The sequence below is a fragment of the Stomoxys calcitrans genome, chromosome 3 (genome assembly GCF_963082655.1).
Source record: "Stomoxys calcitrans chromosome 3, idStoCalc2.1, whole genome shotgun sequence".
NCBI classification, from domain to species: domain Eukaryota; kingdom Metazoa; phylum Arthropoda; class Insecta; order Diptera; family Muscidae; genus Stomoxys; species Stomoxys calcitrans.
Window position 1 is genome coordinate 173,731,106 of NC_081554.1, and position 71,366 is coordinate 173,802,471.

A 71,366-nucleotide genomic window follows, 5' to 3' on the forward strand; every position below is an offset into this window, starting at 1 on the left:
CCCATCAAATAAACAATTAACACCAATGTTATAGGACAAAAATAAAACACCTAAGGCTCCCCATTGGAAAAAAAATCCCCCTTGATTGAAGATTCTTGTCAAAAGACACATAGTTTAACGGCCTATTTTTTATATGTTCAGCTGTAATTGAGATTTTTTATTGGTTTCCTTGGTCCTTCAACCCAACAGAAATTGTCCATCCACGTGGCGAGTCACACCCTGTCTTCTACCACGTTCGAGTATGGCTGTAAACTCCTTGCGGTCAGCAATGACCCACATGGCTGGGCGTGGACTCCATTATGATTATTATGAGACACTTTTCATGTTCCAATTTTATTCTTTGTTACATTAAATGTCCATTAAGAGCCGTAAAAAAACATAACAAAAGAAAGTGTTCTGTGCTGCCATGAAAAGTTTGCTGCGGTGGTGGAAGTAGTAAATTTCAGTAGGAAAACTCCCTCTTGGGCATTCGATGACCTCATCAGAAACCAACACGTGTGGCTTGCTTTGTTTCCGCTTCCCCAATAAAAAATTATTTTAAGGAGTTTTGTCAAAGTGTATGAGTACCCATTTTTGGCTTTAAGGTTGGGTTATGGTTTGGTTGCCAGATAACAAAAGTTTGCTTATGTCGCCCAAGTTTATAAATTAAATGAGTATTTATCTAAAAATACCTTTTTGATATTTTAAAAGAAAAATTAAAAAAAAAAAAAATAATAATAATAATTTGCAAAGGATACGGAATTCCCAGTAAGCCCTAGCTCCCTGGGTAGCAACCTTTGTTGCCACCATGACCACTTGGAGGCCTTATTTGTTTTTTTTTTTTTTTTGTGTAACGTCGTTCTACACTAACTTCGTTTAAAACATTTCTATTATCCAATGACCATCCCAAAACTTTCCTAAAACTTTTTTTCTTTGATTATTTACTCCACGTGTCCTTAATCGAATAGCTTTTGAGTTTTGTCTGTTTTTGTTGAAAGAGAAAAATTGAAACATAAATAGACGTTCCATTTTTCTAAAATCGCTGACAGCAAGACAAATAAAACCAATTTAAACGAATTTGTTGGCAAATAAATAAACAGAGAATAAAAAGGAATGAAAGAAGTGATAAAGCCTGCAGTTGGTTAGGACCGAAATTGCAGATCCCATGCCATTAGGTGACTCAATTGCTAAGTGAGATTTTAGTTCAGTAAAAGACCCAAATGAGGAGGTCAGCGTTGCGTAGACGCTAAACGCTTGGTTTCGAATCCTGGCTAGAACTTCAGAAAAAAATGTTAAACTGTGGTTATACCATCATGCTGGCGAGCGAATAATCTCCCCAAAGAACTGTCGCACTGCGTCACACTTTTCGAACTCGGCTATAAAAACGAGACCCCTTAGCATTGAGCTTAAACTTGAATCGGACAGCACTCATTGATGTGTGGGGAGTTTGGGTCTGTTCTTTCATGGACACCAAAAAGAACCAAACGATCGGAATGCAGGAAGAACAAGACTTTAGAAATTTCCCATTAATGACAGTCGTCTAAGAGTATAGAAAATTTTTTGAGCGCCGCACAGTGGGATAGAATCGAAAAACAAATAGTAAAACATTGAATTCCTCAATAAGAGCGCTGCAAAAGCTTTTGAATTAAGCAACAAGTAAAAAGGCGTTAAGTTCGGCCGGGCCAAACTTTGGATACCCACCACCTCGGGTTTACATAAACCACCTTTCATCAAAATCCGGTGAAAATTGCATACCTTATGTCCCATAGCAGTTTTCCGATTTGGACCAAATACTAATAGGTACAGTAGCTATATCTAAACATAAATCGATCTGAATCATATGCGACACGAATGTCGAAAAGCCTAACCTAGGTCACTGTGTCAAATTTCAGTGAAATCGGATTATAATTGCGCCTTTTATGGGGCCTAGACTTTAAATCGAGATATCAGTCTACATGGCAGCTATATCCAAATCTGGACCGATTTGGGCCAAGTTGCAGAAAAATGTCGAAGATCCTAACACATAGCACTGTCCCAAATTGCGGCGACATCGCACAATACATTCGCCTTTATGGGCCCAAAACCTTAAATCGAGAGATCGGTCTATATGGCAGCTATATCCAAATTTAGACCAATCTGCGTCAAATTGCAGAAGTGTGTCGAGGAACTTAACTTTACTCACTGTCCCTAATTTCGGCGACATCGGACAATAAATGCCTCTTTTATGGGCCCGAAACCTGAAATCGAGAGATGGGTGTATATGGCAGCTATATCTGAACTGAAGAAAGATGTGGAAGGGCCTAACACAACTCATTATTTCAAATTTCAGCAAAATGTGGCTTTTATGGGCCTAAGACCCTAAATCGGCGGATCGGTCTATATGGCAGCTATATCCAAAACTGAACCGATCTCGTCGAAATTGACAAAGGATGTCGAAGGGCCTAAGACAACTCACTGTCTCAAATTTCAGCAAAATCGGATAATAAATGTGACTTTTATGGGCCTAAGACCCTAAATCGGCGGATCGGTCTATATGGCAGCTATATCCAAATCTGGACCGATCTGGGTCAAATTTAAGAAAGATGTCGAAGGGCCTAACACAACTCACTATTCAATATTTCAGCAAAATCGTTAATAAATGTGGCTTTTATGGGCCTAATACCCTAAATCGGCGGATCGGTCTATATGGCATCTATATCCAAATCTAAACCGATCTGGGCCAAACTGAAGAAAGATGTCGAAGGGCCTAACACAACTCACTATTCCAAATTTCAGCAAAATCGGGTAGTAAATGTGGCTTTTATGGGCATTATACCATAAATCGGCGGATCGGTCTATATGGGGGCTATATCAAGTTATAGTCCAATATAGTCCGTCATCGAACTTAACCTGCTTATGAACAAAGAAAGAATTTGTGCAAAGTTTCAGCTCAATATCTCTGTTTTTAAAGGCTGTAGCGTGATTTGAACAGAGAGACGGACGGACATGGATAGATTTCATGGACGGACATGGATAGATTTCAGCTCAATATCTCTGTTTTTAAAGGCTGTAGCGTGATTTGAACAGACAGACGGACGGACATGGATAGATCGTCTTAGATTTTTACGCTGAATATATATACTTTATAGGGTCGGAAAAGGATATTTCGACGTGTAGCAAACGGAAACTATTATACCCCCATCCTTCGGTGGTGGGTTCATATCGGACCATATCGGTTCAGATTTTGATGTAGCTCCCATGTAAACCGATCTCTAAATTTGACTTCTTGATTCTTCGCATTTGTTGTCCGATTTGGCTGAAATGTTGCTTCTTCCAACTTCCAACAACTGTGCCAAGTACGGTAAAGTAAATCGAACTATAACCCCATATAGCAGGAAGATCGGTTTATATAAGCGATCTTCCTGTTTGACTCCTTGAGCCCCTACAAACCACAATTTTAAGGCGAGTTGGCTGAAAATTGGCATATAGTGTTCTGTTATGATTTCCAACAACTGTGCCAAGTACGGTCCAAATCGGTTTATGACCTGATGTATCTCCCATATGAACCGATCTCCTGATTTGACTTTTTGAGCCATTACAAGCCGCAATTTTCGTGCGATTTATCTGAAATTTTGCATGCGGTGAGACTTCTGAGACTTCCAACAACTGTGCCAAGTTCGGTCCGAATCGGTCTATAACCTGATGTTGAAGTCCTGATAATCGGGAATCCAGACATGGGTTGGAACATTTCTCATGGCATCGCTAGGCTTTCTCCTTTTTATAGCCGACTACGGCGCTTAAGTGCGGGAATGGAAACAATTAAGGATAGTGTCAGCAGCACCGAATACCTGACATAGATTTTTATACCATCCACCATAAGATGGGGGGTATACTAATTCCGTCATTCTGATTGTAACTACTCGAAATATTCGTCTGAGACCCCATAAAGTATATATGTTCTTGATCGTTGTGAAATTTTATGTCGATCTAGCCATGTCCGTCCGTCCGTCTGTCTGTCGAAAGCACGCTAAACTTCCGAAGGAGTAAAGCTAGTCGCTAATTTTGCACAAATACTACTTATTAGTGAAGGTCGGTTGGTATTGTAAATGGGCCATATCGGTCCATGTTTTGATATAGCTGCCATAAAAACCGATCTTGGGTCTTGACTTCTTGAGCCTCTAGATTGCGCAATTCTTATCCAATTGGGATGAAATTTTGCACGACGTGTTTTGTTATGATATCCAACAACTGTGCCAAGTATAGTTCAAATCGGTCCATAACCTGATATAGCTGTCATATAAACCTATCTTGGGTCTTGACTTCTTGAGCCTCTAGAGTGCGCAATTCTTATCCAATTGGGATGAAATTTTGCACGACGTGTTTTGTTATGATATCCAACAACTGTGCCAAGTATAGTTCAAATCAGTCCATAACCTGATATAGCTGTCATATAAACCTATCTTGGGTCTTGACTTCTTGAGCCTTTAGGGTGCGCAATTCTTATCCGATTGGAATGAAATTTTGCACGACGTGTTTCGTTATTATATCCAACAACTGTGCCAGGTATGGTTTAAATCGGTCCATAACCTTATATAGCTGTCATATAAACCGATCGTGGGTCTTGACTTCTTGAGCCTCTAGAGGGCGCAATTCTTATCCAATGTGAATGAATTTTTGCACATAGTATTTTGTTATGATATCCAATAACTGTGCCAAATATGGTTCAAATCGGTTCATAACCTGATATAGCTGTCATATAAACAGATCTGGGGACTTGAATTCTTGAGTTTCTAGAGGGCGCAATTCCTATCCGATTTGGCTGAAATTTTGCATGACATATTTTATTTTTACTTTCAACAACTGTGTCAAATAAGGTTCAAATCGGTTCATAACCTGATATAGCTGCCATATAAACCGATCTGGGATCTTGACTTCTTGAGCCTCTAGAGATCGCAATTATTATGCGATTTGCCTGAAAATTTGTTACAGCTCCCATATAAATCGATCTCTCTATTTAACTTCTTGAGCCCACAAAGAGCGCAATTCTTATACGAATTGACTGACATTTTACACTGGTCTCCAACACATAATTTAATTGTGGTCCAAACCGGACCATATCTTGATATCGCTCTAATAGCAGAGCAAATCTTTTCTTATATCCTTTTTTTTGCCTAAGAAGTGATGCCGGGAAAAGAACTCGACAAATGCGATCCATGGTGGAGGGTATATAAGATTCGGCCCGGCCGAACTTAGCACGCTTTTACTTGTTTTGGTTTTAATGTTCCGCTTGGGTTTATGTCGATTGCTGGCTTGGGTGTATGTCCATAGAGGCATGGGGCGGATTAGAATCGACACCCTCTTTTTAACCTAACATAGCAAAATTTATCCATAACCTGATATAAATTTAATAAAATTCAATATTCTGGCGATACTTTAAACTTTACCCTGAGGATATCTATGGTGCAGTGGTGTATGGCAGATTCCACCCGGCCGAAATTTACATCTAAAAATATTTGTGTACTCTATAGGGTATTGTAACATTGCACAGTGACGGACTCCCCGCATAACGCTCTCGTTGGTGTAATAACTACGTCCATCTGTCTATCCAGACTTCCTGTTTGTCCATATATTCTCGTTTTTAGCTATAGGTCATATATCCGATTGTAATCAAAATTTGGTCCAGTCTTTTACCTTTTCTTAACTGATATTTACCAAAACAACAACAACAACAGTTATTTATTTAATTTAACTGCAAAAAAAAATTAAAAAAGTTGAAATTACAAATCACAAACAACAGCTTATAAAGGAATTACATTTAAATACTCTGTTTTATTAAAGATGTAGGTACCTATCAGTATTTACCAAAAAAGGAAGATAACCAAAGTCAACAAATATGGATCGGAAGCCCACTAACCCAATTTTCTGGAATGGTATAAAAGCCAATGAAGGCGTTAAGATTTTTAACAGTTGTCAGTTAACAGTTTCGCTTAAGTTTTTCCAATCAAAAGTTCTTGCATACCGACAGTGGCAATGGAGACAAAGTTATTGGTTCTCGTTACACTGTTTATGCCTTGTATTTTGGCCGTAAGTGTCTTGGACAATGAAAATTGGCCTTCAAAGTCTGAAGAGAATATTCTGCAAACGAGTTTTGTTCCTGAGTCTTCAAATGAACATAAAATTAAAATTAATTGGCTACCGATATGGAATGATATTGAAGGTAGCAATGAATTTGTTGTCAAAGAGTCCAATGAAATGGGTAAGTATTGGGTTGCCCAAAAAGTAATTGCGGATTTTTCATATAGTCGGCGTTGACAAATTTTTTCAACGGCTTGTGACTCTGTAATTGCATTCTTTCTTCTGTCAGTTATAAGCTGTTACTTTAAGCTTGCTTTAGAAAAAAAGTGTAAAAAAAAGTATATTTGATTAAAGTTCATTCTAAGTTTTATTAAAAATGCATTTACTTTCTTTTAAAAAATCCGCAATTACTTTTTGGGCAACCCAATAGTAAGAATAAGTAAAAGCATGATAAGTTCGGCCAGTCCAAATCTTGGGAACCTACCACCATGGATTCTACTAGGTTAGGTTGAAAAGAGGGTGCATATATTAATCCATCCCATGTCACTATGGACATACACCTAAGCCATTAATCGGCTTGTTGTGCGCTCTAAAAACTATAAAGTAACCTCTAAATAAGAAAATTTTAAGTAAGGAATTCCGTGCTACTTACAAAATCCTTAATTGTTTTCAATGCCACTCCCCTAAGTTGGTTTATATATGCTATTGTGTCCCCCCCGACTCTAAAGGCTTCAGGTTAACTAAGTTTACGCAGTCCTCTGGCCTTCACTGCCAAATTGTCTGCCTTTTTCATTTCCCCCTACTCCGTTATGGCTCGGCACCCAAACGATGCGGATTTGGTCATCCTCAGTGAAGTCATTAATCTCCTTCTTACACTGCAAGACTGTTCGTGAACTTATCGTCCAGGTTGTTATTGCCCTTATGGCAATTTTACTGACGGTAAAGACGTTCACACACGACTTCCTCACGTTAGCACCACACCACTTCACGCATTCCGTGATCGCTCGGATCTCCGCCTGCAAGACCTTATAATGGTCAGGTAGTCTAAAACATATTTCAGTCCCTGGGTTCTCAATGTAAACCGCCAGGTCCACTCTGTCCTCTTGCTTCGATCCATCCGTGTAACATGATATTCCAGATGGCAATACTAGGGTTCCTTAAATCCAAGACTGTGCCGATGGCAGCAGTGCCTCGCACTCGACTTCAAGGTTCATCTCAGGTATCTGATCGGAAACCTCTGCCCTTCCGTCCAGGTTTCCTATCGTCCCCTCGATTATACCGCAATGTTATGAGCTGCTCCCATCCACAATTTATTCTCCCATCGCCTTAAGTCTCATAGCCTCAGTGGCTGTCTCACACTTAATTTGTATGTCAATGAGTCTGATATCTATTGGGTTGCCCAAAAAGTAATTGCGGATTTTTCATATAGTCGGCGTTGAAAAATGTTTTCACAGCTTGTGACTCTGTAATTGCATTCTTTCTTCTGTCAGTTATCAGCTGTTACTTAGTGAAAAAAAGTATATTTGATTAAAGTTCATCCTAAGTTAAATTAAAAATGCATTTACTTTCTTTTAAAAAATCCGCAATTATTTTTTGGGCAACCCAATATTAGAATAGTCTCCAGTGCCCTCGTGGGCGTGGTCCTCATCGCTTCGCCTATGCCAAGACAACACGTTCTCTGAACCTGTTGTATGGTCCTTATGTTGCACTTTTTCTCCATAGCAGTCCACCAAACTACTGAGGCGTCAGTATTAGTCTAATCACGCTCCTGTAGAGCTAGGGGACTATCGTAGGATTCAGGCCCAAGTTCGAGCCTATGGCCCGTCTACATAGTGCCCAACATCTGTAAGCCTTCTCAGTACGCTGCTGAATGTGACAGTTCCAAGTATTTGACCTAAGTATCCAAAGCATTTGACTTTGTCAGATATCGAAATTGTCTTATTGAGGAAACGTGGTGCGTTAAATTGGCCCACCCTCGTCTTCCTCGTGAACAGGCATATTTCAGTCTTCTTTGGATTAACATTGAGACCTCTGGATCTAGCCCAGTCATATGCTATATGCAAGACCCTTTCGGCCCTTCTGCATAGCTCGTTCGGATCCTTACCCCTTAGAAGTACAATTGCATCGTCTGCGTAGCAGACGGGTTCAAATCCCTCCTCAGTCAGCATCCATTATAGGTCATATATGGTGGTCACCCATAGGAGCGAAATAATGATATTACAATATAATCCATGATCCATGGTGGACAGGCTGGCCGAACTAAAAGCTATTTTCCTGTTTCTCATTAAATTTTTTTCCATTTTTTCTCTCCTTGCAGAAACCTGCTCCGTCGAAAGCTCCAAAGGACTTTTAAATCTCATGCGGGAAACGAAAAGACTACTCCCCCTAAAGGGCATTAAAACCATCATTAATTCCTATGCCAATGATGCTGAAGTTAAGGCCCTCAAAGATTTCATCACTTCATCGGAGTATAAACAAAAAACTGCTGAAATTCGCAAATCTGAAGAGTATAAAATTCTAAAATCTTATGCCTGTCATGTACTCCACATTGATTTGGAGGATTTGCACAGCATTACGAAGAAATCCTTGCGATCTGCTCATGAGGCAGGTATTCGAGGTCTTATGTTGAAAATACAATCCATATTGCCTTATGAGAAAATTATGAATTTATACCAACATTTGATGGGCAACGACAACGATTTGGTAGAGGCGGTGGCCCATTTAAAATCTCACGAGTTTCGTCAGATTGTCATGAATTTATGGCACAATGTACCCGCCTATCGGGAGGTGAGAGAAAAATTGATTGCTATTGGTGTTCCCATGGATGATATTAGAGATGCCATTGGCAGTGTTCTAGGATGGAATGAATATCTGGAGGTTTTGATTTAGAGTGGTAGAAGTGAAAAAAGTTTGGCATAACTTCTCCACAGAAAAAAGTGCAATAAAAATATCCTCATAGAAAATTTTAAAAAATATTTCACCAATAAAATGTTCTACAGAAGAAATTTTCGAAGAAATTTTTGGAATGCATTATTATTCGAAAAATGAGGCCAATGCAGCCCAGAAGTTAGCATATAAGCCAATGACGCTTAACGCGATATAATCCGAAAAAATTTCCGCGCTGGTAATACCCTCCTAATGCTGGTGTCATTTGTGAGGTACTAAGCCATGTAAAGACTTCTCGCCACTGAGGTGTGGCACTAGGGATCACCGTTCGGACTCGGCTATAAAGAAGAGGTCCCTTATCATTGAGCTTAAACTTGCCCCTGTTCCTTAATGGAATGTTCTTGGGCAATGAATGCTTCAAAATTTTGAGAAAAAATTTCATGAGGACATTAGGACTGAGGAAAGCTATGTGAAAATGAGCGGCCTTGAGGCGACTGTTGTAAGGGCCTGAACCGCAAATGGGCCCATCTGATTTTTATCTTTGTACTGCAGACCACAGGTAACATTGAGGCAGAGGCCTTTCGACAGCTTTTAGGACTTGGTTGGACCTGGCGAGGCGATCATTGCAGGATATCTGAATGCCTAGCCTATCGACTGGGGTGGTGTCAATGAGAATTCTAGCGGCAGAGTCTTAAGGGAATGGTTCAGAACTAGTGCCAATATTGAGATTTGGCCTACGGCGGGGGCCACAACGATTCTTTTATAGACATCTTCATTAGCTTAAACTTGCCCCTGTCCCTTAATGGAATGTTCTTGGGCAATAAATGCTTAAAAATTTTGAAAAAAAATTTCGTGAGGACTTTAGGACTGAGGAAAGCTACGTGAAACTGAGCGGCCTTGAGGCGACTGTTGTAAGGGCCTGGACCACAAATGGGCCCATCTGATTTTTTTCTTTGTACTGCAGACCACAGGTAACATTGAGGCAGAGGCCTTTCGACAGCCTTTGGGACTTGGTTGGACCTGGCGAGGCGATCTGAACGCGAAGCATACCGACTGGGGTGGTGTTAATGTGAATCCCAGCGGCAGAGTCTTTAGGGAATAGTTCAGAACTAGTGCCAATATTGAGATTTGGCCCACGGCGGGGGCCATACCGATTCTTTTATAGACATCTTCATTAACTTAAACTTGCCCCTGTCCCTCAATGGAATGTTCTTGGGCAATAAATGCTCCAAAATTTTGAAAAAAATTTCGTGAGGACATCAGGACTGAGGAAAGCTATGTGAAACTGAGCGGCCTTGAGGTGACTCTTGTAAGGGCCTTGACCACAAATGGGACTGATCTGGGCAAAATTTAAGAAGGACGTCGAAGAGCCTAACCAAACTCACTGTCTCAAATTTCAGCGACATCGGACAATAAATGCGTCTTTTATGGCCCCAAAACCTAAAACCTAGATATCGGTCTATATGGCAGCTATATCCAAATCTGGACCGATCTGTGCGATATTGCAGAAGTATGTCAAGGGGCTTAACTTAACTCACTGTTCCAAATTTCGGCGACATCGGACAATAAATGAGCATTTTATGGGCCCAAAACCATAAATCAAGAAATCGGTCTATATGGCAGCTATATCTAAATCTGAACCGATCTGGACCAAATTGACGAAATATGTCAAAGGGCCTAACACAACTCACTGTCCCAAATTTCAGTAAAATCAGATAATGAATGTGGCTTTTATGGGCCTTACACCATAAATCGGAGGATCGATCTATATGGCAGCTATATCCAAATCTGGACCGATCTGAGCCAAATTAACGAAGGGTGTCGACGGGCCTTACACAATTCACTGTCCCGAATTTCATCAAAATCGGATAATAAATGCGGCTTTTGTGGGCCTTAGACCCTTAACCGGAGGATCGGTCTATATGGCAGCTATATCCAAATCTGAATCGATCTGAGCCAATTTAACGAAGGAAGTCGAAGGGCCTAAGACTACTCACTGTCCCAAATTTCAGCGAAATCGGATAATAAATGCGGCTTTTGTGGGCCTAGGACCCTAAATCGGAGGATCGGTCTATATGGCAGCTATATCCAAATCTGGACCGATCTGAGCCAAATTGACGAAGGATGTCGAAGGGCCTAACACAACTAACTGCCCCAAATTTCAGCGAAATCAGATAATAAATGTGGCTTTTATGGGCCTAAGACCCTAAATCGGTGGATCGGTCTATATGGGGGCTATATCAAGATATAGTCCGATATAGCCCAACTTCGAACTTAACCTGCTTATGGACAAAAAAATCCCATCCTTCGGTGGTGGGTATAAAAAATCGTGAGGACATTAGGACTGAGGAAATCTATGTGAAACTGAGCGGCCTTGAGGCGACTGTTGTAAGGGCCTGGACCACAAATGGGCCCATCTAATTCTTATCTTTGTACTGCAGACCACAGGTGACATTGAGTCAGAGAAATTCGATAGCCTTTGGGACTTGGTTGGACCTGGCGAGGCGATCTGAATGCGAAGCCTACTGACTGGGATGGTGTCAATGTGAATCCCAGCGGCAGAGTGTTAAGGGAATGTTTCAGAACTAGTGCCAATATTGAGATTTGGCCCACGGCGGGGGCCACAGCGATTCTTTTATAGACATCTTCATAAGCTTAAACTTGCCCCTGTTTCTTAATGGAATGTTCTTGGGCAATAAATGCTTAAAAATTTTGAAAAAAAATTTCGTGAGGACTTTAGGACTGAGGAATGCTATGTGAAACTGAGCGGCCTTGAGGCGACTGTTGTAAGGGCCTGGATCACGAATGGGCCCATCTGATTCTTATCTTTGTACTGCAGACCACAGGTGACATTGAGGCAGAGGCCTTTCGACAGCCTTTGGGACTTGGTTGGACCTGGCGAGGCGATCTGAACGCGAAGCATACCGACTGGGGTGGTGTTAATGTGAATCCCAGCAGCAGAGTCTTTAGGGAATAGTTCAGAACTAGTTCCAATATTGAGATTTGGTCCACGGCGGGGGCCACAGGGATTGGGACTTGGTTGGACCTGGTGAGGCGACCTGACAGCGAAGCATACCGACTGGGGTGGTGTTAATGTGAATCCAAGCTGCAGAATCTTAAGGGAATGGTTCAGAACTAGTCCCAATATTGAGATTTGGCACACGGCGGGGGCCACATCTTCATGATGACATATAGACTAAGACCGGCGGACGGTATGCTTCTGCAGATATTGGACTACGATTCCGAATACAAACCAGTCCTTCTAAGCGTCGAATTAAAGAGACTGGAGAGGCTCCTCCCGAATGAGGTATTCGATTGTGATAATATAAAGATCAGCGTCCTCAATGATGTCATGCCCGTTCATAGGATCTGCACTACTGGGGAAATTGTTGATGCTATTGCCGGAATGAATCTTGTGTTTGCTGAGACCATGCGACAATCGATAAAGAGATTCAAACTATGTCGAGGAGTCATGGAAGAACACTCTGATGATATATCCGCTTCCTCAATGATGTCCTGGCAGAGAAGCTTGGCCAGCTGCCAGTTGATGGGATCTGCACTACTGGGGAAATTGGTGATGCTATTGTCGGTTGCTGAGACTATACAATCGATAAAGAGATTCAAACTATGTCGAGGAGTCATGAAAGAACACTCTGATGATATATCCGCATCCTCAATGATGTCCTGGCAGAGAAGCTGGGTGAATGTCAGCTGCCATTCGATCTGCACTACAGGGGAAATTGGGGCCATGCGACAATCGATAAGCGATTCAAACCGTGCCGAGGAGTCATGAAAGAACTCTCTGGTGATATATTGGAGCTCATTAGAGAGAAGAAAACTCTTAGAAGGAGGAGGCATGGTATTATCGACCAGCAGGAAGCCAGGACATTGGGAGTAATCATAAGAAACTTGAGTTATATAATTGCTCAAGGAATCGCTGCTTTATTTGAGGAGAATGCTAGGGCGAAGAAACTGGAAGCCATAAGACCTGGCCGTTATATGTTTCAGCAGCCAAAGGGACTATGTGCAGCTGGAAGACGAACGAGGATAAGTAAACTTATTGGAACTAGCGGAGAACACATAGCATCAGATTATGCCAAGGCAAACGACGTAGCAGACGAACTTGCTGCGATTCAGCAACACACCCTGATTATCGATGAGGAGGAGATACCCATTGAACTGATGTCATATCCGCCTCTAGTGGAGTTTGATCAAAATGTTCGTGCTGATGGCACTATCGGACCCCCTAACAGTTTAGGCTTCTGAAGGCAAATGAAATCGCCGCATACAGACGAACTTGCTGCTATTCAATAACGCATGCTGTAGCAGACGAACATGCTGCTATTCAGCAGCGCATGCTGATTATCGATGAGGAGGAGATATCCAATGACCCATTGTCATATTCGCCTCAAGTGGAGTTTGATCAACATGTTCGTGCTGATGGCACTATCGGACCCCCTAACAGTTTAGGCTCCTAAAGACAGATGAAATCGCCGCATACATAAGGAGATTAAATAATAAGAAGAGTTCGGGTGAGGGTGGGATTTTAACTTTGTCCTGAGGAAAGTAGGATTGGAGACATGGAGATTCGTCACGGTCATTTTTCCTCATTGTTTAAATCTTACGTATTTCCCAAGCACATGGAAGAAGTCGGATCCCCCAAACAGTTTAGGCTCCTAAAGACAGATGAATTCGCCGCATACATAAGGAGATTGAATAATAAGAAGATTTCGGATGAGGGTGGCATTTTAACTCTGTTCTGAGGAAAGTAGGATTGGCGATCTGGAGATTCGTCACGGTTATTTTCAAACTTTGTTTAAAACTTACGTATTTCCCAAGCACATGGAAGAGGTCGGATCCACCGAACAGTTTAGGCTCCCAGAGACAAATGAAATCGCCGCATACATAAGGAGATTGAATTATAAGAAGAAGGTGAGAATGGCATCCCTAATCCCCAATCCCGACATGGAGATTTCTCATGGCCCTTTTCAATCATTGTTTAAACCTTACGTATTTACCAGGCACATGGAAGAGGTCGAAAGTCATTCCTATTTTGAAACCTGGCAAGGACCTTACAAATCCTGCTAATTACAGGCCTATTGCATTGTTGTCCACTGCTTCCAAATTGCTGGAAATGGCTATCTTAGACACATTTAATGATCATATTGAGAAGAAAGAGGTCTTAAAAGACTCGCAATTTGAATTCAGACGAGCGACATCGACCATACATGCCCTCATAACGCTTGCGTCAAAGGTCACGCAGGGCTAAACGGGCGCTGCGCAAAGATTGTAGTAGTCCTGGACTTTGAGAAGGTATTCGCAACCGTATGGCAGGAGGGCATTCGAAGGAAAATGAGAGATTTCAGGGACCAGCTCTATAGGATTATCTCCATCTTATCCAGCAATCCCATGGCAGCCGGTTGTACTTACCGGATTGACCCGATGGAGTCCTTCATCGGCAAAAGCCGCCGCCTCAGTTTACAACACACTGCTACAACAACAACAACATCTCCAACTAAGAGAAGATCCTTTTCCGTGTCCATAGGACCTAGAAATTCGGCAACAAGATAAACAGTAGCTGGGGTCCTCCAAGGTTCAGGATTGGGCCCACTTCTCCACAACTTGTATCTGTCGGACATCCCGAGTCCAGAGACAGGCGAGATCCTTTTAATATATGCTGACGACATATTAATCGCATCCAGTCATCCTAGAGCGCAAACAGTGGCCAGAAATCTAACCAGATATCTCGAAAGCATTCAGAAGTACTTTATTTCATGGAGACTAAATCTTAATACTCAGGGAAAAGAATGGCAACCTATATAAGAACGCCCGAAGGGCAAGCTATATAAAAACAGGCCGATTAGGCCTATAATTATATTAAGTTTTAGGGACCATAGTAGAAGTCATTGTGTAAAATTTAATCCAAATCGAATAGGAATTGTGCTCTTTAGGGCCTCAAGAAGTAAAATCGGGAGATCGGTTTATAAGGGGACCTGTATAAGGCTATAGACCTATTTAGACCATATTTGACATGTATGTTGAAGGTGAATGGGAAAAGTCGTTGTCATAAGAAGTCAAGACCCCAGATCGGTTTATATGGCAGCTATATCAGTATATGGACCAATTTGATCCATATTTGGCACAATTGTTGGAAGTCATAAAAAAATCCGTCATGCAAAATTTCAGCCAAATCGGATAATGACTACGCCCTCTAGAGGCTCAAGAAGTCAAAATCCCAGATCGGTGTATATGGGAGCTATATAAGTATATGGACCAATTTGATCCATATTTGGCACAGTTGTTGGAAGTCATAACAAAATCCATCATGCAAAATTTCAGCCAAATCGGACAATGACTACGCCCTCTAGAGGCTCAAGAAGTCAAAATCCCAAATCGGTGTATATGGCAGCTATATCTGTATATGGACCAATTTGATCCATATTTGGCACAGTTGTTGGAAGTCATAACAAAATACGTCATGCAAAATTTCAGCCACATCACATAGTAATTGCGCCCTCTAGAGGTTCAAGAAGTCAAGATGCCAGATTGGTTTATATGGCAAGTATAGAAGTATACGGACAAAATTGAACCATATTTGGCACAGTTGTTGGAAGTCATAACAAAATCCGTCATGCAAAATTTCAGCCAAATCGGATAATGTTTACGCCCTCTAGAGGCTCAAGGAGTCAAGATCTCAGATCGGTGTATATGGCAGCTATATCAGTATATGGACAAATTTTAACCATATTTGGCACAGTTGTTGGAAGTCGTAACAAAATACATCATGCAAAATTTCAACCAAATCGGATAATGTTTACGCCCTCTAGAGGATCAAGAAGTCAAGACCCAAGATCGGTTTATATGGCAGCTATATCAAAAAATGGACCGATTTAAACCATACTAGTTACAGTTGTTGAAAGTCATAGCGGAACATGTCATGCAAAATTCCAACCAAATAGGATAGGAATTGCGCCCTCTAGAGGCTCAGGATGTCAAGACCCCAGATCGGTTTATATGGCTGTATATCAAAACATGAACCGATTTGGCCCATTTACAATCCCAACGACCTACACTAATGAGAATTATTTGTGCAAAATTTCAAGCGGTTTGCTTTACTGCTTCGGAAGTTAGCGTGCTTTCGACAGACAGACGGACGGACATGGCTAGATCGACTTATAATGTCATGATGATCAAGAATATATATACTATATGGGGTCTTAGTCGAATATTTCGAGGAGTTACAAACAGAATGACGAAATTAGTTGACCTCCATTATATGGTGCAAAGTATGAAAATTGGAGGTGAACCGATAGTGAAGAAAGGAACCATGAAATAAAGGGTGATTTTTTTGAGGTTAGGATTTTCATGCATTAGTATTTGACAGATCACGTGGGATTTCAGACATGGTGTCAAAGAGAAAGATGCTCAGTATGCTTTGACATTTCATCATGAATAGACTTACTAACGAGCAACGCTTGCAAATCATTGAATTTTATTACCAAAATCAGTGTTCGGTTCGAAATGTGTTCATTCACCGTAACGTTGCGTCCAACAGCATCTTTGAAAAAATACGGTTCAATGATTCCACCAGCGTACAAACCACACCAAACAGTGCATTTTTCGGGATGCATGGGCAGTTCTTGAACGGCTTCTGGTTGCTCTTCACTCCAAATGCGGCAATTTTGCTTATTTACGTAGCCATTCAACCAGAAATGAGCCTCATCGCTGAACAAAATTTGTCAAAATTTGAACACATTTCGAACCGAACACTGATTTTGGTAATAAAATTCAATGATTTGCAAGCGTTGCTCGTTAGTAAGTCTATTCATGATGAAATGTCAAAGCATACTGAGCATCTTTCTCTTTGACACCATGTCTGAAATCCCACGTGATCTGTCAAATACTAATGCATGAAAATCCTAACCTCAAAAAAATCACCCTTTAGCTGGTAGTGGTTTTTCAAGAGGATCTCAGCTTCACACCATACCACCATAGGAAAGGCTAAGATAGCTTTCCATGCCTACTGCAGACTCTTTAGAGGAAGGAGAGGCTTAAGTAGCCGTATCACACTCATAGTGTACAAGCAGGTTGTTAGACCGGTTTTGGTGTATACGCACCCAGTTTATTCATTCATCTCCTTTGCGCGGATGGAACGCGTGAGGCGATTTGAGTGCCGCATGCCATTGGCATGAGAAGATACTGTACATAACGGCTAATGGTGAAGTGAGGTACTATTCCGATTGACAAGTCTATGAAATGGGACGAATAATGAGGATCGATGCCTTCAAGGTTGGATCTTCCATTCGCCACTTACGACAATATCCGAATCACCCGAATGGATTGGTTCGGGGTATCTACCCAACTGGGAAGACATTTTTATACCCACCACCGAAGGATGGGGTATATTCATTTTGTCATTCCGTTTGCAACACATCGCAATATCCATTTCCGACCCTATAAAGTACATATATTCCAGATCAGCGTAAAAATCTAAGACGATCTAGACATGTCCGTCCGTCTGTCCGTCTGTCTGTTGAAATCACACTACAGTCTTTAAAAATAGAGATATTGAGCTGAAACTTTGCGCAGATCCTTTTTTTGTATATAAGCAGGCTAAGTTCGAAGATGGGCTATATTGGACAATGTCTTGATATAGCCCCCAAATTGACCGATTCGCCGATTTAGGGTCTTAGGCCCATAAAAGCCACAGTTTTTATCCGATTTCGGTGAAATTTAGGACATTGAGTTGTGTAAGGCCCTTTGATATCCTTCGTCAATTTGGCTCAAATCGGTCTAGATTTGGATATAGCTGTCATATAGACCGATCCACAGATTTAGGGTCTTAGGCCCATAAAAGCCACATTTATTATCCGATTTTGCTGAAATTTGGGACAGTGAGTTGTGTTGGGCCCCTCGACATCCTTCGTCAATTTGGCACAGATCGGTTCAGATCTGGATATAGTTGCCATATAGACCGATCGTCTAATTTAGGGTTTAAGGCCCATAAAAGCCACATTTATTACCCGATTTTGTTGAAATTTGGGACAGTGAGCTGCGCTATGTCCTTCGATATCCTTCGTCAATTTAGATATAGCTGCCATATAGACCAATTCTCCGATTTAGGGTCTTAGGCCCATAAAAGCCACATTTATTATCCGATTTTGCTGAAATTTGGGCCAGTGATTTAAGTTAATACCCTTGACATAGTTCAGCAATATGGCACAGATCGGTCCAGATTTGGATATAGCTGCCATATAGACCGGTCCCTCTATTTTAGGTTTTGGGTCCATAAAAGGCGCATTTATTGTCCGATGTCGCCGCAATTTGGGACAGTGAATTGTGTAAGGCCCCTCGACATCCTTCTTCAATTTCACTCAAATCGGTCCAGATTTGGATATAGCTGCCATATAGACCGATCCTCCGATTTAGGGTCTTAGGCCCATTAAAGCCACAATTATTATTCGATTTTGCTGAAATTAAGAACGTGAGTAATGTTAAGTCCTTCGATATCTTTCTCTAATTTGACCCAGATCGGTTCAGATTTGGATATAGCTGCCATATAGACCGATCCGCCGATTTAGGGTCTTAAACCCATAAAAGCCACATTTATTATCCGATTTAGCTGAAATTCGGGACAGTGATTTAAGTTAATACCCTTGACATAGTTCAGCAATATGGCACAGATCGGTCCAGATTTGGATATAGTTGCCATATAGACCGATCGTTCAATTTAGGGTCTAAGGCCCATAAAACCACATTTATTATCCGATTTTGCTGAAATTTGGGACAGTGAGTTGCCTTAGGCCCTTCGACATCCTTCTGCAATATGGCACAGATCGGATAAGATTTGGATATAGTTGCCATATAGACCGATCCTCCGATTTAGGGTCTTAGGCCCATAAAAGCCACATTTATTATCCGAGTTTGCTGAAATTTGGGACAGTGAGTTGTGTTAGGCCCTTCGACATCTTTATGCAATTTGGCTCTGATCGGATAAGAGTTGGATATAGCTGCCATATAGACCGATCCCTCGATTTTAGGTGTTGGGCCCATAAAAGGCACATTTATTGTCCGATGTCGCTGCAATTTGGGACAGTGATTTGTATTAGGCCCCTCGACATCCTTCTTCAATTTCACTCAAATCGGTCCAGATTTGGATATAGCTGCCATATAGACCGATCTCTCGATTTAAGGTTTTGGGCCCATAAAAGGCGCATTTATTGTCCGAATTTGGGACAGCGAGTTAAGTGAAGCCCCTACACATATTTCTGCAATTTGGTCTAGATCTATCAAGATTTGCATATAGCTGCCATATAGACCGATATCTCGATTTAAAGTCTTGGCCCCAAAAAAGGCGCATTTATAATCCGATTTATCTGAAATTTGACACAGTTACTTATGTTAGGCTTTTCGACATCCATGTTGTTTATAGTTCAGATCGGTTTATTTTTAGACATAGCTACTAAAAAGACCAATATTTTGTTATACACAATTGAACAATGACTTCTTCTTATTAGTATTTGATCCACATCGGAACATTTTTCGACATAGTTGGTATGGGGCATAAGGTATGCATTTTTCACCGGATTTTGACGAAAGGTGGTTTACATATATACCCGAGGTGGTGGGTATCTATAGTTCGGCCCGGCCGGACTTAACGCCTTTTTAGTTGTCTTATTTGAGTGATAACACGGGGGTCCTTTCATAGATTTGTTTGCCTCATATGGCCGATAACGACATGCTCTATGAGGAAAACGGCAAACTATTGTTCTACCACAGGCGATTCGGGCGCCTTGATTTCCTATATCTGGGGACTGGAATTGCCAATTTATCTACCAACTATGCGATATCGCATTGCAATTTTTAATAATTTCTACATCAAACTCAATTAAATAATTCCTTCCTTCCCCAAAATTATTCTGTGCTAATTTACTGTTTTCAACTTTAACTTTTACCCCGCTGAAATTCATCTTCCTTGTGTAATCGATATTCAAGACGTTTTTTTTATTTTGCTACGCCAAAGTTTTGCTCTCCAACCTCCCTTTGATTATCACTTTGCCACCTCCAATCATGAGAAAACGTCAAATGCAAACTTTTTGAAAACTTTTGAAAATAGCTGTCATATCGTCGTCGTTTCATAGCAACCGCATTTGTCATCACCACGCTGTGGATGTCCAGAAAACCACAAAGTTGTGGTAAAATAAAATTAAAGTTTTTTTTTTTTTAAACTTCCGGCCATATACTGACTTACTGCCAGGCAAAGAACAACAGCAGAAACAATGTTAGCGAACAGATGATAAGCGAGTGTTTCCACCCATTGTTGGTGGGTATATAGCCAAAATATTAAAGGTTTGTCCAAATTTTTGGCAGAGTAAAGAAGATTCCTTGTTAATGGGAGTTAATTAAGAAATAAATGGATGATTTCTAATTTCCTCCACCAGAATCAGAGGATGAGGGTATACTTACCTAGCCATTCCGTTTGTAACACCTCGAAATATTCATCAAAGACCCCATAAAGTATATATATATTCTGGATCGTCCCGACATTCCGATTCGATCTAGCTACAATATGTCCGTCCGTCTGTCGAAATCGCGATAGCTGTCAAACGCGTAAAGCTAGCCGCTTGAAATTTTACACAGATACTAAATATTGAAGTAGGTCGTTGGGGATTGCAAATGAGCCATATCGGTTCATATTTGGATATAGCTACCATATAAACCGATCTCCCGATTTGACTTCTTTAGCCCCTGGAAGCCGCAATTTTTGTCCGATTTGACTGAAATTTTGCATATAGCGTTTTGTTATGACTTTTAACAACTGTGCCTAATACAGTCCAAATCGGTCTATAATCTGATATAGCTCCCATATAAACCGATCTCCCGATTTGACTTCTTCAGCCCCTGGAAGCCACAAATTTCATCCGATTTGGCTGAAATTTTGCAAGTGTTGGTGATGATTGTTATTACCTTGATGGCCAGTTTACTGTCCGAAAAGAAGTTCACACTTGACCTCCTTGTGTTAGCACGAGGTCAGATAAAGGTCAGGCAGTCGAAAACAGATATCAGTCCCTGGCTTCTAGATGTAGACTCACAGGTCCTCTCTGTCCTCTTACTTTGATACATGCTTTTCTAGATGGTAATACCAGAGTTCCGTCAATTTAGGACTTGACCTCAAGTGTCGTCTCAGGTATACGATCGGAAACCTCTTCCATTCCTTCCATGTTTCCTATTGTTGTCTCGATAATACCGCGATGGTATGACCTGCTACTATCCTCTATGCAGTCTCCCATCTGCTTAATCTCATAGACGCAGAGGCTGTGTCGCGCTTAATGTGTATTTCTATGGGTCTGATATCTTGAATAGTCCTTAGTTCCTTAGTGGGCGACCACCGTAGCGCAGAGGTTAGCATTTCTGCCTATAACGCTAAATGACTGGGTTCGAATCCTGTCGAGAACCCCCTCCCCTCCTAATGCTGACGGCATATGAGGAACTATGTTGCACTGCGGCACGTCTCTCAGTGTTGCCCTTAAGTGTATTCGTTGGACAAAAATAGTTAAGAGTTAATGTAGAGCTCAAAAATTTTCTACAGAGGAATATTTGAGTGTAATTTAGAAAAAAATCGAGTATGGTGCAAATCGGTCTACAACCTGATATAGCTCCCATATAAACCGATCTCCTGATTTAACTTCTTGAGCAATCAGAGGTCGCAATTATAACCTGACTTGTGTGAAATTTAGCATGATGACTTTGGTTAAGAGTCTCAAGAACTACCTCAATGGAGGGGGTACTTAAAGCAACCTATTCATAAGAAAATTGTTCTAAAATTACGCCTTGCCCAAGGAGAGAGTACGAAAAGTATCCCTTCCACAAGAAAAGAGTACTAAAAGCAACCTTTCCACCGGGGAAGGGTACTAAAAGCCGACCAACAGTACCCCTTCCACAAGGAGGGGGTACTTAAATCTACATTTCCACAAGGAGAGGGTACTAATAACAATCTTTCCACAAGGAAGGGGTACTAAAATTACCCCTTCCCGAAAGAAAGGGTTGTATTGATACCCCCTCATGAAAAATAGGGAGCTAAAGTGGTACTTTGTTGTGTGTAGATATGATTGAAAATATTAATTTATTTTTCTATTCACAATAACTTTAAATTTTTTTTTATAACGATCTATTGAAACATGCAACTATGTCATTACTCTAAATTTTTGATTTGAAGTTTCTTCAATTTGTGTTTTCATCACCACATTCCGTTCTCAGAAAAAAAAGACAAAAAATGAGGAGAGAAGGGTAATTTCCGCCCATGTTTAAGTTTTGTGTTTGGCGAGTTTGGTTTTAGTTTTGTGATGTTATAAAAAAAAAAAAAAAAAATTGCAATTGGATAAAAAAAAAAAAAGAAATTAACAGCAAAATTTGACAAGATATAAAGCAGAATAAAAAAAAAAAAAAAATGTCATAGAAAGTATATCCATACAAAAAAATATGAAAACTATATGAAAAACAAATCTGTAAAGTGACATAGTTTTAGAAAAGAAAATATAAAAAGAAAAATTGATTACAATATTACCGAGAAAAGAGTTTTAAGAAATCAAAGAACATAAAAAGTTTACTTAGACACCTTAACCTAGACTTGCAAAAGGAATGCCATGGAAGGCACATAATTTGATGGGTTATGTCATAACCAAAAAAAAACCAACGTGCTACCATGTATTCTATTACTTTTTTGCCAATAACCCCAGAAAACTTAATATAACAAAAAAAAAAAGACAACAAGACAAAGATAGTAATGATTGAACTAAGAGAAGATAATGTCTAAAGAGAGCCAACTGTCTGTGACAAAAATAAAAGAGATCAAGCACAGCTTGTAAACAAAAAAAAAAAAAACAAAAATACGAAAATAAAAAAAAGAAAAATATGTTGTAACGAAGCAGTTCAAAATAAAATGTAACAACTAAAGAAGAAGAAGAGATAACTATTCTAAAAGCATTTAAATAAGTGAACGATCTGAAACGAAAATAAAAACAAAGAACAAGAAGAAAAAGCAAGACAAAAAAAGTATAACAGTTTAGAAACTAGTTGAAAGCAAAAAGATAAAAGAATTAACTAGTATAAAGAATGTAAATAAATAAGAATAATCAAAACAAACAAGACATTTTTGAAAAAAAAAAAAAAACAGAAATAAGAAGTAGAGATACAAAATTTCAAATATAACGTAAGAAGGATGTATCAAAGTGGAAGGCAGAAACCTTAAGCAAAATAGAAACCACAACAAAAATCGAGACTAGAATTATATAGTTTTTTTATATTTTTAAATTCTTTTTGTAAATATATAGGTATGTACATATATTAGCTTTAAGAAATTCAGTAGTTGTAAGATATATATAAAGAAATACAGGTAAAAAAAAAAAAAAAAAAAAAAAAATTAAAACCAAACTTTAAAAATTTTAAAATGTGAACTAAATTTTTAAATAAAATTATAATGAATTTGAATAATATTATCTTTTTGTCTTCTGAGAACTTAATTGGAATGATGGTGTGAACTGAGTTTTGCTGAGGTAGGGTGTTGCATGTTGGAAATGGGTGTGAAGGAATTACGAGTGAGAGACCGGACAGACGACATGGACAATAGACAGTAATCGGACAGACATATTCGAACAGAAATGGGTATATTTTTGGAATCAGGAGCCATGAGAATATACATAGGCTACAGACTTGCAGAGTCGTAGATGGGGTGGGGGCTCAAATGACGGACGTGACATTGGACAGTGGACCTTGTGTGCGTATGCATACGTATCTATGTTTTTTTTTTTTTTTTTTTTTTTTTTTTGTTTTCTTTATGTATCCTTTTTTTTATTTTTCTTATGACACGAGAAATTTTATGTTTTTGGTTCGTTGTGACTTGTGGTGAGAAGTATCCATACCCCAATACCGTCGAGCTACCGGATAACGCCACCGTGTCAGAATATCATTTATAAGTCACAGCAGGGATAAACATGAACCATAACATATGGCGCCCAACGTAAGGATACCAGGAAATTTTTTGTTCAGGGTCTACTTAGGTAGGTCTAGTTTGAGTAGGTTGCTACATACATTTCTTTGTAGAACGTATGTATAGAGCCTATTCTTTCAGATGTGTGTTAAAATGCTATACGGAAATATAGGCTTTAGTAGCTAGTTATTTTCATGGTAGCTAGGTCTTCAAGTGTTTGTCTTTCGTTTGTTTTATTCACATTATAGATTCTCGGCATATATGGCGGAGAACTGAAATGTCTGTTATCTATGATGTGATCGATGAAGCTGTGCTACCGAGCAGCCTTGATAGCTTTTTGAGATTATGGAGGCTTCATGATGTGCTTAACATCCAGTTTATCATGTGTTAATGTGTACAAAGTCTCTTACGAAAGTAATTATTTCATACCCAAATAATCATGTGTAACACCTAATACCAACAGCGACATCCAACGGATAAATATTTGAAACAAAAAAAAAAAAAGGATTTTTTTTTTTACTTATAAGAACAACAACGAAGAGAAAGTGTAAAATAAACTAGAAAAACAAAGCAAGTTATGCACATATAACAAAAGGTAAAAATAAAAGAAGGTTTATTTTATTTTTAATTTTTGTTCGAACTTGAATTTTGCATGGATAAACCTGGCGAGAAGCCTAATAATCCCGTATCTTCTATAGTACCTACCGATCGACGAGTTACAAGAAGTGTGGCTAGGGCTCTAGATCCTCAGGTAGTAGGTTCGATATTAACTCAGATCGATACAGGTATATCTCGTTCAGTTGATTTTGTCCCCACGGAGTACTTAAATAGATGTGCAGATTTGGTGCTGGGTAGGACTACAGGAAACGGTGCTTCGTCGTTGGTCAGAATTACTAGTGAACTTTCTGTGAATGAAAGTTCCAATTCTATGAATTTCTCCCAGAAACTAGAGAACATAGTTAGCATGCCGAATAATAACGCAAGTGAGGTAGATAACCCACCTGGTGGTGCATGTGGCAACGATGCTGCGACGGCAGTAGTTGAAGGGGAAGGCAGTCAGCTCAGTCAACTTATGAGGATGATGAATCAACAGAATTTAATGTTGTCAAACTGCCTGTCTGAAATGGCAAGAATGAGGGTCGACTTTTCTTCACTTAGCCAGCGAGTAGGGGATATTGAAGGACCAGGACATACGACCACTATGAATGATCCAGGATCTAGTTCCACACCGGAGAGGGGTCCGACTCAGGCATCTGGCAATAATACTCGTTCTCTAGAGGATGACATCAGGAAAGAAGGACATGGCGTTAACAGCAACCAGAACGATATAGGACCAAATCGGTCAGGAAGAGGTACAGCAGATATTTCCTACAGTAGAAGTGAGATGGACATTCGTAAATCAGTCGACCTTGACCGATGGCACATAAAATTTGACGGCAGTGGGAAGGATATGACAGTGGAAAGTTTTATTTTCCGAATAGAAAAGCTGAGAGAACAGCATAACATCACACATAATCAGCTCTTTAGTAATTTTCACTGTCTCGTGTCTGGTAATGCATCTAAATGGTATTGGCAGGTATTGGAAGACCATGCCGATGATATTGATTTTAATTATTTTGCTCTTAAGCGGGAACTGAAGGCTCATTTCAAATCGGCTGATTCTGATTATGAAATAATACGTGAGATAATGGATTGTAAGCAACAACCTGGTCAAACATTCGAAGAGTTTTATGCCGAAATACATGATTTGACATTTCGATTGCGAAAAAAGATGCCAGAAGAGGAGCTTGTTCATATTGTAAGGGGGAACTTAAGACACAATGTTGCTTCTTTGATATTCTCTTCATCGATAGATTGTTTGGCAGACCTCAAAAGGGAATGTAAAAGAGCCGAAAAACTTCTGAAGGATATGAGGAGTAGAAATAAGCCCATAAATGAGATAGCTGTTGAAAATAGTGGCGAGGAGGTAAACCTGGATGCCATAGGCATGAACAGTAAGGGTGCTGGTTATCAAAATAGAAATGATAATTTTTCTAAGGCTCGTTACCAACAGGATAATATGCGTAAAGTTCCAAAAGAGAGGCTAGACTCTAGTTTACCCACGTCAAACATAAATTCCCCGGCAGATAACACCACTTTAGGGCGAAATAATCAGAAAGTGTTCTGTATGTCACATTTTCATTTAAACCTATGCTACACTTGTGGCATGCCAGCAGATTTTTTTCGTAAGAACCTTGAATCTTGTAGACAGGAGGACGTATGTAAGTCCACATTTCATGATATGGAATGTTTTGTTTGTGGCAAAGGCGATTCTTTTTTAGAGTATAGGCCCAGTGCGGTAAACGTAAATGTGGCAGAGGTGACGGGGTACCTTTGTCAACCCACGGAGACCCCGGAGGAGTTGTAGTTAAAATTTTGAAAAGGGAAGTGGGCGAGAATTCTAGTAGTAAACATGAAGTTAAGAAAGTTGAATTGAAATCTTTGCACCAAAGAATTGTTGAATATGAAAATGCAAGGAAAAGAATTTTTTTAGAAGATATAAGGAAAAGAAGTCGGAACTATAAGAAAATTGAAAAACTTAGGTTAAGGACATTAATGATTAAGAAAGCTAAACGGATGGTGATCGAAACCATCTTGACTACCGGAGGTGACAACCGAATTTTTGCAAAGACTACAGTAGCTGGTAAGGAAATAACCGCTCTTTTGGATTCGGGTGCAGGAGCTTGCTGTTTAGGTAAAAATGCAATGGAATTTTTACGAGATGTTGATAAGGAAATTGTGAAAATTAAGGACCAAGTAGTAAGAACGGCCAATGGTAGTAGTGTTCAAGTCCTCGGCATAGTGACGTTACCAGTGTCATGGAAAGGAGCATCAAAGGATATAGACTTTCTTGTCGTACCAAATTTGGAGCAGGAGTGTTACTTTGGAATCGATTTTTGGCGTATTTTCCATCTGCCGATAGTAGGCGAAAGTTTAATAGGAAGCACCATGATATCAGAGATTATACCTGACGAACAAGGCGAAACAGAGAGTAGACAACATAGTCTTTCAATGGAGCAGCAAGTTCAGCTTGAGAGGGCTAAGGCGAAATTTCCGTCATTTGCGGTTCTTGGACTGGGTAAGACTTGTCTTGAAGAACATCGGATAGACGTGTTTGATGAGGACATCCCCATAAAACAACGTCATTACCCAGTGTCACCTGTAATACAGGAGTTGTTGTACAAAGAACTGGATCGTATGTTGAGCTTGGGCGTAATCGAGATCAGCAACAGCAGTTGGAGTTCGCCGGTTACGTTGGTAAGGAAGGGTGAGAAGAATCGCTTGTGCCTCGACGCGCGTAAGGTGAACGCAAGGACGATTAAGGACGCGTATCCTTTGCCCCATATTGAAGGTATTCTGAGCCGATTACAGGACACAAGCTTCATATCTGCCATCGACCTCAAGGACGCGTTTTGGCAGATCCCGCTTGAAGAGAAGTCGAGGGAGAAAACGGCATTTACGGTTCCTGGGCGGCCATTATACCAGTTTACGGTTATGCCGTTTGGACTCTGTAATGCCGCCCAGAGAATGTGCAGACTTATGGACAAGGCCATTCCCGCCGTACTCCGTAACAATGTCTTTGTCTACCTCGACGACCTTTTAGTGGTTTCTGCCAGCTTCGTGGAACATATTGAGCTGCTTGGGAAGGTGGCACACTGCCTGGACAAGGCCGGACTCACCATTAATGTGGAGAAAAGCAAATTTTGCTTCAGGGAGGTCCGTTACTTGGGCTTCATTGTGGGTGATGGCTGCATAAGAACGGATGAATCCAAAGTAGAGGCTATTAGGGATTTCCCTGTACCTAAGAGTCCAAGACAACTACGTCGGTTTCTAGGGATGTGCGGTTGGTACCGACGATTCATCCAGGATTATGCAACCATCGCAGCCCCTCTCCACGATTGCCTGACCAAGGACAATGTTAAGTGCTTTCGAATTGGCGATGAGGCCCTATCTTCCTTTCAGAGCCTCAAGAGAAGTTTGACTTCGGCTCCCTTGCTATCTAACCCGGATTTCAAGCGCCCATTTTTCATCCAGTGTGATGCGTCAACTCATGGGGTCGGAGGGGTTCTTTTTCAGTTGGATGATGATGGAAATGAGCACCCTATAGCGTACATGTCCGCTAAGCTCAATAAGGCCCAAAGGAACTATAGCGTGACTGAGCTGGAATGTTACGCAGCGGTGCTCAGCGTGAAGAAGTTTCGTCCCTACGTGGAGGGGTTACCCTTCACCATCATCACGGATCACTCCAGCCTCAAATGGCTGATGAGCCAGAAAGAGTTGACGGGAAGACTTGCAAGGTGGAGCTTGAAATTGCAGGCCTTCGAGTTTCGGATAGAACACCGCAAGGGGTCGCTTAATGTCGTGCCTGACACACTCTCGCGAGCATTTATGGAGGCGGTTGTCAGAGGGAGTCGTTTCCTGGATTTGGACCTTACTAGCACACATTTTAACTCTGAGGAATATGATGCTTTGAGGACTAAGGTTAAGGAGTGCAAAGGGGCGATACCAGATTTATGTGTCTCAGACAAATTTGTCTATAGACGAACAAAATTTGCTACAGGTGATCCATTGGACGAGGAGAATTCCTGGAAATTATGGGTGCCCAAGCCTTTGCAGGATGATTTGGTAAAAGCGTCTCATGAATCACCATCAGCCGGACACGGAGGCATCCACAAGACTTTGGCGAGATTGAGGGAAAAATATTATTGGCCCAGAATGGTATGTGACGTCAAGGATGCTGTTAAAAATTGTGACGTCTGCTGTGCCAGTAAGACCGGAAACTCCTTTGGAAAGCCATTTATGGGGAGACAAAATGTGACCGAAAGGCCTTTCCAACGATTGTATATCGATTTTATGGGGCCATACCCCAGGACTAAAGACGGAAATGTATTTCTTTTCGTTTGTCTGGACCACTTTTCGAAGTTTGTGTCGTTGGAACCCATGCGTACTGCTACTGCTGCGAACGTCATCAAATTCCTTGAGAAACGGATATTCCTGACCTTTGGCGTCCCAGAGTTTGTGCACTCGGACAACGGACGCCAGTTTGTTGCTGAAATATTCCAAGAATTCCTTGCGAAGTACGGAACAAAGCACATAAGAACTGCCCTCTATGCTCCCCAATCTAACGCCGCCGAGCGGGTCAATAGATCAGTATTGCAAATGATCAGATCTCATGTAGGCTCCGATCAACGAGATTGGGACAGACACATTGGTAACATTGAGTTTGCGCTAAGATGTGCTACCCATAGTTCTATTGGTGTTTCACCATACTATGCTGTCTTTGGACTGGGTATGGTTCAACATGCATCCGCATACGATGTTATTAGAAACATAGATTCTATAAAAGACCTTGATTTAGTATTAGAGAACCTTTCAGACAGACAACACCTTATAAGGGATAAAATTTTTCATAATCTCAAGCTAGCTCATGACCGTGCAGCAAAGACATATAATGTCAGGGCTAGGGAAGTCAAGTTTAAAGAAGGCCAGCTCATATATAGACGGAATTTCAAACTGAGTAGCAAAGTAAACCATTATAACCCAAAGCTGGCACCTATGAATATTAAGGGCATTATTTTAAAAGTACTGGGAAATTCTCTTTACGAGGTCGGAAGCTTAGATGGCAAAAGTAAAGGAGTTTATCACGGAAAGGACCTATTTGTAGTATAGTTTTCCCCGACTAGCTTTGTTACGTGGGTCGAGGCCACACATTTGTGTAGGATACCTCGGAGAGCAATATTTGGTTAATAAAACCCTTGTAGCACAACCGCTAGGAAATGTCTTTGGTTACTTCAAACCCCTTTTTCTATTCGAATATTTTTAAACTCAGTTGGGCAATTTTCTAGTTTTCTGAGGAAAAGACAATTTTTTTTTTTTCTCCAACTATTTTAATTAATATTCCATTATTATCTATCGACTTTCTTCCAAGTGTAATTTTGACTCAGAGTGTTAGGTTGAATCTTATAACTTTACGAATTTGCGGGAATTATTTGGATTTAAATATAGCAATATTCCAAATATTTGGCTGCCGGAATGAGACAACCAAGGCTTTGGGGCAAAAAAAAAAAAAAAAAAAAAAAAAAAAAAAAAAAAAAATTTGTTTTCACGATATATGTCTTCTTTTATTTCACTAAAATTGTAAAAGTTTAAACTTTCAGATTCAATCAAAGCATTTTCGCACTCGTTCCATGCCTTTAAGGCATCGACGGCTGCGAGCCTGTTGTGTGTAGATATGATTGAAAATATTAATTTATTTTTCTATTCACAATAACTTTAAATTTTTTTTTATAACGATCTATTGAAACATGCAACTATGTTATTACTCTAAATTTTTGATTTGAAGTTTCTTCAATTTGTGTTTTCATCACGACATTCCGTTCTCAGAAAAAAAAGACAAAAAATGAGGAGAGAAGGGTAATTTCCGCCCATGTTTAAGTCTTGTGTTTGGCGAGTTTGGTTTTAGTTTTGTGATGTTATAAAAAAAAAAAAAAAAAATTGCAATTGGATAAAAAAAAAAAAGAAATTAACAGCAAAATTTGACAAGATATAAAGCAGAATAAAAAAAAAAAAAAAATGTCATAGAAAGTATATCCATACAAAAAAATATGAAAACTATATGAAAAACAAATCTGTAAAGTGACATAGTTTTAGAAAAGAAAATATAAAAAGAAAAATTGATTACAATATTACCGAGAAAAGAGTTTTAAGAAATCAAAGAACATAAAAAGTTTACTTAGACACCTTAACCTAGACTTGCAAAAGGAATGCCATGGAAGGCACATAATTTGATGGGTTATGTCATAACCAAAAAAAAACCAACGTGCTACCATGTATTCTATTACTTTTTTGCCAATAACCCCAGAAAACTTAATATAACAAAAAAAAAAAGGCAACAAGACAAAGATAGTAATGATTGAACTAAGAGAAGATAATGTCTAAAGAGAGCCAACTGTCTGTGACAAAAATAAAAGAGATCAAGCACAGCTTGTAAACAAAAAAAAAAAAAACAAAAATACGAAAATAAAAAAAAGAAAAATATGTTGTAACGAAGCAGTTCAAAATAAAATGTAACAACTAAAGAAGAAGAAGAGATAACTATTCTAAAAGCATTTAAATAAGTGAACGATCTGAAACGAAAATAAAAACAAAGAACAAGAAGAAAAAGCAAGACAAAAAAAGTATAACAGTTTAGAAACTAGTTGAAAGCAAAAAGATAAAAGAATTAACTAGTATAAAGAATGTAAATAAATAAGAATAATCAAAACAAACAAGACATTTTTGAAAAAAAAAAAAAAAACAGAAATAAGAAGTAGAGATACAAAATTTCAAATATAACGTAAGAAGGATGGATCAAAGTGGAAGGCAGAAACCTTAAGCAAAATAGAAACCACAACAAAAATCGAGACTAGAATTATATAGTTTTTTTATATTTTTAAATTCTTTTTGTAAATATATAGGTATGTACATATATTAGCTTTAAGAAATTCAGTAGTTGTAAGATATATATAAAGAAATACAGGTAAAAAAAAAAAAAAAAAAAAAAAAAAATTAAAACCAAACTTTAAAAATTTTAAAATGTGAACTAAATTTTTAAATAAAATTATAATGAATTTGAATAATATTATCTTTTTGTCTTCTGAGAACTTAATTGGAATGATGGTGTGAACTGAGTTTTGCTGAGGTAGGGTGTTGCATGTTGGAAATGGGTGTGAAGGAATTACGAGTGAGAGACCGGACAGACGACATGGACAATAGACAGTAATCGGACAGACATATTCGAACAGAAATGGGTATATTTTTGGAATCAGGAGCCATGAGAATATACATAGGCTACAGACTTGCAGAGTCGTAGATGGGGTGGGGGCTCAAATGACGGACGTGACATTGGACAGTGGACCTTGTGTGCGTATGCATACGTATCTATGTTTTTTTTTTTTTTTTTTTTTTTTTTTGTTTTCTTTATGTATCCTTTTTTTTATTTTTCTTATGACACGAGAAATTTTATGTTTTTGGTTCGTTGTGACTTGTGGTGAGAAGTATCCATACCCCAATACCGTCGAGCTACCGGATAACGCCACCGTGTCAGAATATCATTTATAAGTCACAGCAGGGATAAACATGAACCATAACAACTTTTAGTGGTACTTCTACTTCTCGAAAGAAAGGATACCAAAATCAAACTTTCCACAAGGAAAGGGTACTAAAAGCAAACTTTCCACAGGGAAAGGGTACTTAAAGCAAACTTTCCACAAGGAAAGGGTACTAGAAGCTAACTTTTCACAAGGAAAGGGTACTAAAGTTCCCCAGTTATCAAGGAAAGAGTACCGAAAATACTCTTTCTTTGCACAAAATTTAGCATGGATTGTTTTGTTACTGACCTGAAAATATCTGCAAATTTTTATCAAAATCGGTTCAAATTTGGATATAGCTCCCATATATATGTATCGCCCGATTTGCACTTAAATAGCCGTAGTAGCTAAAATTTTCAACCAATCTGCACAAAATTTGGCAACGGATTGTTTTGCTACTGATCTTAACATATTTGCTAGATTTCATCAAAATCGGTTCAGATTTAGATATAGCTCCAATATATATGTGTCGCCCGATTTACACCATTAAAGCTGTAATTTGGATGTAGCACCCATATATAGCTCTCATATACATATATATTTGAATATTGCCCGAATTTATAATTGTAGGGTAGGTGTAGGGTATTATATAGTCGGCTCCGGCCGACTTTTTCCTTTCCTTGCTGGTTTTATTTGTATGAAAATTTTCCAAGTTTTCACGTTTATAACGAATTTATCTTCTGAATTAAGTTCCTATCATAAACTAATGACAACATGGTTTGCCTTAATACATTTATCGAATTTCCTGTCTAGACGCCCTGCTGTGCCTGAGTCGAATAATAAAGTCAACCCATGCAAGCAAATTATAAGGTGTTCCGCACCTAACCTATTAGTTTTGTTTATAACAAACGACCAATTGCGTACATTTTCTTATGAATGAAGAAAACAATGGATGGTCTGGCTTAGAAAAGTTTAATGCCAAAAAAAAAAAATAGAAGCAAAGACTTAATGGAATCCTTAAAAAAATCGCAATGTAAGAAAAACGGATCAAATATAACAAGCCTTAAAATTAAAAAAAAAAAAAAACAAGTAAAAAGGCGTTAAGTTCGGCCGGGCCGAACTTTGGATACCCACCACCTCGGGAATATATGTAAACCACCTTTCATCAAAATTCGGTGGAAATTTCATACCTTATGTCCCATATCAGTTATATCAAAATATATTGGACCAAATACTAAAAGTACACTAGCTATATCTAAAAATAAACCGATCTGAACCATATACGACACGGATGTCGAAAAGCCTAACATAAGTCACTGTGTTAAATTTCAGTGAAATCGGATTATAAATGCGCCTATTATTGGGCCAAGACCTTAAATAGCGATATCGGTCTATATGGCAGCTATATTCAAATCTCGACCGATCTGGAATTGAAGAAGGACTTCGAAAAGCCTAACCAAACTTACTGTCTCAAATTTCAGCGACATCGGACAATAAATGCGTCTTTTATGGCCCCAAAACCTAAAACGTAGATATCGGTCAATATGGCAGCTATATCCAAATCTGAACCGATCAGTGCGATATTGCAGAAGTATGTCAAGGGGTTTAACTTAACTCACTGTCCCAAATTTTGGCGACATCGGATAATATATAAGCATTTTATGGGCCCAAAACCATAAATCAAGAAATCGGTCTATATGGCAGCTATATCCAAATCTGAACCGATCTGGGCCAAATTGAAGAAAGATGTCGAAAGGCATAACACAACTCACTGTTCCTAATTTCAGCAAGATCGGATAATGAATGTGGCTTTTATGGAACTTGGACCCTAAATCGGATGATCGGTCTATATGGCAGCTATATCCAAATCTGGACCGATCTGAGCCAAATTCACGGAGGATGTCGAAGGGCCTAACACAACTCACTGTTCCAAATTTCAGCGAAATCGGATAATATATGTGGCTTTTATGGGACTTAGACCCTAAATCGGATGATCGGACTATATGGCAGCTATATCCAAATCTGGACCGATCTGAGCCAAATTTACGGAGGATGTCGAAGGGCTTTACACAACTCACTGTTCCAAATTTCAGCAAAATCGGATAATAAATGTGGCTTTTATGGGCCTAAGACCCTAAATCGGCCGATCGGTCTATATGGGGGCTATATGAAGATATAGTCCGATATAGCCCATCTTCGAACTTAACCTGCTTATGGACAAAAAAAGAATCTGTGCAAAGTTTCAGCTCAATATCTCTATTTTTAAAGGCTGTAGCGTGATTTCAACAGACAGACGGACAGACGGACGGACATGTCTAGTTCGTCTTAGATTTTTACGCTGATCAAGAATATATATACTTTATAGGGTCGGAAATGGATATTTCGATGTGTTGCAAACGGAATGACAAAATGAATATACCCCCATCCTTCGGTGGTGGGTATAATAATAAACGTTAGACGGTCAAAGGATTTGGATTCAGTAGTTTCTCGTTATCTAAAATTGTTTAAGAATGAAGATTTTTTGTAAATTTTTTTAGTTAAGACCATCCCAAATACTTTTTCCATTTGAAAGCTAATATTTTATGGCTACTATTTATTTCCGTTCCCATTGCTAACTCCACTCCTTCATGTTCTTTTATCTATTAGACTATAGCCGTTGCCACCCCATCCACCAGTTGCCTGGGCAATAACTTTAATAATAACGACAAAAAAACATTGTCATCATAATTTTATGTCCATTGACACTTGTCGCATTCAAAATACTTCATTATGGTACAAAATTGGTCAAATTGTTTGGGTTCTAGTATGTGGGAACCTACAACCTGAACGGCTATTCAATTTTGGATAATTTCGTATGCACACCATGCTGCTTCGTCAGCAAGCTATGATTTATGACACTTTATGATGGTTGGAATTGATTAAGTTGGTGTTTAGTTTGATGTGAAGTGATTAGGCGAAAACAGAAGAAAAAAACTTCATAATTAAAACGACCTTCAGCTAATATGGTATTTTGTAAAAGAATTTATAAAACAACATTTGGATGGTAAAAAAAAGAAATTTTTGCGGGATTTTTGAAGTGAAGTTTCAGTAAGGAATTTTCAAGTTCCACTATAGGATGGGGGTATACTATTGTAATTTAGTCATTCTGTTTGTAACTCCTCGAAATATTCATCTAAGACCGCATAAAGAATATATATTCATGATCGCCTCGACATTCTGAGCCGATCTCTGTCCATCCGTCTGTCGAAATCACGATAGCGGCCGAACGTGTAAATTTAGCAGCTTGAAATTGCACAGATACTTAATATTGATGTAGGTCGTTGGGGATTGCAAATGGGCTATATCGGTTCAGATTTGGATATAGCTTCCATATAAACCGATCTGCCGATTTAAATTCTTGAGCCCCTAGAAGCCTCAATTTTTGTCCGACTCGGCTAAAATTTTGATGATAGTGTTCCGTTACGACTTCCAACAACTGTGCCAAGTATGGTTCAAATCGGTATATATCTCTCGATCATCCTTTTTTGGTTCCTAGTAGCTTTAATTTTTGCTGGTTTGACAGAAGTTTGGTATGTGGAATAAAATTATGCCCTTCAACTAAATTTATTTTATATAAATTTTTACCAGAATCCATGGTGGTGGGTTCCCAAGGTTTGGTCAGGCCGAACTTAGCGCACTTTAACTTGTTTAACTTAAAATGCTTGTAACTCCTGAAATGGAAGTTCGGTGTCAGATGGTAGCTTTCTCGCTACTATTAGATAGTTGAAAAATTTTGCTGAATTAGCGTATTGATCCCAAACGATGTTTGCTACTCGAATGAATCGTACGTCTAACACTTAGATGAATGTCTAGTATCGTGGAACAGACATCAAAATCATGATGTTTAACTCTGGTGCGAGTTTTAAGGAAAAGCTAGCCGCTTGAAATTTTGCACAGATACTTAGGTCGATGGCGATTGCAAATTGGCCATATCGGTTCAGAGTTGGATATACCTCACATTTAAACCGATCACCCGATTTGATTTCTCGATCCCCTGGAAGCCTCAATTTTCGTACGTTTTGCTGAAATTTCGCAGTTATATGATCTGTTCTGACTTCCAACAACTGTTCTAAGTACGGTCCGAATAGGTCAAGAACCTGATTTAGCTCCCATATAAACCGATTTGAAATCTTGACAAGCCGCAATTTTTGTCCGATTTGGCTGAAATTTTGTACGCTGTGTTCCGTTACGATTTTCTCAATTGAAGCGTCCAATAAGGTTTCCATCACAATATCGGCGAGATGAGCGAACCCATTGGCATGCCTTTCTTGTGCTCATACAATTTCTCATCATAAGTAAAATAACTTATTTAAAACGTCTCACAGTGGGCCAAATGGCAAAAAAATTGGAAATAAGTCTACAACTTTTTATCTGTTGATTTTAGCCATACAAAATGTTCTAGACATTTGTAGAGGAGGACATAGGCTTTCAGAAAAGTGCTGTTGTTGGTCCATATCTTTAATACAGGGTGAGCTACAGGGTGTCAAAGTTGACCACTTTTGACTTCTCCAAGCTTCTGGGGGCCATAACTTTTGATCTACTCAACCGATTTACATGATTTAGGACTCTAGAGAAAGAGCTTGACAAGATCTAAAAAACTTATGCATAAAGTACCATGCCATCGTGTACTGTTAAGGAGTTATGAATTGTTTAATTTTAAAATATGAAAATTTGGCCTTGGTTTTTTTCAGTGTTTTTTAAATAACTCCGTCAATTTTAAAGCTATAAACTTCATACTTCACACAAATTATGCCAGCATATGTGTGCATAAAATACAAAAGGAATCACGTGAATATCTTTGGCGGTTTAAAAATGGCATCGTTTTCAATATGAAAAATATTTTTTTTGTCAAAAAATTGCAAAATTTTTCAAAAAAGATACTCCCATTTCCTTTAAGTTTTCGCAAACTTTGGCCGTCAAAGCATTATCATTTCTTTCCATTTTCACAAAGTCGAGGTATTAAGAAAAGTTTTAAGTGCTAATTTGGCTAATTTCGATATCAAACAACACCGTTATCTTAAGACCAAAATGGCCAATTTTTTTACTAAACTTCAAAAGTTTCTCACTGGAAAAAAAGTTCCACGGGGATTTTTTCGCTTTTTTTGAACTTAAATGAAAGCTTAAAATGTTCCCAACATTTTAAGGTATGTCTCGCCATATCCTAGCCATAAATGAGATCGTAGCGATCAAAATACTGAAAAAAGTCAATTTTCAAGTAGTGCTATATTCATTGCTAAAAAACAAGTATTACGTCACATTTTATTGCAAAGATGTTAAATAAACTTTTATTTGGTAACACTTCTTCTACAAAACACAAAAAGAATCATGGAAATATCTCTATTCTATTCCATTTTATGGAACCGGCAATAAAAAAGTCAATTTTTCAAAAAAGTCGAATTTCCCAAATTTTGTTTTTGTTGTCCTAATTGCACATGACACACTATAGCCATATTTACGCAACATACCTTATCGTAAAGGAAATTTTCATACCTTTCCAACGATGTATAAAACATTTCTCAACTCGGATTCTATCTACTCTAAAATTCATTTACACTTCATTAAACTCTATATAAAAATGTCTATTTGTGAAATGGAACCTTATATGGGGCCTACACTAAAACATTGATAGATTTGCCCAGGGTTTACAATACAAATGTGTTAGAATAAAAAAAGGTCTCCTGCCAAAGTTTAAAAAAATTGGAATAAAAATATGTGTTTTAGAGCGAAAACACTTCGCATCGGCGTGCGTTTATATGTATATTAGCTACTCCCAAAATAAAAAAGCATTTTAGTTTTGTATTATTTGATTTTATTCTCTACCAAATAATCTAAGGTATCAAAATTTAAAAGCTCTTTAATTTGAATGGCATCGGGATCGTCCTTATCTATATCGTCACATATTTTTGGTAGCCATTTAGTTCTGATGCTGTATAGTACCGGATCAGACGATAACAATAAATATTGAAGTAAATCATAATTTTGGTTAAATTTGGTGCTCTTTCGGGTATTGAAAAGCCGGAACTGTTTAACATCTCTATTACGGGATTCCTGAGCTTCTTCTGTAAGTTCTCCTAACGGAAGTATGTTGTATTCCACAATTTCCTTGCCATGATGTAAGACTTTATGTACTGTCGGTGTTAAAGCTTTCCACGAATATAAATCAGATAAAATGTTTTTTGTGTCATTACTATAAGCTTCAAATTTGGTTGAATTTATCATCTTTTTGCTATTGATTACAGCCAAAATCACTTTGAATCGTCTTAGCAAGTGTTCATCAAGACCGGTTATTTTAGATGTCGATACGGGGTCCTCAAAAAACCGCCTTGCCGAGTTGCCATCATTTGTGCTTCCGTATCCGTAAAGAGGTTTATCTATTATAAGTCCCTTTTGTTTAAACTCCAACTGGATTCGATTCTTCTCTTCCTGCCTCATTTTGTGAAGATCTTGGTTGTTTCTAGCAGAGACATCGCGGTTTCCAGGGCTAGTCCGATATTTAAGGTCATACGATAAATGCAAACAATACTCCATGAATCGAATTCTACAGTGCAGGGGCGAAATACCGAAATTGAGCGCATTTTCGTTTACTAAATTTTCATCAGACTTGTCCTCGAATTGCCCATTCTTCTTGCCACAAATATTGCATCTCCAATTGGACATAACGCCAGTTAATGCGTTTGCCACCTTTCCATCGATCATAGTGAGTTGTAGTTGAAACGAAACTTTTATATTTCTTCCCAATTGGTTTATAACAATCATGGGTAATGCAGCAATTTCTTCCTTTATTTCGTTCACCAAAGATCGTGTTGTGTTCCGGTCTTCCTTTGTATACTCAAACCGAATTGGGCGACATAAATATTTTGACCCAGGTGTTCTATTTATCCATATATCTTGAAATGCATTTTCTTTCGATGATGAAGATTGGTCCTTGTACAATCTCATTCTCAATGGTACTAATGATGCCATGAAAATTGATGCGAAGTTGGTATCTATTTCTGTTTGTTGCTTATATTCGGAAAATCCAGATGATCCATCACAACCCCATTTGCTGATCAAAACCACTTCGGAATTATTACATGTGTTCAACTGTTCTTCAGTAAAATTAGAAATAATTCTAACAGCTGTATTTTCAACAAGATCAGCAAGTTTCACTCTTGCTTTTAATTCGTCCACGTATATATTTGATGGCACCATTTTCGTCCTGGTGTTGTACAATTTATGTTTTGAGGGTAAACAACCCCATCCTTTTTCACGAAGAGCCTTCCTCATTGTTGAGTATTTGTTTCTTGAGAGGCCTAGGTTCAAAATCAGGGCCAGTGCATCTTCCTCCGTGAATTCTGTAGTCGATTTTGGAGTTGGAATACTTTCTACCATTCTCTTTACCCTTTTCGGAGATGCTAATGGTAAAACATCGACAATTCGTCCAACATTTTTTGGTTGTGTTTTTAACAATGCTGTTTTGAACGTATCTTTTATTAAATTTGGCGGATGTGCCGCCAATAGTTCCTCTTGTTTTTTCTTTTTGGTTTTCTCCGTAACTTCGTCGTATGCTTTGCTAGGCCGGCCGGGAATCAGCGGTTTAATTTCAATAAGTAGATCCGATTTCAGCCACTTCTCATACATTTTGAAAAACTTGATTTTTGCGAATGAACATTCTGGCAACCTTCTCTCAAATGATTTGTAGAATTTTTCAAGTTTGTCTAAAGCGTCTTTATTTAGCCTTATTCCATATATGTGGTCCAAAGTGTAAACAAGTTCCTTAAATGACTCCGTGTATGATTTGGAATCATTTTTGATGTCCCATACAATTTTCGAAAGAGTGGAATACTTCAGTATGACTTCCATAACTTATAAATGTCCTTTACGCCTCTACAAAATATAATGAAGAAAATTTGGATTTTGTTCAAATATTTATGCAATATATTCACAATTAATGACCCATTTCAGGTATCAGACGCAATCGTAAAAAGGGGTCCAAAGTGCCTCTTTTTACTTACTCTTCTATAATTATTTACCTGGACTCGAATTTGGTTAAAAAAAATGACAATGAATTTTTTATGGGTAGGTTTTTTCACATTCATTGATACGGTGGATTTCCTGGGAATTCGACATAGCGAAACAGGTAACATTTGTCTGCATCAAATCTTAACACAAATATATATATATATGCAGGTATATTTCTAGGTTACTTTTTATTCAAAAATCATCAGCTTACATTAAAAATAGATGTAGGTACTATACAAACGCACGCCGATGCGAAGTGTTTTCGCTCTAAAACACATATTTTTATTCCAATTTTTTTAAACTTTGGCAGGAGACCTTTTTTTATTCTAACACATTTGTATTGTAATCCCTGGGCAAATCTATCAATGTTTTAGTGTAGGCCCCATATAAGGTTCCATTTCACAAATAGACATTTTTATATAGAGTTTAATGAAGTGTAAATGAATTTTAGAGTAGATAGAATCCGAGTTGAGAAATGTTTTATACATTGTTGGAAAGGTATGAAAATTTCCTTTACGATAAGGTATGTTGCGTAAATATGGCTATAGTGTGTCATGTGCAATTAGGACAACAAAAACAAAATTTGGGAAATTCGACTTTTTTGAAAAATTGACTTTTTTATTGCCGGTTCCATAAAATGGAATAGAATAGAGATATTTCCATGATTCTTTTTGTGTTTTGTAGAAGAAGTGTTACCAAATAAAAGTTTATTTAACATCTTTGCAATAAAATGTGACGTAATACTTGTTTTTTAGCAATGAATATAGCACTACTTGAAAATTGACTTTTTTCAGTATTTTGATCGCTACGATCTCATTTATGGCTAGGATATGGCGAGACATACCTTAAAATGTTGGGAACATTTTAAGCTTTCATTTAAGTTCAAAAAAAGCGAAAAAATCCCCGTGGAACTTTTTTTCCAGTGAGAAACTTTTGAAGTTTAGTAAAAAAATTGGCCATTTTGGTCTTAAGATAACGGTGTTGTTTGATATCGAAATTAGCCAAATTAGCACTTAAAACTTTTCTTAATACCTCGACTTTGTGAAAATGGAAAGAAATGATAATGCTTTGACGGCCAAAGTTTGCGAAAACTTAAAGGAAATGGGAGTATCTTTTTTGAAAAATTTTGCAATTTTTTGACAAAAAAAATATTTTTCATATTGAAAACGATGCCATTTTTAAACCGCCAAAGATATTCACGTGATTCCTTTTGTATTTTATGCACACATATGCTGGCATAATTTGTGTGAAGTATGAAGTTTATAGCTTTAAAATTGACGGAGTTATTTAAAAAACACTGAAAAAAACCAAGGCCAAATTTTCATATTTTAAAATTAAACAATTCATAACTCCTTAACAGTACACGATGGCATGGTACTTTATGCATAAGTTTTTTAGATCTTGTCAAGCTCTTTCTCTAGAGTCCTAAATCATGTAAATCGGTTGAGTAGATCAAAAGTTATGGCCCCCAGAAGCTTGGAGAAGTCAAAAGTGGTCAACTTTCACACCCTGTAGCTCACCCTGTATTAAAGATATGGACCAACAACAGCACTTTTCTGAAAGCCTATGTCCTCCTCTACAAATGTCTAGAACATTTTGTATGGCTAAAATCAACAGATAAAAAGTTGTAGACTTATTTCCAATTTTTTTGCCATTTGGCCCACTGTGCGTCTGTACGATATTTTGATAGTTCATATGTTGAGGAATTAATTGATGAACAAATCGACCTAAGTGGTGTTCGCTCCTTATGGATTTTGGGAAAAAGGCGGCAATCCTCGTCAAGCTCCTGTGGGTGAGTAAGCTCGTTCCCATCGCCGTGGGAACATGGAGGCCATTGCTTATTCAAAAGGCGCCAAAAACTCGCCTTGTCATATCGAGCATCATAGGCGAGCCGGTGCCGTCCGGCCTCTCACTTAGACCCTCCACACGATACCGCTGATTGTCCACGACTGACGTTGCAACTTCTCCATATGGAGCATTCCACTATCCGCAACCTGCAGACGCGCCCGGTAGCCCGAAGCTTCTCGCGACAGCAATTAACCCCACAAAGATTGGACCTCAATGTTCCACACTGTGTGGTGCTCACCGCTATCCCGTGCCGGGTTTTTAAAATTGGTCGTCTATAAGTGTGGCTAGATTTATTGGTGCATTTTCCTGTTGCTCTCTATCCTCAATTGTTTGAACGCACTTTTCACCTTCGGCCAATACATCAAACAACGGAAATGTTGTTGTTGTTGTAGACAACGCATATTTGGGTCCTAACGACAGTAACCATTCAACGTTGGATGGGATGTTTTGTTGTGTTTTATTAACAAACCAATCTCTGTTGTATTTTTAACTTAAAATGCTTGTAGGTCCTTAAATAAACGTACGTACGTTTCTCGTTACGCTTAGACGTGTGCGAACTTTTACTGGAATAATGTATTGAACCGAATCGATGTTCGCTCCTCGATCGACTGTATGTCTAGCATATTGATGACTTCCATCTATTTCAATGTGATATAGGGAAGTAAATTTGGAGATAAGGTGTTTTAGTCTCAGATTTTACCATAAATAGCCAAATATGTATTGTATCAGCTATAATAAAGGGTGATTTTTTAGGTGTTATCTTTTTGGGAACACTGGTTTAAACAGCTCACGTACATTTCGCGTTTTGTTTCACTGTCAAACATCATACAAACGAATGAAGCTTACAAATTCTTTGAATTTTATTATAAAAATACGCTTTCGGTTAAGAAAGTTCATCGTGCGCTTCATCCATTTTACGACGAAGCTCGTTTTTGGCTTAATGGGTACATAAAAAAGTAAAATTCTTGATTTTAAAGTGACGATCAGCCAGAAGCATTCCAAGACCTACCAATGCATCAAGAAAAAGTCACAGTTTGATGCGGTTTATGGACTGGTGACATCATTGGACCGTATTTCTTCAAAGATGATGTGAAGCGTAACGTAACTGTGAATGGTGAGCGCTACGGAGAGATGATATCCAACTTTTTTACCCAAAATGCAAGAGCTTAACTTGCAAGACATGTGGTTTCATCAAGACGGTACCACACAGCAAGCGTAACAATGGACTTATTGAGAGGCGAGCTCGGTGAACATTTTATTTCACGTTCGGGACCGGTCGATTGGCCGCCTAGATCGTGCGATTTAACGCCTTTAGACTATTCTTTTGTTAAGGCTCATGTCTATACAGCCAAGTCCGCTTCAATTGATGCATTGGAAGACAATATTGAAGAATTTATTCGTGAGATACCGGCCGAAATGTTGGAAAGAGTATGCCTCAATGGGACTAAGCGGATGGACCAATTGAGGCGCAGTCACGGTCAATATTTGCATGAAACAATCTTTAAATATTAAATTATATGGAGCGTAGTATCGGCTCAAATAAAAATTCCATGCATTTTTTTTAATTTTATGTGTCTTTTTTTCAACTTTCCTATAACTCTCCAAAATTCACCCTATACAACGCATAACCTTTTAATACCCTCCACCATAAGATGGGGGGTATACTAATTTCGTCATTCTGATTGTAACTACTCGAAATATTCGTCTGAGACCCCATAAAGTATATATATTCTTGATCGTCGTGACATTTTATGTCGATCTAGCCATGTCCGTCCGTCCGTCCGTCTGTCTGTCGAAAGCACGCTAAATTCCGAAGGAGTAAAGCTAGCCGCTTGAAATTTTGCACAAATACTTCTTATTAGTGTAGGTCGGTTGGTATTGTAAATGGGCCATATCGGTCCATGTTTTGATATAACTGCCATATACACCGATCTTGGGTCTTGACTTCTTGAGCCTCTAGAGTGCCCAATTCTTATCCGATTGGGATGAAATTTTGCACGACGTGTTTTGTCATGATATCCAACAACTGTGCCGAGTATGGTTCAAATCGGTCCATAACCTGACATAGCTGCCATATAAACCGATCTTGGGTCTTGACTTCTTGAGCCTCTAGAGTGCGCAATTCTTATCCGATTGGGATGAAATTTTGTACGACGTGTTTTATTATTATATCCAACAATTGTGTCAAGTATGGTTCAAATCGGTCCATAACCTTATATAGCTGTCATATAAACCGATCTTGGGTCTTGACTTCTTGAGCCTCTAGAGGGCGCAATTCTTATCCGATTTGAATGAGTTTTTGCGCGTTGTATTTTGTTATGATATCCAACAACTGTGCCAAATATGGTTCAAATCGGTTCATAACCTGATATAGCTGCCATATAAACCGATCTGGGATCTTGACTTCTTGAGCCTCTAGAGGTCGCAATTGTTATCCGATTTGCCTGAAATTTTGTACGACGGATTCTCTCATGACCATTAACATACGTGTTTATTATGGTCTGAATCGGTCTATTGCCCGATACAGCTCCCATATAAATCGATCTCTCTATTTTACTTCTTGAGCCCACAAAGAGCGCAATTCTTATTCGAATTGGCTGACATTTTACACAGGTCTCCAACATAAATATAATTTAATTGTGGTCCAAACCGGACCATATCTTAATATCGCTCTAATAGCAGAGCAAATCTTTTCTTATATTCTTTTTTTTTGCCTAAGAAGAGATGCTGGGAAGAGAACTCGACAAATGCGATCCATGGTGGAGGGTATATAAGATTCGGCCCGGCCGAACTTAGCACGCTTTTACTTGTTGTATTTACTTTCTTTTTACAGAGTTTGGATATTCGAAGTGCAGTTTTGCAAATAATTTGTGAGTGTCGTTTTTCTCTTTCTTTGTTTATTTCAAATTTATTGCTTCTGTTATTTTCTTTAAGGATAGATAATTCAACTTTGTTGCATAACTCACAAAATATGTTAGTTAGTTCACTCCCTTAATGGAAGTAGTTCACCACTACACCACGGGGTGATCAAATATGGGTGTTTGAGGTGAATGATGATTCAAGTGATTGGTATGAATTTTTTTTAAACTTAAAATCATTCAGAACAGCTGCTTGGTTTCTAATATCCTTACCTCATCCATTTGCTCCTAGAATGAAAATATACGCACAATTTCTTATAATCACAAAATTTTGCCCCATAAATTATATATATGTACGAAATTTTGAAAAATAACTTTCTATAAACACAAATATTTATATATAGAAAATGTTTCATAATTTTGTTTTTAAATTCACCCCGTTTTCTTTAATTTCAAACTTTTTCTTATCATTTGCCTATGGCATTTCCTTTATTATTCTCTTGAACTTAAGAATTTCGCTTCCCACTTAATTATCTACAGCTATACAGCTGTTTATAGTTGTTGCGAAATCATCTTGAAAGTAAATCAAAAGTTTTAGCTGTAAAATAACCCCATTGCCATCTTATTGGCTTTGTATTTAAAAATTCCTTGAATGACTTACTTGCCTTAAGAAAGTTCGTGGGCGATAGAAATTGTCCATTTAGGTGATTGCTGTTAATGAAACGAAATGAGCCTTGGAAAACTTATTCCTTATCGCCAACAAGGATGAGCGGCACAGCAATAAGTCCAATTACTAAATTAAAAAATTCAAAGAAGTAGGTGAGTGAAGTAAAATAACAAGTTGGGTATAAATAAAATTTTCATAAATGCACAGCATTTGCAGGCAAAAGGTATATCCTGTAAACCTTATATTGCAACACTAATACACAGAGAAAAAGGAAGTGCATTTTAGATATTTTGGAAGACTTTATTTAGTATTTGTTGATAGGAAAACATTTAAAGAAAGATCTCTCCAGCATTCATGGAAACATTTTTCGGAAATCCAAACGCAATATGGACACATATACAATTGTCAATTTTGCTAAGAGAATAGCAAAATTTACCCAAGACACCAACATCATTGAGAAGATAACCTCCTCTCAAACTCAATCCCACTATGTAGACCTATTTAAAACTCCTCGATTTGGCAATCTTAACTAAAATACTGCTCATTTCGATTTTTCTGTGTATAGTTTTTAATTCTCCTTATAGTGTAGGCGCTTGAGTAGGTGGGCGAAAGTTTTCCTCGCCTTGTTTTATTACCAAAGTTGCTGGTTTATTAGTCTTTATTTTCGGTTTCCGGTGAATTTTCTTCGTGTGGTCAGTGGTTACCAGTTGTGAGTTATATTTTTATGCATTGCTCCCTTTCTCTAATGTGTATGTTATCTGCATGCCGGACAGCATAACTTTTCTGAGTTTTTTGTTTTGGAGAATTGTTTGTTTTAACCATAAAATGCAATTTTGAAAAATTAATTTTCTCAGCTTGTTTTCCTTTGCTGGGCCAAATATGAATATTGCATGTCTGTTGCCAAGTATGGTATAAATTTCCTTCAAAAAAAAGTATGTCCCTTGTGGTGACGTTCCCCAAAAATTTATGACTCCTTATTTAAGAGTGTAATTTTTTAATGAATATTTCATTTCGAAACTTTCCTATAGGTGGCCATGCATTTTTGGGCAACACAATAGGGTAGTTTGCTTTGCCTATGAAAGGAGGTCAGCGTGTAATTTTGTTAATTGAATTTTTATTTGGTGAAGATAAATGAAGCCCAAAGACTAGTTTTTGGTGTTTTCCATTTAGGAACATAAAACAAAAGGGAGTGTAAAAGGCTTTCTGCTATATAAGGGAAGGCAATGGGGAGTGTTGGAGCATAAGTATTTAGATACTAATGTCGCTATTGCGAAGGATAGCAAGAAATAATAATTTGTTTCACTATATTTCAAATGCTTAATATGAACGAGCAAAAAAGTTTGGGGCACAAAAAGTCAATTCGGGTTCGTATGGACGGCTTACCTCTACCCAGAACAGCAGTTATATGTTTAAACCTTATGGGGTTAAAGCATGACCAGATTAGTATACCCCAAGATAAGTATTTGGTATTGGATATAAGTGGTAAACAGCATTTTTATGTGTAGCTAGAAACTTAAAATTTTGTATCTCCTTAATGATGTATCAAGTTTCGTTCCACATTGCATAAACCGTTGTATAGTAAGCATCTCGTAATAGGTAGTTATTTATGCAAGAAATTTTACAGCCGCTACAGGCGGTTCATGATCTGGGTCTATTTCAATTAGAGCGGCAAGACTAAATCCCGGGCGTACGCTCAGAATGAACTCCAAGGACTCAGGCTCCACTAGTCGAAAGGCGATGGAGCACTGTTTTGAGTCTTAAGGACAAGACCGACTTCATCTCATTTTCTTTAAATTTCTCTGACAAACGAATGCGCCCTTTAAAGGGGTGGACAAATAAAAAAAATTCTCAGATTTATTTAGAAACTTGGAACTCTCGATGAACGTTTTTTGTCCCGCCCTAATGTAGGCTTACCTCTACCCAAACCCCCGCTATGTGTTTATGCCGATCCATTAGGTTTATGGTCTGGGTCTATTTTAAATGGAGCGGCAGGACCAGAGCCCTGGCGTAGGCTCAGAATGAACTCCAAAGATCTAGGCTCTACTAGCCGAAAGGCGACTGATCTGCAGAGCTTTTGAAGGAGATACTTGTTTCGAATCTTAAGGACAAGACCGATTTTATCTCATCTTTGCTGTCCTTCTCTGGCAAACAAGTGCGGCCTTAAGGGCGTGGAATAATAAATGGTACATCACTCTCAGGATTATTGAGAGGCTTGTAACTCATGATAGAACAGCACTATGTTTATGCCTGATGGGGTAACAGAATGACCAGATTAGTATAACCCTAGATGAGTATTTGGTGTGGATATAAGCTTTATTTGCTGTGCACTAGCATTTTTATATCTAACTTGAAATTAACTTAAAATGTTTGTGTCTCCTTAATAAACCTGATGTAACAATCTGCATTCCACATAGTATGAACGGCTGCATAGAAGGTGGTAAGGAATCTCGTAATAGGTAGTTATTTACGCAAAAACAATTACAAACACCTCATACGGTTTTTGGTCTGAGTCTATTTTAAGTGAAGCGGCAGGGCTAGAGCCCCTGTGTAGGCTCAGAATGAACTCCAAAGACCCTGGCTCTACTAGCCGATGGGCGACTGGTCTGCAGGGGCTTTCGATGAAGACACCTGTTTTGAGTCTTATCTTTTTTCGCTGAATTTCTCTGACAAACGAATGAGCCTTTTAAAGGCTTGGAATAACAAAAGGCACATCGCTCTTAGGTTTATTGAAAGACTTGGAACTCTTGACGAACGTTTTTTGTCCCACCCTAATGTGGTCCTACCTCTATCCAGAACAGCAACTATGTGTTTATAGCTAGAAGTGACCAGATTAGACACCCCTAGATAAGTTTTTTGGTATTGGATATAAGCCTTATTTTCTGTTTACCAACGTCTTTATATCCAACACGAAATTAACTTAAAAATTTTGTATCTCCTTAATTACCCTGATGTATCAATCCGCGTTCCACATAGTATGAACCGTTGTTTAGAAGGTGGATAGGCATCTCGTAATAGGTAGTTAATTACGCAAGAAATTTTACAGCCACTCCAGACGGTTTATGGCCTGTTTCTATTTCCAGTAGAGCGGCAGGACTACAGTTCGGGCGTAGGGTCCAAATGAACACCAAAGACCTAGGCTCCATTAGCCAAAAGGCCACTGGTCTGCAGGGCTGTTGACGGAGATATGTACATGTTTCGAGTCTTAAAGGCAATACCGATTTTGTCTTATCTTCACCGACCTACTCTGGCAAACAAATTCGCCCATTAAAGGCGTGGAATAATAAAAGGCAAATCGGTCTCAGGTTTATTGAGTGGCTTGGAACTCTTGATGTACATTTTTTTGGCCGGCCCCAATGAGGGATTACCTTTTAACAATAAAAGCAGTTATATGTTTACATATACCTTATGGGGTCGCAGATTAGTATACACCTAGATAAGCATTTGGTGTGAATATAAGCGGTATTTGCTGTTTATAGTTAACTAGCTGGATAGGGCCCGCTCCGCTGCACCTTCTTTCACTCTCTTATTTTATCTGAGCCCTTTACGGTCACGTCAGGAAATAAGTCCTGTTTGGGGGTGCTGGTACGGGATTTCAGATACTTCGCGCCAATGTGGATATTATATTGGTGCTCTTCTCCCAAATGCCTTTCATTGGACCCGTATATTGCTATAGTCGGTATATATGTGCGGTTTAGGGGGAGTTTATGAGTTGAGGCGTCCCTGAAACACTTGGCCACGAAACAGATAGTGATTTGAGCCCTTTTTTGTCATAGTCAACAAATATGTCCAGTTTGAGTTGTATACATGGTAGTACGGCTACCAACGTACTTACAAACAAACAAAAAATTTTGCCCATTCCACTATGGAAAACGGGCAAACTTCTCACATATCAATAAGTGCAGTCGGATTCAAGTTTTAAGCTCAATGATAAGGGACCTCCTTTTTATAGCCGAGTCCGAACGCCGTGGCGCAGTACGACACCTCTTTGGAGAGAAGTTTTTCATGCCATATTATCTCACAAATGTTGCCAGCATTAGATCTGAAAAAATATCAGCATCGTGCTCTACTCTCAAATTTCTTTAATTTGAGCCCCAATTGCCATTGGTTTAGAGGGAGTTTGTGGGTTGGCACGACCCCCTATCAAATACCTATTATTTATCGCCATAGTAGGCAATCATGACCAGTTTGAAGGGAGTTTAGAGCCGGACTCTGAAGTAATATCAGCATCGTGCTAGAGCACGATTTTGCCATAATGTCAAGCATTTTGAAGTAGGTTATCAAGATATTCAGAGCTAGTGGTCTCGTTAAGATTTACTTTAATTAATTTTTTTGTATTGGTTATCTACATTTAAAATCATCCTACATGACAGTTTGGCGTTGGATTTATTGGGAGGTGAGGGTCGCGCACCCTCCCCCCCCCCCCCCCCCTTGCTAAGAACCAAATGATAATTTGTTTCAGTCTTTTATTGTCGCGATTTACTGTCCTGCGGAATGGTAGGACGTGACCCAGATACTTAAATACTTATACCAATATTGGATTCGAAATATACTGTCATAGACCTTTCTTTTAATTGACATATTATCCCGATCGAACTACACATCCTATTAAAAGGTATTTAATGGGTGGGCAGGGTCCCAGACTCTGTCCTAATTGTACTTACCAGATTCGTAGTCAAGTCCCAAAGACCTTTCATTCGATACCCATTTTGTGTCGTTGGACATTTATCCGGTTTTTGATTTTTTTTTTTGGATTGTGGGGGCCCCCTAGACACCTCGGACCAAATTATTATAACAGATGTGTTCTCAGCTTCCAAATATCTATCGTTTGATACCCATATTATTCCAATCGGTAAACATGTCCTGTTGAGGGGTTTTGGGGGTGGGGGGCGCCTCAGACACCGCTATGGGGTTTTGGATGGTAGGGAGGGCCCTCAGACACCAAAAATATTTTTTTCCTCAGATTTGTATTCTACTTTTAAATACATTTTATTTGATACCCATATTACTCAAAGCGGTTAAAATGTCCTGTCGGGTGGTGTTTTCGGGGATGGGCGGCTCCCCGACACTTAGGGTAACATTTTAATTCCAAGTTCGTACTCTACTCTTAAATACCTTTCAATTGATACCCATAGTGTCCTAAGCGGTGAAAATGTCCTCTTAGGCATTTTTTTGGGGTTGGGGGACCCCCCCGAAACTTAAGAGTGAAATTAGTATACCAAATTCGTACTCTACTCTAAAATACTTTTCATTTGATACCTATATTGTCCCAATAAGTGCACATGTCCGTTCGGGTGGGTTTTGGGATGGGGCGTCCCCCCATTATTTGATCCCCAAATTTTTACCAATATCGTGTTTTTGGGGTACCATAAGGTGGCATAGAAAATTTCGTTTAAATCAGTGCACGCATCTCCGAGATCTGGCGTTTTTGGAAATTGGGGTATGGGGGATTGGGGTATGGGGGAGGGCCCGCCCCTCTTCGGATAAGATGTAATGCCATCAAAATATTGATTTTGTTAATTTTTTAAAGAGGAGATACAACCATTTTAAGTTACCTTTAACACAAAAAAATAATATTTGCGGCGACAACAAAGTTTTGAGGCCTAAAGACTACAGATGCTTTGCCAATTTCCAAATTGTGTAAGTGACTCAAAGATGACTGGTGTCCATGTGTACTAGGGCTTGTATTTGGTTTTACTTTGCTACAAATATTGAAATATTACTATAAAACATATTTTCGTTGTAGTTAACCTATTTTTTTATTACCACTTCAATAATAATAATTTGAGTTTTTTTCGAACTTTCTACAGCTTTCTTCTTTGTTAAGTCAAAGACTTTAATAAAACTCTGAACCTGAGACTTTAATAAAACTTTGAACCTTATTTTATACAACTTTATTGTTTCAAGTCTGAACTTTAAATTCAATAACAAATCTTGCTATTGTGTTCTTGTTGTGGTCCATACTCGGGAATGTGGGCCGATAAACAAGTCAACCGGGGGATTCCATCCATTCCTCATCTTAACTCTTCATTTATAGCAAAATCATGGCGCGCATGCAAAATATCAAAAAAAAAAAACAAGTAAAAGCGTGCTAAGTTCGGCCGGGCCGAATCTTATATACCCTCCACCATGGATCGAATTTGTCGAGTTCTTTTCCCGGCATCTCTTCTTAGGCAAAAAAGGATATAAGAAAAGAGTTGCTCTGCTATTAAAACGATATCAAGATATGGTCCGGTAAAATGTCAGCCAATTCGTATAAGAATTGCGCCCATTGCGGCTCACGAAATAAAATAGAGAGAACGATTTATATGGGATCTGTATCGGGCTATAGACCGATTCAGACCATAATAAACACGTTTGTTGATGGTCATGAGAGGATCCGTCGTACAAAATTTCAGGCATATCGGATAATAATTGCGACCTCTAGGGGTCAAGAAGTCAAGGTCCCAGATCGGTTTATATGGCAGCTATATCAGGTTGTGAACCGATTTGAACCTTATTTGACACAGTTGTTGAAAGTAAAAATAAAATACGTCATGCAAAATTTCAGCCAAATCGGATAGGAATTGCGCCCTCTAGAAGCTCAAGAAGTCAAATCCACAGATCTGTTTATATGACAGCTATATCAGGTTATGGACCGATTTCAACCATACTTGGCACAGTTGTTGAATATCATAACAAAACACGTCGTGCGAAATTCCATTCCATTCGGATAAGAATTGCGCACTCTAGAGGCTCACGAAGTCAAGACCCAAGATCGGTTTATATGGCAGCTATATCAGGTTATGAACCGATTTGAACCATACTTGGCACAGTTGTTGGATATCATAACAAAATACGTCGTGCAAAATTTCATTCTGATCGGATAAGAATTGCGCACGCTAGAGGCTCAAGAAGTCAAGACCCAAGATCGGTTTATATGGCAGCTATATCAGGTTATATACCGATTTGAACCATACTTGGCACAGTTGTTGGATATCATAACAAAACATGTCGTGCAAAATTTCATTCCAATCGGATAAGAATTGCGCACTCTAGAGGCTCAAGAAGTCAAGACCCAAGATCGGTTTATATGGCAGCTATATCAAAACATGGACCGATATGGCCCATTTACAATACCAACCGACCTACACTAATAAGAAGTATTTGTGCAAAATTTCAAGCGGCTAGCTTTACTCCTTCGGAAGTTAGCGTGCTTTCGACAGACAGACGGACGGACGGACGGACGGACAGACGGACAGACGGACGGACATGGCTAGATCGACATAAAATTTCACGACGATCAAGAATATATATACTTTATGGGGTCTCAGACGAATATTTCGAGTAGTTACAAACAGAATGACGAAATTAGTATACCCCCCATCTTATGGTGGAGGGTATAAAAAAAAGAAAGAGAAACAACCAGTATGCGAGTATGAATATTCCATATACAACTCGTTCTGGTTCAAATTAAGGGTAGTGAAGTAAATTATCTGTCGCCAGCGTTGGAGCCAATGCTGGCATTCCTCAAATATTAGTAGCTTAATTTAGCTTTTGTTTTCGCGCTATTAACGTCTATAACTGTACAAAATAAACAAACATGTTTGCAAATTTTTCGAGGAATCTCTGGTTCATCCGCCATAATTAATCAACGATGGGCAAAACCGGGACCGGTTTATCTCAGCGGGCTGGATGTGTTGGCTTATATGCAATATTCGCTATCCCAAGGTGGCGTTCCACAATCTAATCTGCATTAATAAATTAGAACAGCATTAATGCTAATAACGCCCCATTACTCTACCTTTAAATTGGGGGTATTTTGACAGGGTTATGGGATTTGAAACGTAGTTGTTGGAAAAATGAAATTCATAGAAAAAATGTTGGTGAAATTAAGTGATAAGTGGATTAAAATATTTAAGTTTTTGCAAACTTTTAATAATGGATTGAGAAAATATTTTATGAAAATGAAATCATAAAGGTACTGAACAGTACTTGTTTAAGAAGATTGATTTTGATATAATATTTATGAAGCGAAATATGCATTACAATGAAATTATTTTTAAATAAGAATTAATAAAAAGAAGAACAAATAAGAATACGCACAAACAGAGCACAATACAAGTTTTTAAAGAAAAATATATTTCTTATTGATGTTACAACTATTTTTGTTGATTGAGGAGATTCAAACATTTTAAGTTACCTTTCTAGAATTGAATAAAAATTTTTGGTAATATTAATGTTATAACGAAAACAATCTTGTAAAAATAAAAAAAAAATCAGAGATTAATGCTACATCCTTTGGAGCGCACAACAAGCCGATTACTGCCATAGGTGTATGTCCATTGTGTCATGGGGCGGATTAATTTGGGGTGCCCAAAAAGTAATTGCGGATTTTTTAAAAGAAAGTAAATGGATTTTTAATAAAACTTAGAATGAACTTTAATCAAATATACTTTTTTTACACTTTTTTTCTAAAGCAAGCTAAAAAGCTGATAACTGACAGAAGAAAGAATGCAATAACAGAGTCACAAGCTGTGAAAAAATTTGTCAACGCCGACTATATGAAAAATCCGCAATTACTTTTTGGGCAACCCAATATAATATAATGTGCTACATGGAAGACAAATTTTAAATGGCTGATGAATGTTTTTCTTCATGTTTTTACTCGATGTTGAGGCCTTTTAGAAGGATATGCTAACCTTTGAATGACAACTATTGGAGGCATCAGTCTTAACCCTGTATATGCAAAAGTACTAATCTAATATAATGATGACAAGATTTCAGAAGGGCTACTGCAAGGGTGCATTACACTTACCAAGTGGCCAAAGTAGAAATTCTGAAAACCCAGTAAATAAATGCAAAATTTGAACATTTTGTGTAAACGGTGGAACATCCCAATAATGACACACCCACCATTCGGAATGAAAAACTTCGAAAAGTCGATCTGCCACCATTTAAAAAAAAAGGTTGTATTCTAACGAATAAGAAAATCCGCTCATTAGCTTGCACAGACGCTTCTTATTGGCAATATATGTCTCTTATATAGTTTTCCCTCAACTTGACTACTAGAAATCTATTCTCTTGGCCCTTTCGGCAAAAACTTGTAATATGAACTACGACGTCCAATACCCACACCAAATTAAGCTGAGATGGGTGCATAAATGGATATAGCCACCATATAAACCGATTCCTATTTTGAGCATTTTTGTTCCATATGTTCGACAATGAGCTTTCTTCAAAATATTCATCTTCGAAGCTTTAATTGGTTGTAAATCTATGGTTGGTCTCCAATATTAAGCCTTGCCAAACTTAGTATTTGAATATGGTGAACATGGTGACTGGACCAACCAACTGACATCCCTGTTTTAGTTCGGCTTCCGAGAGAATAATGGTACTGCGTATGCCTGGATCCATGTTCGTGCGACTTCATGGGTGTGTGTGTGTGTGTCGGAGAAGTTTAATTCCTTCGTACGTGCAATCTTCTCGAGACTCCAAGTTCGTATCTGAACATCTGCCTTTTCCTCTCACTTGCAAAATTGCTAGACAGGATAATGTTTCAGTTCGACGTCCGAATGGAAAAAAAAAGTGGATCCATATGCAAGACTATGTGAGTGATCGACCTTCAAATATGTGCTTGGTCTATTTGTCCATATCAAAGGCTCATTCGATTACCTTTAATGGCAAAGTGTATAAAAGATATGACCGTTATAGGTTGTCGGCAACATTCTCTCTGGCGTATTTACATCCGTTATAATAAAACTTGCGCGGTTGATACTAACGATACGGTTTAAAAGATTTTGAGCGAGACTGTACCCAGGTGTTCATCTTAGTTCCAAATGTGTGGAAATGATGGCGATTTCGTTGATGAGGTGTTTGGCTGAGTGCATATGACCTGCTCACTCTAGTAGTGGGAAATTCCAGTCTTGCGCTGGAAACTCGAATAAAAATTACCATGGGTACTCCGCATGGCGCGATCGTGTTGGTGTTGATGTGTAGAGGGCAAAATCGTGAATATGTCATGAATAGTGAAGGAATCGTTCTCCTACGATTCGATCAGGCGGAGTTAGTATTAGAAACTTAGAGTTCTTTACTGGGAGTAACTGTTTTAAAGAAATGGTACTCCGGTCCACTTGGATAGGGTGAAGTAGAGAATTACCAGAGTTTTCGAAACGCTTGAGCTCATTCTGAGAAGTGGTTGGGGTCTCAGTCGTCGTGCTGTTTGTTCGATGTATGATAGCTTATTTGTTGCTTGCGCAAATTACGCAACTTTACCAATGTCGCTCGGAATAGTCACCACCGCCCTGAAGAGAAAAATATCCTCTGGTGTCAGAAAGTGCCTATGCTGTCGTGCTTTCCTGTGTCTGCAGATACCTTACAGATTTGGCGAGAAAAAATAAAAGCCTGCGTCCTTGCAGACCCGGACATGAACACAGCAAGCGCTTAATAGTCTCCTCATCATCGTCGTCAGGGCAACTCCTGCTGAAATCGTTGTGTGGTATTCCCATGCTCGCTGCCATAAGGTCTATGGCACAGTGTACGTTTATGACCCTTGCTTAGGTACTCATTGACCTTTTATTGGCCATCTTTTTTTACTTTGTTCAGTAGCTCGACACATAGGCAAGATCGGTGACTGGTCAGATGAACCCCCCCTGGCATATTCGTCTTCCCCCTCATTTTCTGGAATCCCCTCATGTCCAGGAAGCCATGTCAGCCTCACATCGTGGACTCGAAGTCTATCCAGGACTCCAAACAGTCTTCCACACACCTCGACCTCACCACCCTTGAGTGCCGCCATACTATCCACATAAAACCTAAATATTGAGGGCGGTAAATCCCTTACCAGAACTTGTCTTGCGGCAATTGTAATGGCACAGATCTCTGCCTGCAAGACCCGCAGTCTCAGATACATGCCGAGATTGTGTGGGTCGGAGTAGACCCCGAATCCAGTCCCTGACTCCATATTGGGGCCATCAGTGAATTGTAATGGCACAATTGTAATGGCACAGATCTCTGCCTGCAAGACCCGCAGTCTCAGATACATGCCGAGATTGTGTGGGTCGGAGTAGACCCCGAATCCAGTCCCTGACTCCATCTTGGGGCCATCAGTGAAGATCAAGGTCTCATCCTCCCCAAAAACAGCATGCATCCTCCATTCATACCTCTTAGGAAAACGAATGCTGAATGCACTTATCTCTGACGGTACCGATGCCAGCTTGCCTGAGATCCTCCTCAGTTTACCCTCCGCATTCATAACTTCCAGAATGGAACTGTGGCCGTTGCTGTAAGCCTTCAGCATGCCGAGATCCCTCAGCCTAAGCATGACCTTGGCGGCGCAGTTCCGAATATAGGACCAATGGGCTGCATATCTAGCATCGCTTCCAGATTTGCCTGCGGTGCGGATCTCAGTGCCTCTATGATCCCGATATAGGCCAATCTTTGGACCCTCTTGAATTCCCTCGTACGAGTCATCTTTTCCACGGCCCTCCATCATACCAGTCTTTCATAGGTCAGTAAAGGGGTCACAATGGCCGTATACATCCAATAAATCATCTTGGGGTTACCTCCATTTCCTACCGAACGTCATCCTGCAAGAGTAAAAAGCGCACAATGCCTTGCAGTCGCTTTTCTCGGTATTCCTCTTCCAGGACAGATTCGAATCGAGGATTAGACAAGGTAGTGAAAGTGAAAAAAAGACGCACTAATGCCCTCGTCCTACATACCTTTATGCATGCTTGACACCGCCGGTAAACTACTGGAGAGATGAAGAAGCTATAATTGCGGGAGGAGGATTATCCGCAAGCACGGCTTCCGCCCAGGAAAATCAACTGTTGGGGCACCAAAAGATGTTGTCGACGAGGTTCTGCGTTCACGAAGAAAAAACAACCCTACTGACCATTCAAACTTTTGGCTACCCTTAATGTGAAGAACGGGGTCTTGGTGGAAAGACGTGACAGATGCCCTATAAAGGAAATTTTAAATACCAGGGTTTCTTTTAAGAATAATCAAAAGCTTCCTTTAAGATAGAACGACACGAGTTCTGGAACGAAGAGATTACAGATAACGACAGGAGCCTAACACAGGTCTATCCTAACACAGGTCATGATCCGCTAGAGGAACTGGCTACACGAACGCGGACTAGAGTTGGCCACACACAATACTGATTTACTTCTGCTTATCAGACAAAGAGTACCACTAGAAAGCCGGTAAAAGGTAAAGGAAGGCGGTAAATTACCTCAGAATTCCAAATTGACATTCGGTCCGCAGATAAAATTCTCTGCTCAAAAAGCGATCGGATCACGGCCCAACTGAACGGAATTATGGCAAACATAGGAGGGCCATTACCCAAAAAAGGAAACTTTTAATGGAACTGCATCGTCTTATACGGTTGCGAGATCTGGACAGATACCCTTCAGTAGACACAACAGCTGATTAGTGTTCAGCCAACTGTTGCACTAAGAGTGGCATCGATGAATCATACCTTTTCGGCTGCTGTTGTGCATATAAAAGCAGGTAGGGTGAAAAACAGCGAACCTACGCAAGTTTACAGAAATGAAATGAGAGAAGAAATTACAATAAAGTTTCAGATACGGTGGGAGAACGAAACATACGAGAGATGGACCGCGAAGCTGATCCCTAATATCAATAACTTTGCATATAGGAGACATGGGGTTGCAAACTATTGCATAACGCAGATGCTCTCAGGACACGAATATTTTTGGGAAATATTTACCTAAAATGAGGAAACGCAGCACTCCTTTTTGCCTGCACGTAGATGAAGAATACTTGGATGAACCTGAACATATTTTCTTCCAGTACACACGATGGAAGGTACCACGCGCATCCGTTAAAGACCAAATAGGGTCAATAACTGTAGATAAAGTTGTAGACAAAATGATCAGAAATGAAATAAGAGAAGAGACTACAATAAAGTGGCAGATACGGTGGGAGAACGAAGCATACGGGAGTTGGACTGCGAAATTGATCTCTAATATCAAGAACTTTATAGTACTGATAACTGGGCCGCGGTAGAAAGATTCTGCGAAGACATCCTAAGACGAACGAAAACTGATCCCCACCGGGCATTATTGGCCCCAACGATGGGAGCTTGGAAACAAGCGATGAAATGGACGAAGGGATAAGGACAGATTTGAGACCCATCTCTAAGAAATGCGAAAGCGGTCCAGAGGTAGGTTTGACTCTCAGCGGTGATAAGGTGGGTTTTAGTCGGTAAAGCAGATTGTAAGCCCCTCGACATAACACAGAAGTGGTGTCCTAAGTGCATGCAGCAAAGCATTTTCCCATCTTAACCAAAAAAACGAAATAAATAAAAAACATTGGCAGTGATCTGCTATTGAAGCAAGACTGATATGTTTAAGGGTATATAATCATTTTAAGTTAAAACAAATAAGAACGTGCTAGGTTCAACCGGATCGAACCTTGGGCAAAACTGCACTTTGTATGGCGCACCTCAGATTTCGCTGTAATTTGGTGTATGGATGTTGGTTGACCCCAGGAGCACGAATCTGAAGGCCGATTTTGGGGCAAAGGCCCCTGGCCCCCTGAGCCTTTGTCCCAAAAACGGATTTCAGATTTGTGTTCCTGGGGTCAAAATTAGGGGAAAGGGGTGCAAGAAATGAAAAGAAATTAGGGGTGCTGTTTTCCCGAATATTTGCAACCTACCACTATGGGTTTGCCCCCGTTCCTTAGTGGAATGTTCATGGGCAAAATTTGCATTTACCACTATGGGTTCTTCTAAAATTTTCACATACGAGTTTTGAATTTCTGCTTAAGCAGGTAAAAATTTAAGCTTCTACGGACTGTAGAAGACTAGTAGGGAGATCGTTTTATATGGGAGCTATTCAGGTTATTAAGTGATTTGGACAATATATACCGTAGATGTTTAATGTCTTAACAAAACACTATGTGCAAAATTTCAGCCAAATTGGAAACAGCTGCAGCTATCATGTGTTAATGACGTCAAATCAGGAGAGCGGTTTATATGGAAGCTATATTCTGTAATAAACCGATTTAAACCGTACTAAGTACGATTATTGGAAGTCATAACGGTAGGCATTGTGCAAAATATTATTCAAATCGAATAACAATTGCTGCTAATAGGAACTCAAGGATTAAAATCGGAAGACCGGTTAATATGAGTGGTTTATCAGGTTGTGGACTGATTTGGATCATACTTAGCACGATCTTTGTTAGTCATAACAGAACATTATTTGAAAAATTTCACCCAAATTAGATACAAATAACAGCTTCTTGGGACTCAAGAATTGAAGTCAAAGGATCAATGTATATGGGAGTTACACCGAAATCTGAACCGATAACGCCCATTTGCAATACCCAACGAATTACATTAAAAAGAGGTATGTGCGCAATATTTCAATCCGATATCTTTATTCTTACGACCGCTGTCGTCTATCCATAGACGTTAAGACGATCAAGGACATGGTTAGAATGTCAAGAGGATCAAGAAAATATATACTTTATGGGGTCCCGGACCAAAATTTCGGAGTGTGACAGCCGGAATGGCAAGATTAGTATACTCTCCCATCCAAAAGTGGGATCTCAAAGAATTTTGAATTTTAGAGTTGTACGATTTTTTAGATTCCCTTTAAGGAGTTACAAACATTTTAAGTTAATTAAAACAAACTGATTTATTAACAAATAAGACAAGAGTTTGATGATGATGGCAGAGTAGTCATCTTCGTAGTTAGTAGTGTCTGCAAGTCGTATTGATGTTAAAATAGTTATTTTTATACCCTCCACCATAAGATGGGGGTATACTAATTTCGTCATTCTGTTTGTAACTACTCGAAATATTCGTCTGAGACCCCATAAAGTATATATATTCTTGATCGTCGCGACATTTTATGTCGATCTAGCCATGTCCGTCCGTCTGTCTGTCGAAAGCACGCAAACTTCCGAAGGAGTAAAGCTAGCCGCTTGAAATTTTGCACAAATACTTCTTATTAGTGTAGGTCGGTTGGTATTGTAAATGGGCCATATCGGTCCATGTTTTGATATAGCTGCCATATAAACCGATCTTGGGTCTTGACTTCTTGAGCCTCTAGAGTGCGCAATTCTTATCCGATTGGAATGAAATTTTGCACGACGTGTTTTGTTATGATATCCAACAACTGTGCCAAGTATAGTTCAAATCGGTTCATAACCTGATATAGCTGCCATATAAACCGATCTTGGGTCTTGACTTCTTGAGCCTCTAGAGGGCACAATTCTTATCCGATTTGAATGAATTTTTGCACGAAGTATTTCGATATGATATCCAACAACTGTGCCAAGTATGGTTGAAATCGGTCCATAACCTGATATAGCTGTCATATAAACCGATCTGGGACCTGGATCTGGAATCTTCTTGAGCTTCTAGAGGGCGCAATTCCTATCCGATTTAGCTGAAATTTTGCATGACGTATTTTATTTTTACTTTCAACAACTGTGTGAAATAAGGTTCAAATCGGTTCATAACCTGATATAGCTGCCATATAAACCGATCTGGGATCTTGACTTCTTGACCCCTAGAGGTCGCAATTATTATCCGATATGCCTTAAATTTTGTATGACGGATCCTCTCATGACCATCAACAAACGTGTTTATTATGGTCTGAATCGGTCTATAGCCCGATACAGATCCCATATAAATCGTTCTCTCTATTTTAATTCGTGAGCCCCAATGGGCCCAATTCTTATACGAATTGGCTGAAATTTTACACAGGTCTCCAACATATAATTTAACTGTGGTCCGAACCGGACCGTATCTTGATATCGTTTTAATAGCAGAGCAACTCTTTTCTTATATCCTTTTTTGCCTAAGAAGAGATGCCGGGAAAAGAACTCGACAAATGCGATCCATGGTGGAGGGTATATAAGATTCGGCCCGGCCGAACTTATTACGCTTTTACTTGTTATTCTTTTAATAGGGCATTTACCATTCGACCAGACTCTAAACACCTCTCGGTCTTACTGGTTTCTTTGAATGGCGCCATGTATTGATCATGATCTCTAAATAGTTGTGACGATATTGGGTAAACAAGTTTTTGTTTATTTTCTGTTGACATTGTTTTGATTGAATTTGGATTATTACAAACCTATTTTAAATCTGATAGGAGATCATCATATTTTCAACAGTTTACAAAGATTCTTTCTTGCGTTCGGTTGTACGGTTCGCTACACACCAAAAGAAAAAAAACAAACATTTTTGAAACAAAAGTTCTTATTTTAGATATCAAAGTGCTCTACAATGAAGATACAGTTTATTTTAATCGTTTTGACCTTATCATGGGTGAATATTGAGGCTGAAGCTGGAAAATTTCTTAGCGAGAAACGTAAGTTTTGTTTTGAGTGGCGTTTGAGAGGAGTGATAAGTGAAGTTGGAAATTTTGTTATAAAAAAAGGATGATTATTTTAGAATTGATGCAAATTTTAAAGGACTTTAGTTGAACTTTTTGTGGAATTTATAATAAAATTTTTAATAATTGTCTAAAATAATGTGAATAATTTTTTTTTTTATTTTATATTTTTAATTATTTTAATTGGTGTTTGTAAATAATGGCAACAATTTCAAGGACGTTTTTAAAATTGGTACAAGTTTTAAAGGACTTTAGTTTGAACTTTTTGTGGAATTAAAATTTTTTTTTATTGTTGTATAAATTCATGTGAATATTTTTTTAATTATTTTTTTCACTATTTTTGATTTTTGAAATTTGTGTTCTTAGTGAATGGCACCAACTTCAAGGCCGTTCTTTACCCTAATTAGTGGAAACACGTTTGCAATTACTGGAGCGAAAAATAATTATCATATAGTGGGCAAAACAAAGAATCTGAAAATTTTTTGATAACCACAAGATGTGACAAAAATTTAAAATTTTATTTTTAGAGATAAAGTGCGAAATTCTTTAACTCTCCATAAACGGGCAATAATTATTTTTTTTTATATAAAAAATTGCTGGAATTAAGTAATGGAGTAAGGAATTTTTCCAAAAAAAAAGAACAGAAAATGCAACCAACGATTTTTTTTAATTTGAAAAATGATTCCAAAAAATACAAGCAAAAGTGTTGTAAGTTCGGCCTGGCCGAATCTCTACCACCGCATTTGTCAAATTTTTAACCTGGTATCTCCATATAGGCAAATAAAGGATAATGGTTAAGAATTGCTATGCTATTGGAGCTGTATCAGGTTATGAATCGATATCGGCCATACATGGCTTGGAAGTTGGAGACCATAGTAGATGCCATTGGGCGAAATTTCAACCAAATCGGAGAAGAATTGGGCCTTATAAGGGGTTCAAGAAGTAAAATCGAAATATCGGTTTCAATGGGAGCTATACCAGCTTTTAAACCGATTCAGACCATACTTGGCACGTATCTTAGAGGTCACAGATGAAGTCACTGTGTAATACTTCAGCTAAATCGAATAAAAACAAATAAAAATGCGTTAAGTTCGGCCGGGCCGATCTTTGGATACTCACCACCTCGGGTATATATGTAAACCACCTTTCGTCATAATCCGTTGAAAATGCATACCTTATGTCCCATAGCATCTATATCGAAATATGTTCCGTTTTGGACCAAGGACTAATAAGTACAAGTCATTGTTCAATAGTGTATAATAAAATATTGGTCTTTTTGCTTGCTATATTTTAAAAATAAACCGATCTGAATCATATACGACACGTATGTCGAAATGCCTAACATAAGTCACTGTGTAAAATTTCAGTGAAATCGCATAATAAATGCGCCTTTTATGTGGCCAAGACTTTAAATCGAGATATCGGTCTATATACCAGTTATATCCAAATCTGGACCGATTTGGGGCAAGTTTCAGAAAAATGTCGAAGAGCCTTACACAACTCACTGTCCCAAATTTCGGCGACATATTTGCGCCTTATATGGGCCCAAAACCTTAAATCGAGAGATCGGTCTATATGGCAGCTATATCTGTGCCATATTGCACAAGTATGTCGAGCGGCCCAACGCAACTCACAGTCCCAAATTTCAGCAAAATCGGATAATAAATGTGGCTTTGATGGGCCTAAGACCCTAAATCAACGGATCGGTCTATATGGCAGCTATAACCAAATCGGGACCGATCTGGGCCGAATTGAATATAGATGTCGAAGGGCTCAACACAACTCACTGTCCCAAATTTAAACAAAATCGGATAATAAATGTGGCTTGTATGGGTCTAAGACCCTAAATCGACGAATCGGTCTATGTGGGGGCTATATCTAGATATAGTCCGATATAACCCATCTTCGAACTTAACCTGCCTATGGACAAAAAAAGAATCTGTGCAAAATTTCAGCTCAATATCTCCATTTTTAAAGACTGTAGCGTGATTTCAACTGACAGATGGACGGACATGGCTAGATGGTCTTAGATTTTTACGCTTTATAGGGTCGGAAATGGATATTTCGATGTGTTGCAAACGGAATGACAAAATGAATATACCCCTATCCTTCGGTGGTGGGTATAATTTCGCCCTCTAGATGGACAAGCAATATAATTGGGAGATCGGTTTACATGGGAGCTATATCAGATTTTAGACCAATTCAGATCATACTTGGCACATCTGTCAGATGTGATAGAAAACGTCATGGTTCAAGAGTTTAGGCAAATCGGATAAGAACTGTGCTTTCTAGAGGCTCAAGAAATACAATCGGGAGATCGATTTATATGGGAGCTACATATATCTAAATATGGACCAATATGTCCCATTTACAATACCAACCGACCTAAACTAATAGGATTTATTTGTGGGAAATTTCAAGCGTCTAGCTTACTCATTCGTAAGCTAGCGTGTTTTCCACAGACAGAGAGATAACCTGAAACAGCTCCCATAAAAACCGATTTCCCAATTTTACTTCTTGAGCCCCAATAGGGCTACCCTGACATTTTTCACAATGACTTCCACTATGATCTCCATCATTCAAACCAAGTATGGCCCGAATCGGTTCATAATTTGATACAACCAGCGTTACCGTTCCAAGTATAAAGCGTAATTTTGATTCCTTTTTGAAACGTTGAACCTTTTTGTGACCCTTCATGAACGATCATGGCAATATGGGACTCAAATGAAAGGTATTCGGGAGTAGATTAGCAACATGGTCTGGAAGGAGCAATTGCCTATATAATTTGTGGATATTGGACTCTTTCCCTTACTCCAAAACCACCACCCAAAAATAAAAGTGGACCAATCGAGACAATATGAGACTCAAATGAAAGGTATTCGGGAGCGGAGTACGAATTTGGTATTAAAAATTGGACGATCATTACAATATAAGACTCAAAAAAAAAAAATATAAAAGTATTCCTAACCGTTTTGCTAGGTTTGGAAGGAACAATGGGCTAGATAATATTTTTATGTCGGAAAAGGGCGGACCCTGCCCCTAACTCAAAATCACCACTCAAAAGTAATAGCTAACCGATGGGGACATTATGGGACTCAAACGAAAGTTATTTTGAAGCAGGTTACGAAACATTTATCATAAAAAGGGTTCAGATTACAGGTGGGCCGCCCCACCCCAAAAAACACCCAATGGTCTATCCGCTTAGTCCACTCTTGGCATACTTTTCCAACATTTGGGTCGGTATCTCACGAATAAATGCTTCAATGTTGTCTTCCAATGCGTCAATTGAAGCGGGCTTGTCTGTATAGACATGAGCTTTAACATAGCCGAGCACAAAATTGTCTAAAGGCATGCAATCGCACTGTCTAGACGGCCAATTGATCGGTCCCGAACATGAAATAGAATGCTCACCTATCTTGCCTCTCAACAAGTCCATTGTTATGCGTGCTGTGTGGCATGTGGCACCGTCTTGTTGAAACCACATGTAATGCAAGTTAAGCTCTTGCATTTTGGGCAAAAAAGGTTGGATATCATGATAGCGCTCACCATTAACAGTTACGTTACGATTCGCATCATCTTTGATGAAGCACGGTCCAATGATGCCACCAACCCATAAACCTCACCAAACTGTGACTTTGGCGGCTACGGTACGGCTAATCGGTACGAATGTCTTGACTATACTCGGTACGAATATCTAGGACGCAATTTATAGCGCCTAATTTCAACAAAATCGGTAAATAAATTCAATTCTTATTGGGTCTAAAACCTTAAGTCGGGAGATCGGTATATGTGGCAGCTATGACAGCTATATCCAAATATAAACCGATCTAAATCATATAGAGCTTAACACAGCCTACCGTGTCAAATTTCAGCAAAATCGAGTAACAAACATGTTTTTTATTGTCCCAATAACTTAAATCGGGTGATCGGTACATATGGCGGCTATATCCAAATGTTGCCCCATCTTGACCATACTCGGTATGAATGTCGAATGCCCCAACGCAGCTCATTGTGCCAAATTTCAGCTAAATTGGTTAATAAATTCACCTTTAATGGGTCTAAAACCTTAAATCTGAAGGTCAGTATATATGGCAGCTATATCCAAATGTGAACCGATCTGGGCCGTATTGAACAGATATTTCAAGGAACCTAACACAACTCGCTACACCACATTTCAGCGAAATCAAAAACTAAATGCGCCTTTTATAGGCCCAAGGCTCTAAATCGAGAGATCGGTCCATGTGGCAGCTTTATCTAAATCTGGACAGACCTGGACCATATTAAACAAAAATGTCGTGAAGTCTAACACAACTCATTGTTCCAAATTGCAGCGAAGTCGGATAATAAATGTAGCTTTAAAGGACCTAAAACCTTAAATCGCAGATCGGTTTATATGGGGTCCGATATAGTCCATTTTCGAACTTAACCTGCCTATGGACAAAAAAAAAAAAAAATCTGTGCAAACTTTCAGCGCATTATCGTTATTTTAAAAGATTGTAGCGTGTTTTTAACAGACGGATGAGTTGTGTTAGGCCAGTCGACATCATTCTGCAATACGGCTCAGATCGGTCCAGATTTGGATATAGCTGCCATATAGACCGACCTCTCGATTTAAGGTCTTGGGCCTATAAAAGACGCATTAATTTTTCGATTTTGCTGAAATTTGGGACAGTGACTTTTGGTAGGCTCATCGACATCCTTCTTCAATTTGGCTCAGATCGGTCCAGATTTGGATATAGCTGCCATTTAGACCGATATCTCGATTTGAGGTTGTGAGGCCATAAAACTCGCATTTATTGTCCGATTTTGCAAAAATTTAAAACAATGAGTTATTTTAGGCCCATCGACACCCTTCTTCAATTTGGCTCAGATCGGTCTAGATTTGGATATAGCTGCCATATAGACCAATCTGCCGATTTAGGGTCTTAGGCCCATAAAAGGCAAATTTATTATCCGATTTTGCTGAAATTTGGGACAATGAATTGTGTTAGGCTAGTCGACATCATTCTGTTGTTTGGCCCAGATCGGTTCAGATTTGGATATAGCTGCCATATAGACCGATCTCTTGATTTAAGGTTTTGGGACCATAAAAGGCGCATTTATTAGCCGATTTCGCTGAAATTTGGGACAGTGGGTTTCGTTAGGTTCTTCAAAATTTTTCTGCAACTTGGTCCAAATCGGTCCAGATTTGGATATTGCTGCCATATAGACCGATATCTCGATTTAAGGTTGTGGGGCCATATAAAGCACATTTATTGTCCGATTTCACCGAAATTCGGGACAAAGAGTTAAGTTAAGCCCCTCAGATATATATCTGCTATGGGACATAAGGTATGAGTTTTTCACCGGATTTTGACGAAAGGTGATTTACGTATATACCCGAGGTGGTGGGTATCCAAAGTTCGGCGCGGCCGAATTTAACTCCTTTTTACTTGTTTTTATTTCCTTTTAGAATAGAAAAGGTCCCGCTGGTGATATTTGTGAGGCATTTAGCTATCTAAAATGTTTTAACATTTTTGCAGAATGTCATTGGGTTAAATGTTACAGCACCCATTGATGTTATATAAGTCTCCATTGTTCCCCTATGGGATTCTCGCATTGGTTAAGACTTTGAGTCAAGATTAACTTAATCACAACAACAGGTTTAAAAGAATACCTTATATGGCATGGCAAAACAGCGGCGTAATTTATCTAAATAGCCTACCTAGTCAAGTTCCTTAACATTATTTAAGAACATTTATTGGGAATTTCCTCCTTAGTATAACATAAATTTAAAAATTTATTTTGTATTAAATCTTTACCTACGTCATTGGATTTTATTCATTGTTTTTAAAATATTTTTTTCTTATTTGCAGCAAATTTCTTGAATCCCTGCAGTGTGAGAGGTGCCGGTTTTAAGAATTGTTTTGTCAACAATATGGACGGCATACTAAATGAATGGAGAACAGGTAACGACCAAAAGACAATGAAGATGGAATGTCGTTATTGGCCATTTCGAAATGGAATAAAGTCATATTTATTGCCAAATGTTTCTTTGTTATAGAATTTCTTAATTTTTTCGCTTTTAAGGTGTACCCGGTTTAGATTCAATTGGCGCCATCGATCCCATGGACATAAACCACATCTCCATTGATGGTGATCCTCAAAGTCCAATGGGTATTAATTTGAAACTGGATGATGTCAAATTGAGTGGCATAAGTGGGGCGAGATGCAGTGAAGCCAGGTTGGCATTGATTTTAAAAATAAAAGCTGTTCGAATGTTTCTTATGACTTTATTTTGTTTGTTTTTGCGAATGTTTAGCTTCAGCACAGATCCCTTGGGCATGAGTGCCCTCTTCGATTTATCGAAAATTACCATGAAGGGTGAATATAACATTAGCGGTCATATTTTGGAAATGCCATTGGAAGGAAATGGTCAGGCAGTGATTAGTGTGGGTAAGTGATATTCCACGAATGTTGGTTATTAATAAGTAGAAGAGCTTTAAGTTCGGCTGGAAAGACATTGAACCATGAATATATATTTTACCATCTTCTTCACCGAAAGACGGACAAAAAAAAAAAATGGAATTAAAAGTTGTGCCCAAGTACCCAGTGGGTCGCCCCATCCGCAAAACTCCATCAAAATGGGCACATTCAACTGTAAGGACAAAATGGGACCCAAATGAAAGGTATTCGGTGGAAGATTACGAATATGGTCTGGAAATAACAATCTTATGTATAAAATTAGCCGAACCGGGTCCGCTTCGCTGCGCCTTCTTTAACTCTCTATCGAATTCGTGCCATTGTAGCCTATGACTCTAAACGCGTTCTAATCCTGGCGAGAACATCGGACAAAGTGGTGTTTATCCCCTCCTAATGTTGGCGACATTTGCGAAGTACAATGCCATGCATGGAGATTAAAAAAAAAGAGACTCGGGTATTAAAAAGATTCCTTATCATTGAGTTTAAACTTGAATCGGAAAGCACTCATTGATGTGTTAGAATTTTCCCCTTCTCGATTCCTGGTGGTAATGTTCTCATTAGGAAAGAAATGGCACCTCAGACATTTCGACTCAAATATAGATATCTAATTCGTGCTGCACTTCCAAATCCCTTTAATTTGAGCCCAATATTCGATGGCCGGTAAATATGAATTGTTTGGGAGGTTTTTTGGGGCGGCCACCGACACTTAGCACTGAAAAAAGATATCAAATTCGTTCTTTATTCCCAAAGGAAATGAAATCCAGTTAAGGGGGTTGCTTTAAGGCGTACCCCAAAGCACTTGGCTCTAAAACAGGATATCAAATTCGTTTTCTACCCTCAAATACCTTTCATTTCAGTCCCATATTGTCATAATAGGTCGTCAAATAACCCATTTGACGTATCTTTAGGAGAAAAATCGCCACCTAGACTTGAACGCAAATTTTAATCTCATAATCGCAATCTACTCCCTAATACCTTTCATATGAGTCCCATGTAGCCATGGTAGGCTAATATGCCTATTTGGGGGTGGGTGACCACCCATTACATGGACCTAATATTTTATGCCATATTTGTAATCTACTGACGAATACTTTTCATTTGAATCCCGTATTGACATGAACTTCGAATATATCTGTTTAGAGATTTTGGGGTTGGGGGGTCTGCTGGGTACTTGGACCAAAGTTTTAATACCATATTCGTTTTCTGGTCTCCAATAGCTTTCATTTGATACCCTTCTTGTGCCCATCGGACCACTTTCGAATATGGGTGGCGTTTTTGGGGTAAGGGGGAGGGTCCGCCTCCACCCAATATCTAAATATTATATAGCCAATGTGTCCTTCCAGACAAACGTACACAATCTATGAAAGTTTTAAGAAAATCGATTCAGCCAAGTATCATATAGTCGTAATGGGTCTAATGGCGTTTTTGAGGAGTGGTGTGACCCTCTATTGAAATGAAGGTCCAATATGTCTGTTTTAGGAGAGGTTTGGGTAGTTAAATTCAAATTTTAATACCTTATTCGTATTCTACTCTCCAATACCTTTCATTTCATACCTATATTGTCCCGATCGGTCCACTTTTGATTTTGGGTTGTGTTTTTGACGTAAGGGGAGGATCCGTCCCCCTTTCGATACCGAAAAATTATGTAGCCTATGTTTCCTTCCAGACCAACCTACACAATATGCAAAAATTTCGAAAAAATCGGGTCCCATATATCCATGATTGGCTAATGTGCCAATTTCGGGCGTTTTTGTGGGGGTGGGGTGACTCCCCTATACTTCGACATGAATTTGTATGCCAGATTCGGTATCTACTCCCGCATACTTTTCATTTGATACCCATATTGTCCTTATCGGTTCACTTTTGATTTTGGTGTAACGGTGGAGGGTCCGCCCCCTTCCGATATCAATAAATTATAAAGCCTATTTCTACTTGCTGACCATGTTCGTAATCTCCTCCCGAATACCTTTCATTTGAGCCCCATATTGTTATGATTGTCAAATAAATCTATTTTAAGGGGTTTTGGGGCTGGGGCGGCCCCCCAGGTACTTGGACCCAACTTTTATTATTCGTACTCTACTCTTGAATACTTTTCATTTGAATCCCATATTGTCCCGATCGGTCCAATTTTATATTTGGGCAGTACTTTTGGGGTAAAGGGGAGGGTCCGTCCCCCCTCCCGATATCAAAAATTATATAAGTACAAGTCATTGTATAATTGTGTATAAAACAAGTAAAAAGGCGTTAAGTTCGGCCGGGCCGAACTTTAGATACCCACCACCTCGGGTATATATGTAAACCACCTTTCATCAAAATTCGGTGAAAATTTCATACCTTATACTCATATACCTCATACCGATCTGAACTATATACGACGCGGATGTCGAAAAGCCGAACATAAGTCACTGTGTCAAATTTCATTGAAATCGGATTATAAATGCACCTTTTATGGGGCCAAGACTTTAAATCGAGATATCGGTCTACATGGCAGCTATATCCAAATCTGGACCGATTTGGGCCAAGTTGCATAAACATCGAAGAGCCTAACACTAAGCACTGTCCCAAATTTCGGCGAAATCGGACAATAAATGCCTCTTTTATGGGCCCTAAACCTTAAATCCAGAGATCGGTCTATATGGCAGCTATATTCAAATCTGGACTGATCTAGGCAAAATTGAAGAAGGACGTCGAAGAGCCTAACCAAACTCACTGTCTCAAATTTCAGCGACTTCGGACAATAAATGCGTCTTTTATGGCCCCAAAACCTAAAACCTAGATATCGGTCTATATGGCAGCTATATCCAAATTTGGACTGATATGTGCGATATTGCAGAAGTATGTCAAGGGGCTTAACTTAACTCACTGTTCCAAATTTCGGGGACATCGGGCAATAAATGAGCATTTTTGGGCCCAAAACCATAAATCAAGAAATCGGTCTATATGGCAGCTATATCCAAATTTGAACCGATCTGGACCAAATTGAAGAAATATGTCAAAGGGCCTAACACATCTCACTGTCCCAAATTTCAGCAAAATCGGATAATGAATGTGGCTATTATGGACCTTACACCATAAATCGGAGGATCGATCTATATGGCAGCTATATCCAAATCAGGACCGATC

General features: G+C 38.8%; 2 protein-coding genes across 2 annotated transcripts in view; both read left to right on the forward strand.

Moving 5' to 3' along the window:
• The first annotated feature begins 5,988 nt into the window (after positions 1–5,988).
• On the forward strand, positions 5,989–8,922 carry LOC106083042 (uncharacterized). The gene is made up of 2 exons (XM_013245859.2): positions 5,989–6,214; positions 8,351–8,922. Exons 1-2 carry the CDS (start codon positions 5,989–5,991, stop codon positions 8,920–8,922), a joined length of 798 nt encoding a protein of 265 aa, XP_013101313.2.
• A 52,649-nt stretch (positions 8,923–61,571) lies between these two features.
• LOC106083037 (protein takeout) overlaps positions 61,572–71,366 on the forward strand; it is a 14,039-nt gene continuing 4,244 nt past the window's right edge. The window contains exons 1-5 of the mRNA XM_013245853.2: positions 61,572–61,589; positions 61,655–61,757; positions 67,637–67,729; positions 67,851–68,004; positions 68,083–68,216. Coding sequence (XP_013101307.2) covers positions 61,673–61,757; positions 67,637–67,729; positions 67,851–68,004; positions 68,083–68,216 — 466 coding nt within the window. The 5' untranslated portion in view covers positions 61,572–61,589; positions 61,655–61,672. The remainder of the gene's footprint in view (positions 61,590–61,654; positions 61,758–67,636; positions 67,730–67,850; positions 68,005–68,082; positions 68,217–71,366) is intronic.

Bases quoted from the DNA above. Each gene is read 5' to 3' on its own strand.
- LOC106083042 (XM_013245859.2), top strand. From the start codon at position 5,989: ATGGAGACAAAGTTATTGGTTCTCGTTACACTGTTTATGCCTTGTATT. The intron at 6,215-8,350 runs GTAAGTATTGGG...CTCTCCTTGCAG, and splicing joins CAAAGAGTCCAATGAAATGG to AAACCTGCTCCGTCGAAAGC.